The following is a 72,089-nucleotide window of genomic DNA, read 5'->3' as shown; positions in this document are numbered from 1 at the left end:
AGGCCCACGACTGATAAGCTCCACCCCCAGGGTTATCTGGGCTTAGGGCTCATTCATCAGTATAATCACGTGACCCCTAGAGGCAGTAGGAAAAGGCGGACGGGCTCTCATTCGCCCGCCCGCCATCACCCTGCTGTTGCGTCACACCAGCCGCCATGTTTAAAAGGCAGCCGCCAGGAAAGCGTTCATCGCCACCAGCTCACCACTGCTGCCCAGGAGTCATGGCCAGCAAAGGAAAATAGACTGCAGGCCCCCGTTTCAACGACAGGTACCTCAAGTGATTGCTGGATACTGTGGAGGCCCACTGAGATACGCTCTATCCCCGCTCTGGCCGTAGGATGGGCGGCAACATCACCAACCCGGCTTGGGAGGCAATGGCAACTGTGGTCAGCACAAACACCCTGCGGACGAAGACAGCCACCCAGTGCCGCAAATGAATGAATGATCTCCTCCGTTCTGCCAGGGTAAGTCACTCTTTTCATCACTCCCAACTCACACACTCACAAACCTATCACACATCCACAGGGCCCACACTCACTGCCAGTGCAAGGGGCATCACCATTCACCCTTTCACACACACCGTCATTGTCCTCATCCCATCCATGGGACCACTTACCACCCACACAGACCAGGCATACTTATCATCTGGCCTGGCAGAAGTCCTGATATACACTCTCCCCATCTCTATCCATGCAGGACAAACTGGCTCACAACAGGAGGGAAAGGTCGCAGACAGGTGGAATTTAAAAACAGAGCCATCCAGCTGGCCGGTGATGACCGGGACCAGTTCTGTGCTGACGGTGAGGTCGGTGCTCCAAGTGAGGATCCAGCAGTGCAACATCCATCAGACAACCATGCCGTGAGTGATGTGTCCTGTTTCACAGGCCACTGCCATGCACTACTTATCTCCCCTTACTTTTGCAGGCACATCTGCAAAACGGCCGACAGAGTCCATGGCTCAGGACCTCCAATTAAGCCCCAAAGAAACCTCTGAAGAGGAATGTGGAGGCACCTTCCCTGAAGTCCCGTCACAGCGCTCGCCCACACCCTCCACCAGCACAGAGACACAAACCTCGATGGGACCTAGCTTTAGAGTAGCCTCGGGATCATAATCTGGTGAGCACATCGCACTTTCTGATCCACAGCATGCGGAGGTAAGGACTTCCCAGGTCCCCAGCACTTGGAGGATGGCTGGAGGCCAGAACGTTGCTGAGTCCAAGTCAGATGATGAGCCTCTGGACTCGATCATGTCACAGTTGCTGGAGCTGCAAAGACAAGCTCGGGAACATCAGGAAGAGATGGCCACTGCACTCCTCAGATTGCAAGGCACGATAGAGGAGTCCGACTGTCTTCAGGCTGAGGTGATAGGGCCAGCATTGCAACGTACCGAGGTCAATACTGGCAGGATGACGGCTGCCATGGAGACCTTGGTCCAAGATGTCACTCCTGCACTGCTGCGCGGGGTGAATTCCATCGTTAATGCCATATTTGGCCCCCAACAGTGTGTACACAAGAGAGGTGCGGGGCAGCCCGATCTCACTCCAGCTACCTCTTCCGCTCACGGAGTCAGCCAGGGGCCCCTGGGCACCCATAGGGAGGAGAATCAGCCGCTGCACACTCCAGGGTCATCCACCCAGGCGATTCTGGGAGTGACCAGCCCATCTGAATCCCCTCTTCCTGTGGCCTCCGCAGATCCAGCTTCACAGGCCTAGGAGGGTGCCACTACCACACAGCAGGGCCCTGAAAGCAGGTCGGGGCCCTCCACGGGACCCTCCAAGTCTCAGCCCTCCAGAGGACGCCTGCCAAAGTCATCACAGAGAGGGCATCACAGTCAGCAGGCTGCCCCCACCTCTGCTGTGGATATCCAGGGAGCACCAAGACATTGCGGCAAGGTTAGGAAATAGGTGCACAGCCTGGTCACAGGTGTTGATCACTTGTACATACTGTTCATTATTAGTCAATAAACTCCTAAGAATATCTCCCTGCCTGTGGCTTCTTGTTCTGATGAGCAGTGTTCTTGTCACTCAGATGTGAAATCTTCCTGCACAAGATATAAGGCAGGTGTCTCTGTCCAGGGCCTCTTCCCTGTGCTCTGTGCAGCCTTCAGACGAAAGTGATGGTCCAGCCTTACACTCCCTGGAAACGTTACTGATGCCTGCACCTCGGCGGTGCTGGTCATTGCTGCCAGAATGTAGTGGGCAAGTGCCACAGTTTTCTCTCATTCTCTCTGTGTACTCTCAGCACCTTTAAGGTGGGTCTGGCCCCCATCACACCAGCATCTGCAACCAGTGATGCTGTGCACCAGCTTCTGAAAGGCTGAGGTGCTGAAGGCTGACACAGCATTGGATACGTCTAAAGTTTCATGGCTGTGTCTCTGAGATGGCCCTGATCATGGAGCGCAAGCAAGCTGCCCTCGGTCAGATAGGAGTCAGACATTCTCAGAGGCTATGTGAAGATCTAGGGAGTGTCCTCACTGCATGTTGTCATCATCCTCCTGTGATAAAGCGACTATTAGGGCCTCCACTGCATCTCCATGACAGCAGCATTCCCACAGAGGGTATTGGCACTTCCATAAGCCAGACTGGAGTGAAACGTTCACAGATATGATGTGAGGATCTATGGGGACACCTCACTGCATGTCGTCATCATCCTCCACAAATCTGGCAGCTATGAGGGCCTCTCGAGTGCGTCTGCCTCGTCTAGCCAGTGCAAGAGCCTCATTCCCGCCATCGTGACCACCAAGGACCACCTCACCCTCATCCCCGTCGGCATCTTCCTCATCGGAGGAGACCTCCAGCTCCTCCTCAGCCAGCTCCTCTTCCCGTTGCAGCGCCAGTTTGTAAAGGGCGCAGCAAACGATGATGATGCATGACACCCTCTGCGGACTGTATTGCAGGGCTCCACCAGACCGGTCCAAGCACCAGAACTGCATCTTCAGCATCCTGATGGTCTGCTCCACCAAGTTGTGAGCTGCTGCATGAGCCTCATTATAGCGTTGCTCTGCTGCAGTCTGAGGCTGCATGGGTGTCATCAGCCACGGCCTCTGCTGGTAGCCCTTGTCCCCAAGCAGCCAACCCTTCAGCCTCTGTGGACCCTGGAGGACTGCAGGGATCTGCGAACGACTCAGGATGTAGGCATTGTGCACACTCCCTGAAAACCATGCGCATACCTGCAGGATGTGTTTCTTGTGGTGGCATACCAGCTGCATGTTCAGTGTGTGGAAGGCCTTGCAGTCGATGAAGTCCATCGAGTGTAGCGACGGAGGCCTGAGTGCCACATGAATGCTGGGGGTAAGGTATGGAGCACTTGGTGGGCCTTTGGTGCCACGAAGTTGCTTGTATGGGCTAGGAGCCTGACCCCAATCATAACACTATGACTGCACCTGATCTGTCTCAGTTACAGAGGCATGGTCAGTTTATACAGGTGTCCATAATGCGTGGCTACTTCCCTCGCTTACCCTGGCCTCCAACTCAATTGCATGTGCATGGGATGCAGTGCCAGGGCAGCACTTGACACCTCCCCAGAAGTCGACTCCGAGGCTGCCCAGGACTTGCCCCCGGACAGCCCCCACCACCCCTGCAACACACCCCACCAAAAGCCCTTCTAAGGCCGGGATTTTCCAGCCCCATCACGGGTGGGACCCGCTGCGGGTGAGGCGGTGCCTCAGCCAGAAGTCCATTGACTTGCAGCGGGACCAGAAGATCCTGGCGGCGGGCGGGTGCAGAAAATTCCGCCATAAGTTTGGAAACATCAGACTCAACCTAGTACAAAGGGGGCATTCATCAGTAATTCAGGCAGTGTTGAACCCGTAATTGAATGAGGAGTCGTACAATAATTGAGAAGAAAATGTGAAAGTAAAGTTTCTAAAGTGCCTTCAGATAACTTCTTCAATCCTGATTTGAAAGTTTGCACTGCTCTTTCAGCTAACCCATTTGATGAGGGGTGATATGGTGCTGTTTTAATGTGTTTAATTCCATTTCAGCACATGAACCTCTGAAATTCTGTACTAGTGAAGACATGTATACTAAAACATTGGCGCAGCTTTTCGATAGTTGCCCACAATGTCAGTGATCTAACTCCATGCACATCCATCTACTTAGAATGCGCATCGATGATCAATAAAAACATGGCACCTAAAAATGGATCTACATAATGGATATGTAGGAGTGACCAGGCCACTCCCACGGATGCAGTGGAGCTGAAACGGGGAACTTCTGTTGTTGCTGACAATGGAGAAAGTGCTTGACCATGCTTTCAATGTCACTGTCTATGCCTAGCCACCAGATATAGCTTCACGCAAGCATCTTCATCTGCAATATGCCTGGATGTGCACTGTGAAGCTCTGACAAGAGTGGTTCTATTCCTTGTAAAGGGACAACGACTCTTGATTCCAGAACCAAGATTCCATCTTGACAACTTAACTCTGCTTTATGGGCATGGAATCTCTTCAGACACTGGTGAATTCGACCATCCTTGCAATACCAGGTCTTGGACTTTGGACAAAATTTGATCCCTGTTTGTTCAATTCCTTATTTGCTTCGCGCACACAGGTGAAGAGTCCAAAAAATTCAGCACCAACACAACATCTTATGGCACTGGAGCATGTACCATGCTATCTGGTAGTGGAAGATGACTGAGCGCGTCTGCATTTGCCATATGCACGCTAGGATAGTGCACAAAGATGCACTCATACGCCGATAATATTAAAACCCAATGTTGAATTCTTGCTTAGGCTATTAGCAGAATGGCTTTATCCTCACTGAGTAAACCCACTGGTGGTTTATTGTCTGACACTATGGTGAAATGTCGTCCATGCAGATACTGATGCAATTTCATCACTCCAAATATTACTGATAAACCTTCCTTTTCAAGTTGTGAATAACCCTTCTCGGCAGCAGAGAGTGCTCTGGAGACATAGCCTATTGGCCTTTCGGATCCATCTTCCACTCTGTGTGATAACACAGCTCCCACAGCGTAAGGAGATGCGTCACAGGTTAATATTAATTCTTTTAATGGGTCATAATGTACTAGTAGACGTGATGAATGTAATAGCTTCTTGACTTTTATGAAGGCTTCTTCTTGTTGCGCCTACCATGACCATCGTTGGTTCTTTTTCAATAAGAAGTGTAAAGGTATTAACTCTGTTGACAAGTTTGGCAAGAAGCGACAACAATAATTTATCATGCCCAAAAAAGTCTCAAGTTCAGTGACACTGGAAGGAGGGGGTGCCTCTTTGATTGCCCTGATTTTCTCCTCTACTGGATGCAACCCTTGGGCATCCACTCGGTGACCCAAGTAAGTGATTTCTGATGCTTGGAGTGTACATTTCTCTTTCTTCAATTGTACACCAGCTTCAAAAAATCTCCTTAAAACCACTTCTAGGTTGGCCAAATGTTCAGCTTCCATTGGTCCTGTGATCAGGACATCATCCAGGTACACTACTACTGGGGGAAGTCCTTGCAGTAGACTTTCCATGGTCCTTTGGAAGATTGCACATGCAGATGATACACCAAAATGTAGGCGTGTATATTGGTGCAGGCCCTTGTGTATGTTAATGATTACTTACCCGCTAGACGTGATATCCAGCTCTAGCTGTTGATATACGTGGCTCATGTCCAGTTTGATGTAGGGTTTTCCTCCAGCTAGCTTAGCATTCAATCCTTGGGATAGGATTTTATCTAGTTTAGCAGCCTTGTTCACGGTTAATTTGTGGTCTCCGCAAATGCAAACAGCTTGATCTGGTTTAATCACAGGGACTACGGGTGCTGCCCATTCCGTCAACTGGGCTGGCTGGATGATGCCTAACTTCTCTAAGTGGCACAATTCTGCATCCACCTTGTCCTTTAGGGCATAAGGCACAGGTCTGGCCTTAAAGAACTGGGGTGTCACCTCCGAATCTACATATATTTTTGCTTGTAAGCCTTTCATCTTTCCCAATTCATCATGAAATATGTTGTTGTTCTTCCTTAACAGCTCAGGAATTCCTCCTGTTCTCACTTGAAAGATTTCTGGCCAGTTGAGTTTAATTTTTTGTAAACAGTCATGGCCCAGAAGACTAGGTCCTTCACCTGTCACTATGATCACTGGAAGCTGGGCTGTCTGTTGCCTATAGGACACAGGGTACTGTAGCGATGCCCTTTACCTGTATTTACTCTCCAGTGTATGTCTTCAATTGACCCATGGTTTGCACCAGATTCAGTGGCTCAGTACCTTCATTTAGGTATTTAAATGTGTGTTCTCCCACCACTGCGGTCGAGGCTCCCGTGTCTGCCTCCATGGCTAGAGGCTTCCCTTTCACTTGAAGGTGATGCACTTCAATCATCTTGGTCTGCTGTCTGATGGGCTGTCTTGATTTCGCTCTTTTTGTGGCAATAATGGTATTCTGCCTCCTTGAATCTGCAGGTTTCCGGTGCAAGGTTACCCCCACATCTGTAACAGATTAATTTCTGAATCGCTGGTGAGATGCTTCCACTATGCTTTTTCGTTTTTCAAGCAGCAGAGACTGTCTCCCGCTTCACTGCTGTCTCTCTGGTTTCTGCGCCGCGCCCTGCAGTAGGTTCCTGCCCCAAATGAAGAACAGTGCGATGTTGCACACTCTGTAAAGCCTGCCAGTCCCTTTCCGTTGCACTTTCCATTGCTAGCGCTATTTCCATGGCGCACTTCAAAGCGATCTTAACTTCTGCAAGTAAACGGCACTGAATGGCGTCGTCATGAACACCACAATCAACCGGTCCTGCAATATGTCATTGAGTGTATCTCCGAAGTCGCAGCATTCAGTCAACTGTTTCAACTTTGCTATATAAGTTGCAACGGACTCACCTGGAGCCCTTACTCTGAAGTTAAACTCAAATCTCTGCATTATTACTGATGGCATTGGCTGAAAATGCATCTTCATGAGGTCTACCAATTTGTTAAAAGATTTGGAATTGGGCGCATTCGGGGCCGTCAGGTTGCAGATGAGGTTATATGTCTTGCTGCCACAAACATTTAAAAGAATTGCTTTCTGATTCTCCTCTGCTGTTATTTCATTTCCCACGAAATAAAAACCTAGACGCTCTATGTACTGGCTCCACTCTTCCATGGAGGAGTCATATAAGGGTTGATTCTGCTGAAGAGTGGCATGACTGGTGAGTATACTTTTCTTTCTTTCATTAAGAATTAATGTACTCACATTCACAAGGCAAGGTGCAGCGTCGGAGCTATCTTACCTTCGTCACCAAATGTAATGACTTGACGTACCGAACAGGTTTCTTACTTCAAACAGGTAACTTTAATCCAGAGCTCTTTTAGAATCTACATGCTTGAACCCGATCCATGACTAGAAAGCTCCGCCCCCAGGATTAGCCCCACTTAAGGCTCATTTGTGAGAGCAATCACGTGGCCCCTACAGGCAGTAGGAAAGGTCAGACCTTCAATCGCTACAATCTTAAATCAAGAGACAATCTTTTAAAAATCAACAGACTTCAATTAAATATCATGAATTGCTTTTTTTTCAAACATAAACCAAAATAGATTGACAGCTTGGTTTATAAACATCATTAATGGCTTATTTAACTCCACAAGTTAAAAGCTCTTTACGAAGGCTATGGGTAGAATTTAATCAGCCCAATGGGAGTCTCATTGGAGAACCAGCAGGAACCCCCATCTATTCCTTCAGGCACTGAAGTGGCCACTGGTGGGCCTTCCTAGGGATTCAAGACTCAAGTGGTGGAAGACCCATCTGGGCTTCAGATGCCTGGCAGGAGTGGTGGCAGCTGTCAGAAATGCATCTACCAGAGGCCCAGGGCAGAATCTTCTGAGCCTGCTGGCGTTGGGTGTGTTCAGCAGCGTGAGCAGACAAATGGCAAGAAGGCCAAAAATCGGCCAAAAACGTTGTGGAACCAGTTTGCAATCGTCCCATCAATGGCAAGCCATGTTTCCCAACATTGGACATCAGGAACCTCATTGTAATAGATGTGCATATCATGATAAGCCCACCCCGCCGGAATCATCACCCCACGCTGGATCATCCTAGTGCATCGTGTGAGTGCACGCCAACGTGTTTCACAACAGCATATATAAGGTGTGCACTTGGCAGGCTGAACTTTGAGGGGAACTTGGAGCTGAGTGCGCAGTAACATTGCACAGCGCTGGCAAGGGTGGCCTATTGGACTTCAAGGATGAGGCATATTGTGGGGGGCAAGGGCTGCCCTGCGGTTGAGGCAAGTTGGGGGGGCAAGGGCTACACTGCAGTTGATAGTGGTACACAAGCATATGCACGATGGGGGAGAGGGAACTGGCCATGCATTAGAGACACCTTGTATAAAATGACCATTCTCCGCAGCTGAGACAGTTCAGACATAGCTACATTGACATGCTTGGAATTGGGTCTCTAGCTTATCTACCACCAAGCGTTCCTGAGCTTTTCACCCCTCGGGCACAGAGTGCAAACTAAGAGTGTTTTAGTGGACTGTAGAACAGCTGAAAGACTGCGCACGTTGTACAATCTCCTTGCAAAAGCTGGCCATGGAGCAGTCACTGATGGAGATGCTCATAGCCCCTTGCAATGTCATCATTCAGGTTTGAACCAGTCTCCCCCTTGGTTCAAGCTAATAATGCAGCCTTGCAGTACGGGGTAGGAGAACGCCTGCACTTGAGCTGAGAGCACGGCATGCAGTCCAGTAGGCAAAGCTGCCGCCAATTGGTCAGATGGAGTGGGGAGGGGTTGGATGGGGTCTCAGGCAGCAACGCAGTGCACTAAACTCTGGCCATTCAAGTGGTGGCCAGCACTCTCTGGGGTGCATTAAGGAGCCTTCAGACTTAACCAGGAGAGCTTCCTTTAACACCCAAGCTAACCCATGCATCTCTCTCTTTCGTCCCGTAGGAGGAGTACATCAGGATCATGGAGCCTGTTGACCTAGCTGTATGCCTCATGGCGTACAGACAGCAGGGACAATGGAGAAGAGAGCAACAGAGGCACTTGGCTGCGCAGAAGGAGCAGCACCCTCAAGAAGAAAGTGCAGCAGGGGCTCTCGCACACGTCATTGAAGAGCCACAGAGAGCCATCACTGGTCAGCACCTAGCTAGACCCACCTTTCATTCCTGCAGATGACCAAGAACCAGTGTCGCTGAAGACTGCGCATGTCCAAGGAACTGGTTGGTCAGCTTTTTTAAAATTACTCATTCATGGGATGTGAGCATCAACTGACTAGGCCAGCATTTATTGCTCATCCATAATTGCCCTTGTTCAGAGCTAACCACATTGCTGTGGGTCTGGAGTCACATGTAGGCCAGACTAGGTAAGGACGGCAGGTTTCCTTTCCTAAAGGGCATTAGTGAACCAAATGTGTTTTTACAACAATCGGCAATGGTTTCATGGTCATCAGTAGACTTTCAGTTCCAGATTTTTATTGAATTCAAACTTCGCCATCTGCTGTGAACAGGATTCGAACCCGGGTCCCCGGAGCTTTACCCTGGGTCTCTGGAATACCAGTCCAGTGACAACACAATTACACTACCGCCTCCCAGGATTTGGCACCACAGGGACATGGAGTGCATCCACTTGCCCATGACTGTGAAAGAGATCGGAGCCAGTGGCTCCTTTCAGGGTTCCACAGGTGATCTCTGTGGGATATCACAAGGCTCCACCCACAAATGCATCCACAAGATCACTGATGCCACCTTTGCAAGGGCATATCACTTTGTGCATTTCACTCGGGACCAGAACACCCAGGATGCAAGAGCGATTGGATTTGCCCAGATCTCAAGTTTCCCACAGTGCAGGGTGCGATCAACTGCACTCATGTGGCATTCAGATCTCTGTCGCAACACACAGTGGACTGCATCAACCACAAGGGGTTTCATTCGCTGAATGTGCAGCTGGTGAGCGACCACCACAAATGCATTCTGCAGATCTAAACACTTTTCCTAGGCAGTGTGCACGGCTCCTACATTCTCAGTTGGTCACAGATCCCTGGAGTCTTCCAGGGTCCACAGAAGCTGTAGCATTGGCTCCTCGGGGACAAGGGCTATGCGCAGAAGGCGCGGCTGATGACACCCGTGCAGCAGCATCAGACTGCAGCAGAGTGAAGGTACAAGGCTCATGCTGCAACTCGCAACTTGGTGGACAGACCATCAGGATGCTTAAAATTAGGGTCTGGTGCCTCGACCAGTCTGGTGGAGCCCTACAATACAGTCCGCAGAGGGTGTCAGGCTTCATCGTCGCCTGCTGCACCTTTTACAACCTGGCACTGCAACAGGGAGAGGAGCTGGCTGAGGAGGAGATGGAGGAGCTGGAGGTCTTCTCGGATGAGGAGGACATTGATGGGGATGAGGATCAGGAGGTCCTTGAAGGCGACGGTGACGACGATGAGACCATCACACCGGCCAGACAAGGCAGGCATGCTCGGGAGGCCCTCTTAGCTGCTAGATTTGTGAAGGATGATGATGAGGACACTCCATAGATCTTCACATAGCCTCTGTGAATGTCTGACTCCTGTCTGGCCGAGGGCAGATCGCTTGCGCTCTGTCATTAGGGTCATATAGAGACGCAGACATGAAAATTTAAATGCACCTGATCCTTTGTCAGCCTTCAGCACCTGACCCCTTTAGGAGCACAGCGTCACTGGTCACAGATGCTGATGAGATGGGGGCCAGCTCCACCTTAAAGGTGCTGAGAGCACACAGAGAGAATGACGGAACTCTGTGACGCCTGCCTGCATTCTGGCAGCAATGACCAGCACCATCGAGGTGTAGGCATCACTAATGTGTCCAGGGAGTATGAGGCCGGACCAGCACTTTGGTCTAAGGGCTGCACAAAGAACAGGGAAGAGGCCCTGGACTGAGACCCTTGCCTTTATCTTGTGCAGGAACCAAGGTGACATGAACACTGCTCATCAGCACAAGGAGCCATAGGCAAGGAGACCTTCATAGGAGTTGATTTAAAATAGTGAACATTATGTGATTAACACCTGTGCTCAGGCCGTGCAACTACATCTCCTTAACCTTCCTAACCCTGCCGCTACGCCTTGGTGCTCCCCTGACATCCACAGTGGAGATGGAAGAAGCCTGCTGACTCATACGCCCTGTCTGTGATGACCTTGGTGGCATCATCTGGATGGCTGAGACCTGGAGGGCCCCAGCCTGCATTCGGGATCCTGCTGTGTGGCAGTGGCACCTTCCTCAGCCTGTGGAGCTGGAGCTGCTGGGGTCACTTGCAGAGGGGATTCATTTGGGCCAGACACTCCTGGAGTCACCTGCGTGGATGGCCCCGGGGTGTACACCTGCTGATCCTCCTCCCTATGGGCGCCCAAGGGCCCCTGGCTGACTCGTTGAGGAGAAGCTGGATTGAGATCGAGCTGTCCAGCACCCCTCTCGCGTACACACTGTTGGAGGCCAACTGTAGGGTCAGCAATGGAGTTCAGCCCGCACCACAGTACAGGACTGATGTTCTGGACCAAGGTATCCATAGTGGCCACCATCCTACCAGTGTTGACCTCATTGCACTGACATGCCTATGCTATCACCTCAGCCTGAAGGCGGATGGACTCCTCCATCGTGCCTTGCAATGAGGAGTGCAGCAGACAGAACTTCCTGATGTTCCCGACCTTGCATTTGCAGCTCCAACAGTTGAGGTATGATCGAGTCCAGAGTCTCCTCACCTGACTTGGACTCAGCAGATTTCTGGTCCCCAGCTGTCCTCCGAGTACCAGAAACCTGGGAAGTCCCTTCTGCCGCCTGCTGTGGATCAGATAGTGTGATGGGCTCACCAGATTGTGCTCCCGAGGCTACTCTAAAGCTAGTTCCCACCGAGGTGTGTATCCTCGTGTTGGTGGAGGGTGTAACTCTTTTGGGTCACAAAAAATAAACTAAATTAACAAATCAGGGACAAAGTAAAAGGCAGCCCCTTAAAGGGAAACTGCAAAAGACAAAATTTAAAGGAAACATATAAACATTAATTCAATGGTGGAGGGTGTAGGTGAGCGTTGTGACGGGTCTCCATTGCAGGTATCTTCAGATTCCTCTTCAGAGGTTTCTTCAGCCTTGATTGGAGGCCCTGGGTAGTGGACTCCGTTGGCTGTTTCCCAGATGTGTCTGCAAAAGCAAGGAGTGATAATTAGTACATGGCAGGAGATTGCAGAACAGGACAGATCACTCACAGCATGGTTGTCTGATGGATGTTGCAATGCTGGGTCCTCACTTGGTTGAGCATCACCGACCTTAAGGTCAGCACAGGACCGGTCCCGGTCCTCACCGGCCAGCTGGATGTCTCTATTTTCAAAGTCTGTGAGCACCTTGATTTCAGGCATTCCTCCACAGTCTGCGACTGTTGTGTGCCAGCTGGTACTGCATGAATAGAGCTGGAGAGACTGTAAGCAGGATGCCTGACAGTCCAGATGATAAGTATGTTTGGCATGTGTGGGTGTTGAGTGGTCGCACAGTCAGGATGAGCACAATGAAGGTGTATATGAGAGGATAAATGGTGATGTTCCTTGAACTGACAGAGAGTGAGGGCCCTTTGATGGGTTGGTGAGTGTATGAGTTGACAATGATGAGGAGAGTGACTTACCCTGGCAGAATGAAGGAGATCATTCATCGTTTTTCTGCACTGGGTGGCTGTCCTCTTTTGTACGGCAATGGCGCTGGCCACCGCCTCCCTTGCTAGATTAGTGAAGCTGCTGCCTGTCCTGCAGCCAGAGTGGGGGTAGAGGACATCACAGCGGGCCTCCACTGCGTTCAAAAGTCACTCAAGGGACGCATCATTAAATTGGAGGGGTGGTGGCTGCAGTCTTCTTGCCTTTCGGAGCCATGCCTTCTGTGCAGCAGTCTGGGCTGGAAGCACTGAGAGGTGCGCTCGCGGCTCCACTTTAAACATGGCGCCCGACTTGATGAATTGGCAAGGTGACGGCGTGGCGGATGAATGAGAGCCCGCCCGCTACTGAACCGGCGTGTTTCCCAGGAATGCATAATTAATGATGCGGGATTGAGACGATGCGGCCGGCAGGTAAAACATCCTTTTTCCCACCGGCCACCACACTCAGTGCAAATCTGGGAAGATTCTGCCCCCCAGTATCGCCGAGGGAACCCAGGCCAAAGGTGAGTGGGGGCGAGATGGGGATCACAGGAAATTGGGGACGGGGGACTCAGAGGCAAAGGCCGGGAGATGGCTTTCAGCAGCACTCCCCTCCCCATGCCCGGTCCAAATCGATCGGGCACAAAGTGCCTGATAACGGGAGACTCCCTGCAGGAGGTGGCTGGCAAACCCGACATGGTTTGTTGGGAGATCCTCAGAAGGTGCAGGAAATCCTTCCGCTTCCAATTTAATCCCTAAGCCACCAGTGAATTGCTGTAGGCTTGGGGATAATGGAAGGTGGGGCGATTTATTGGAGCCCACAAGGGCGAGAAATCTGGCGTGTGGGGTAATTTAGGTGGGATGTGAAATTTTGATTTTCCACGACGTGTTGAGACCCAGAGATAAAGTCAGCAGTGTGTTTGAATCGTGTTGAGCATTACACTGGCCTGTGACGGGTTCGTACTAGTGATACACTTGCATGCCATGAACAGTCATTAGCGTGAAACAGCTTTTAAGAAAGTCCTACCCTCAGGATAAAGTCAGCGGCACAGGCAAATTTCACAGCACCCGGTTCACAATTGTTTAAAGATGGTGTTCACCAGTCAGCTTTGTGCAGTTGTGCGTAAGATCAGCAGTTTTCCTTGTTTAACTCAATGGCACCAAGGGAGGGACGACCAAACATAGATTGGGTGACCATTTTGCAGAACATTTCCACTCAGCCCACAAGTATGACCCAAGCTTTGCTTGCCTTTTAATTCAGCACCTTGTACTCACACTCACATTTCTGTCCTTGCCTGCTGCTGAGTGAAGCTCAACGTGAGCTCAAGGAACAACACAACATCTTCAGATTAGGCACTTTACAGCCTTCTGGACTCGACATTGAGTTCAACAATTTCAGACCATGACCTCCGTCCCCCATTTTGACTTTTTTTTGTCATGTGCTGGTCTGAATTTTGTTCTTCATATTTTTGCTTTCGCAAAAAGCTGTTCATTATTCTGCCATTCACACGCACTCTAGACTAATGCTTTGTTTCTTTACTACAACCATTATGACTCCCTTTGTCTTTTGCTCCATGACATCTTTTTCATTTAATCTCTCCCACCCTATCCCAAATATTCCCTTTATATCTTCCTCCATCTCCCTCACTTTTAACGGCATAAAATCCATTTCATTTCTGCCTTCCTTCAGTATGCGACTCAAAACTCCGTTTCTCACTCCACAGGTGCTGCCAGACCTGCTGAGTATTTTCAGGACTTTCTGTTTTTATTAATGGAATACTAGCCTTTATATCCAGAAGATATATATTATGCTTCAGCCAAACAAAGCCCTGGTTAGACTACATCTGGAGTACTGCAAGCAATTCTGGGCATATATTGGCCTATGGGATTAGTTTACCAGAATGATACTTGGATTCCAAAGGTTACTTTACACAAACTAGGCCTGGAACTTAGAAGGTTAAAGAATGATTTGATCTAAGTTTTCAAGATATTAAAAGGAACAGATAGGGTAGATTGGGAGAAACTATTTCCACTAGTTGGGGAGTCTAGGACTTGGGGCTTAGTCTAAAAATTGGAACCATACCTTTCTGGAGTGAAATTAGGGAACATTCTTTCACACGAATGGCAGGTAGACGTTTGGAGCTTTCTTCCCCAAACAACTACTGATGCTAGAACAATTGTTACTTGTAAAACTGAGACTGATAGATTTTTGTTAATCTAAGTGATTTGGTGCAAAGGTACGTATACAGAATCATGTTGCAGATCAGCCATGATTTCACTGAAAAGAACAGGCTTGTGGGGCTAACTTGCCTAATCCTGTTCTTATGCTCCTACGAGTAGCAGACACTGATTCTGGGACCCCATTTCAATAATTGGGCTGAGGAGCCTGTGATGGTCATGCCTTAACATATGGGCAAGTTCTAGTGGCTGTTAATGTGGTGGGTGGGGTGGGGGGGTGTTGCGGGTGGTGGGGAAGGGTCACCAAGGGGTGACCACCAAATCTTTGCAATCAATGGAGCACTCATGCTCCTCTTGGCTCCACTTAAAACTTACTTCAAATTTTTTTAAATCTTTGGTTGTCGGCTGCGGGAGCCACTTTAGAATACTGAGCAAGGCAGAACCAACTTCCTACTCCATTTATTGGGAACAAATATAAAACAGGGGTTCTTCAACAGGAATTCCATAAGTTTAGCAGTAGGAGCAACAAATGTGCGGACTGGATACAGGCCACACAACTTTTAAACTGGTAAAATCAGGCACAATGCCGACCAATATCAACCTAATTGGTTTCTAATTTTTAGACATAAGCAGCACCATTGCAGATCAGCTATATTATGTATTCCATCATATTGGGCCATAACTTCCTCAGAGCGGCAATCAGGGTCGGATTGCTACCCCGTGCCCCCTTACTTACACGAAATTTCTTCCGTGTCTGTCTCGCCTGACCTTCCAACTCAGACCGAGTGAGATCCAGGTATCACAGCTGTCTCCAAAAGCCCGGCGTCACAGTTCAGCACCATTGAATTGAAGGAGGATACGTCCGCTTTTTTACAGCACTGGCTGCCGTAAAGCAGGTAAGTTTAAAGGTCTGATTGAAATTGACAGGTCAGAGGGAAGGTAAGTGGGTAGGATTTGGATGGGTGGGGGTGTTCAGAGACCAGGTGGGGATGGGGGGAGGGTTTTGGACACCGGGAGAGGGTTGGGGGCTCAGACATTTGGGGTGGTGGTGGGGGGGGTTTGGAATTCTGGGCTGGTGGGGCAAGGTCAGACATTTGGGGTGGTGGGGGTTGGAATTACATATTGGTGGAGGGGGTCAGATATTTGGGGTGGTGGGGGGATTGGAATTTCAAGGGAGTGGGTGGGGGTGTTGAACATGTGGGGGGATGGGGGTCGGACATTGGGAGGGGTGGGGGATTGGAATTTTGGGGGGCTAGGGGACATCAGACATCAGGGGGCGGGGCGAGGGTCTGGTTGGACCTCGGGGGTGGGGGGTCCAGTCAGGTCGGGGGGTGAGGGTTGGGTCCGAGGTTTGTTGGGGGAGGGTGGGGGGAATCCCATGGGGGGGCTGGGGGTGGGGAATACTATGGTTTGTCAGGGGTGGGGGAGTCCCCTGAGGCCTCAGAGCCGTTGGCGGAGTCCCATGGTGGAGGTGGGGAGGAGGGGTCGTTCTGGGTCCTTACAATTGTTACCCAGAAGTTAGAAGTGGTTTTAATTCTTTTAGCTCTTTCTGGGTAACTATTGGTGTAACCCTGTCGGAACCATCTGAAGTTTGAGCTTTAAATTGCATTTTCGGTTGGTTGCTAACGCAGTGTAATTGCCCAGAGGAAGTTTGCACTTCTGGGCAATTGCTGTGCAAATGCTTACCAGTAAAGTTCCAAGAGGAAGACCCCAGCACATCTTTGGGGTACCCTCCCAATCTGACGCCGGGGAGCTCAGAAGTTACAGCCCATTGTATTTTCTAATTTAAAAGGTTATATGACAAACTGTTAACAATGTAATAAAAGCTATTAATTAATATTAAAAATAAACCATTTAAAACTTACATTCTTACATTACTACATTACCTCATACATCACTGTATCTGCTGGATGAAGCACAAAGTAAACGATGGTAAATCTAAAGTTTTCATTGCATTCAACATAATTGATCAATTCTTCAACAAATAGCCTTGCTATCTTCTTCGGGCTGAGTACTTTTGCTGATTCACTGGTTACAGGAATAGCAATTGAACAAATGCCATCTTCTTCCGCAAGCTCAAAACATTTGACAGCAATCTTCTTTATAAGCTTTTAGAGAAAATAAAGGACAGTATCTCAATCAGGATATACTAAATAACTTCATAGATTTATGCTGTTTAAAATATATATAATGTACTTAAAATGGTGTTTACCTCTTCTCTATCAAAGGGTGTACCAGGGTAACATGCTATGTGATACACATATTCACAGTTCAGCTGAAATCCAGATGTTTTTAACACTTCTCCATAATCTAGTAGCTCTGTCTTTTTAATTCTATACAGCTCCTTTTGAAGTTCTGGACCAGCCACTTTTGCAATTGCTGTAGAAACTCTGTTCAAATTCAAATTTAGATCCCTAGATATTGTATTCACAATCACATCAGTCTGTTTTAAGACAAAAAAGGTCCAAATAGTAACCTCTATCAACTTTTTATGTCATTCATTTAAGTAAGATTAAATTTTAAGAGGCATTCATGAATATTAACATTTTACCAATAGTACCTGACTTAACAAAAGTCAAAATCCAACTGTATTTAAAAACACAGGGGGCATAGATTTAAGGTAAGGGGCAGGAGGTTTAGAGGGGATGTGAGGAAGAATTTTTTCACCCAGAGGTGAAATCTGAAACTCACTGCCTGAAAGGGTGGTAGAGGCAGAAACCCTCACAACATTTAAGAAGTATTTGGATGTGCACTTGCGATGCCATGGCATACAAGGCTTTGGGCCTAGTGCTGAAAAATGAGATTAGAATAGTTAGGTACTCACTTGACCAGCGCAGACTCGATGGGCCGAAGGGCCTTTATCTATGCTGTAGACCTCTATGAGTCTATGATGGGCTAGAAATGCAATTGCACCTTGATTCGGCTGCACAGTGTTTGTGGGCACTGAGCCTGCCAACTGTAATTAACTTAAGTGGCATATGAATTGACGTGCACCCAGCGCTGCCCATGCTACTCATTGGTGCACACCTGTAGGGTATCACATCTAACTCAAGGCACCCAGAACCTCTTAAAGTGGAGGTGCAATCTGGCATCAGAAAAACACATTTGGAAGGAGAGATATAGCTGAAGCGAGTGCTGGAAGAGCACTAAACTTCACAAAAACTACCTTGGAGGCTATGGCACAGGCTGCAGATGGCAGAGAGGACAAATTCTTCCCTCCAGGGCATTAAGTACCCCAGGCATCAACTCTATCACCAGTGGGAAAGATTGCAGAGTATATGAATGCCAGGAGCCTAGCACCCAAGATGGCCACAATATTGGAATAAATTCAATGATTTCACGAGAGTTGTTAAGCTAAGAATACTCTCTTACTCTGCTCATGGTAGCATCACTACTTGACTAATCACAAGATTTCCCCCACCCTGCTTAATATCACTTTCCAACTATCACTGTACCACACACACCTCCTTCTCATACTCACACTTATGCATTATTACAACCCTCACTTCCCACAACTCACATTTTATACACTGCCTGTTGGTTATTCTACCATGCCAACTACTTTCTCCAAACATTTCACAAGACTCTCATCAGCCTACTCCCTTCATTGTTGCAGGAAAAGACCACATACAATCCAAAACAGCAAACTGACACTTCAGGAAGAAGAGCCAGCTTGCGCACCCATTCAAAAAAATCCAGTCCTATGGAAGGGCAGAGTCGAAGGTGCGCAACTGAGAATATTGGAGGAGGTGTTGCCTAGGGATTCTTGATACCTAATTTTCTTTGTCTCTTCTGAATTTTATCTTATCCCACAGATTCTGCACTATTTACACACCACCAGCTAACTCTTGGGCAGAACCGTCCCAGCTTTGCATTAAGTGCAGTAGCCGGCAGGAAAAAGAATGTTTTTCCCACCATCCGCAATGGCAGGTTTTCACGCTGTATCTTCCCAATTCCGCCTCATTAATCACGCATCCCCAAGAAACATGCCTTTTCGATGGCAGGCAGGGTCTCATTCGCCTGTCATGCCGTCGCCTCGCCATTTCATCACTCCAGGTGCCATATTTAAAGCACAGTCGTATGCACACCTCTCAGTGCTTCCAGCCCATGCCTGCTGCACAGAAGGCATAGCCCTGATAGGCAAGAAGATTGCAGCCCCGCGATTCAGTGACGTGACCCTCGAGCGCGTTTTGGATGGCGCGGTGGTCTGCCGTGATGTCCTCTACCCTCACTCTGGCCACAGGAGGGCCAGCAACATCACCAACCTGGCTTGGCAGGTGGTGGCAGCAGTGGTCAGCACCAACGCCCTACAAAAGAGGACAGCCATCCAATGCCGCAAGAGGATGAATGATCTCCTCCATTCTGCCTGGGTAAGTCACTCTTCTCATCACTTCCTACTCACACAATCACAAACCCATCACACATCACAGGGATCTCACTCACTGCCAGTTCAAGGGACATCACCATTCACTCCATCACACACACCGTTATTGTCCTCATCCTGTCCATGGGACCACCCACCACTTACACATGCCAGGCACACTTATCATCTGACCTGGCAGGCAAACTGCTTACACTCTCCCCATCCGTATTCATTCAGGACAAGCTGGCACACAAGAGGGAGAGGTTGCAGACTGGTCAAGGAATGCCTAAAATCCAGACCCTCACAGACTTTGAAAATAGAACCATCTAGCTGGTCAGCGAGGATCTGGACCAATCTTGTGCTGACGGCGAGATCAACGGTGCTGTACCAGGTAAGGAGCCAGCAATGTAATATCCATCAGACAACCATGCTGTGACGATGTGTCCTTTTTCACAGGCCACTGCCATGCACTAATTATAGCTCCTTGCTTTCGCAGGCACATTTAGGAAACACCGAAGGAGTCCATGATTCAGGGCCTCCAATCAAGGCCCGAAGAAACCTTTGAAAAGGAATCTAAGGCCCATCACATTGTTCACCTACGCCCTCCACCGGCGCAGAGACACACACCTCAGTGGGACCTAGCTTTAGAGGAGCCTTGGGATCACAATCTGATGAGCATATTGCACTGTCTGATCCACAGCAGGGACTTCCCTGGTTTCCGGCACTCAGAGAACGGCTGGAGACCAGAAATCTGCTGAGTCTGGGTCAGATGGCAAGTCTCTGGATTCGGTCATACCTCAGTTGCTGGAGCTACAAAGGCAAGCTCGAAAATATCAGGAGGTTCTGTCTGCTGCACTCCTCAGATTGCAAGGCACGGTGGAGGAGTCCATCTGCCTTCAGTCTGAAGTGATAGCACCAGCATGCCAGTGCACCGTGATCAACACTGGTAGGGTGGTGGCCACTATGGAGACCTTGGTCCAGGACATCGGTCCTGCACTGCTGCGTGGGCTGAACTCCATCGCTAACGCCATAGAAGGCCTCCAACAGTGTATACACGAGAGGGGTGCGGGAGAGCTCGATCTCACTCCAGCTACCTCTTCTTCTCAAGGAGTCAGCCAAAGGCCATTAGGCACCCATAGGGAGAAGGACCAGGAGCTCGACATCCACCCAGGTGACTCCAGAAGCGTCTGGCCCATCTGAATCCCCTCTTCCTGTGACCTCAGCAGCTCCAGTTCCACAGGCCGAGAAGGGCGCCACTGCCACACAGCAGGATCCCAAAAGCAGGCTGGGGCCCTCCAGATCTCAGCCATCCAGACGATGCCTGCCAAGGCCATCACAGACATGGCGTACCAGTCAACAGGCTGCCTCCACCTCCGCTGTGGATGTCCGGGGTGCACCAAGACATAGCGGCAGAGTTGGGAAGGTTAAGGAGATGTAATTCTTTTGGGTCACAAACAAATAAACTAAATTAACAAAATCAGGGACAAAGTAAAAGCAGCCGCTTAAAGGGAAACTGCAAAAACAAAAGACGAGATTTAAAGGAAACTTACAAACATTAAATCAAAATGTGATCAAAAGGGCCTATAAAGTACCCCAGTCCCCGCAGCACCCACCGAGCATGGAAGGCCTCAATGGTGCCGGCGGACACCGCGTGCTCCCTCTCCAGGAACACCTGGAGCCGAACATAGCCGCAGAAGAAGGGCAGGCAGTCATTTGTGGTGGGCGCACGCCAGCTGAACATTCAGCAAGTGGAAGCCTTGTGGTTGACATAGTTAACCGCTTGTTGCTACGGAGACCTGAGCTCCACGTGAGTACAATCGATGGCACCCAGCACCTGTGGGAAACCTGAGATCTGGCCAATCCCAGCACTCTTGCTTCCTGGCTTTCCTGGTCCCGGGTGAAACGCACAAAGTTGTGTGCCCTCGCAAAATGGCATCCGTAACCTCATGGATGCATTTGTGGGTGGCGGCTTGTGATATCCCACAGAGGTCACCTGTGGAGCCCTGAAAGGAGCCACTGGCGTAAAAATTGAGTGTCACTGTCACTTTCACAGCCACTGGCAGTGGATGCCCCCCGTGTCCCTGTGGCGCCAAATCTTGCAGCAGGTGACAGATGTGACTGACCAGTTCCCTAGACATGCGCAGTCTTCGGCTTCACTGGTTCTCGGTCATCTGCAGGAATGAAAGGTAACCCTGGGCCTAGCTAGATGACAACCAACGACAGCTCGCTGTGGCTCTTCAGTGGCATGTGCAGGAACCCCAGCCGCCCTTTCTCCCTGAGTATGCTGCTCTTCCCTCTGCCCAGCCAGGTGCCTCCATCGCTCTCTTCTCCTTCGTCTCCACTCTCTGTACATCACAAAGCAAACAGCTCCATGTTTCTGGTGTTCTCCTCCTGCAGGATGAAAGAGAGAGACACGTGGGTTAGCTCCGGCGTTCTAAGAATCTCTCTTGTTTAAGTCTGAGAGCCCCTTAATGCATCACAGAGAGTGCTGGCCACCATGTGGATGGCCAGAGATTAGAGCAATGCATGACTGCCCGAAACCTCACCCACCTCCACCCCACTCCACCTGACGGATTGGAGGCAGCTTCGCCCACTGGACTGCATGCTGTGCTCTCAGCTCAGGTGCAGGCATTCTCCTAAACCACACTGTGAGGCTGCACTGTTAGCTTGAACCATGGGGGAGGCTGGTCCAAACTGGGAAGATGATATTACAAGGGGCTGTGAGCACCTCCACCAGTGACTGCTCCATGGCCAGCTTTGGCAAGGAGCTTGTACAACGTGCCCAGTCATCCAACTGTTCTGCAGTCAACTAAAATGCTCATTAGTTTGCAGTCTGTGCCCAAGGGGTGAAAAGTTCAGCATCATTTGGTAGCACTTTGGTGTCTCTGCGTTGCTTGAGTGGGGTAGATAAGCTAAAGGCCCGAATCCAATCATATCAATGTGGCTGCAGCTTAACGGTCTCAGCTGCAGAGGAACAGTCACTTTATACAAGGTTTTCCTCATACGTAGCTGCTTCCCTCCCCCAGCACCCCACCCCGGCATGTGCTTGTGCAGTACAATTAACAGCAGTGCATCACTGGCCCCCCACAACTCGCCTCAACCACAAAGCAGCCCTTGCCCCCCATCAAACTCACCCTGACCGCAGTTAGCCCTTGCGCCCCCAACTCACCTCAACCGCAGTGCTGCCCTTACCCCTCCCAAACCCACCCTGACCACAGTGCAACTGTTGCCCCCTCCACCAAGTCACCTCAACCTTGAAGCCCAATAGGCGACCCTGATGAGCGCTGCACAACCTCACTGTGCAATCACCTCTGAGTTCCCCTCAAAGTGCAGCCCAGCAAGTGCATGTCTTATATGTGCTGTTGTGAAACACGTCAGCGTGCAATCACGCCGATGTGCTCAGATGATACAGCGTGGGGGATGATTCCGGCAGGCTGGGTTTATAATGATATGCTGATGTATTACAATGAGATACCCGACGTCCGACAGTGGGAAATGTGGCCCGCCATTGAGGGGCAGAGCAGATGATTGCAAACTGGCTTCACTACATCATGAAACCGATTTCTGGCCATCTCGCCGTGTTGTCCGCTCAAGCTGCCGCACACGCCCGGTGCCAGCAGGCACGGAAAATTGTGCCCCTTATCTCTCTTTTGCATTGCAGTTGCTGGAAATGTGGAAGCAAGTGTGCCAGTGCAGGAAGAGGAATTGGGCTTTCAAGAAGATGCACCATCATTCAGTCTGACCCTCACAAACACCAGCTCAGCTACAGGCCATGTGGACTTTAGAAGCCTAAAAATGAGGAGTTAACCTGGTGAAGCTTTAACACAGGACAGCTTTCGTGCCAAAAAGCACGAGCAGCAAGTGATAGACAGAGCTAAGCAATCCCATAACCAATGAATCAGACCTAAGCTCTGCAGTCCTGCCACATCCAGTCATGGACAGTTAAACAACTCACTGGAGGAGGAGGCTCCACAAATATCTCCACCCTCAATGATGGGAGAGCCCAGCACATCAGTGCAAAAGATAAGGCTCGAGCATTTGCTACAATCTTCAGCCAGAAGTGCCGAGTGGATGATCCATCACAGATGACAGCATCACAGATGCCAGTCTTCAACCAATTCGATTCAGTCCACATGATATCAAGAAATGGCTGAAGGCACTGGATAGCGCAAAGCCTATGGGCCCTGACAATATTCCGGCAATAGTACTGAAGACTTGTGCTCCAGAACTTGCCACACCCCGAGCCAAGCTGTTCCAGTACAGCTACAACATTGGCATCTACCTGGCTATGTGGAAAATTGCCCAGGTATGTACTGTGCACAAAAAGCATGACAAATCCAATTTGGCCAATTACCACTCCATCAGTCTACTCTCGATCATCAGTAAATAATGGAAAGGGTCATCAACAGTGTTATCAAGTGGCACTTGCTTAGCAATAACTTGCTCACAGATGCCCCGTTTGGGTTCCGCCAGGGTAACTCGTCTCCTGACCTCATTACAGCCTTGGTTCAAACATGGACAAAAGAGCTGAACTCCCGAGGTGAGGTGAGAGTGACTGCCCTTGACATCAAGGCAGTATTTGTCCGAGTGTGCCATGAGGAGCCCTAGCAAAACTGGAGTCAATGGGAATCAGGGTGGAAACTCTCTACTGGTTGGAGTCCTACCTAGCACAAAGATAGTTGTGATTGTTGGAGGTCAGTCATCTCAGCTACAGGACATCGCTACAGGAGTTCCTCAGGGTAGTGTCCTCGGCCCAATCATTTTTATCATCAATGACCTTCCTTCCATCATAATGTCAGAAATGGGGATCTTCGCTGATGGTTGCACAATGTTCAGCACCATTCACAACTCCTCAGATACTGAAGCAGTCCACATCCAAATGCAGCAAGACCTGGACAATATCCAGGATTGGGCTGACAAGTGACAAGTAACATTCGCACCACACAAGTGCCAGGCAATGATCATCTCCAACAAGACAGAATCTAACCATTGCCCCTTGACATTCAATGGCAATACCATTACTGAATCCCCCACTATCAACATCCTGGGAGTTACCACTGACCAGAAACTGAACCGGACTAGCCGTATAAATACTGTGGCTACAAGAGCAGGTCAGAGGTTAGGAATCCTGCAGCAAGTAACTCACCTCCTGACTCCTCAAAGCCAGTCCACTATCTACAAGGCATAAGTCTGGAGCGTGATGGAATACTCCCCACTTGCCTGGATGAGTGCAGCTCCCACAACACTCAAGAAGCTTGACACCGTCCAGGACAAAGCAGCCCACTTGATTGGCAGCACATCCACAAACATTCACTCCCTGTACCACCGACGCACAGTAGCAGCAGTGTGTACTATCTACAAGATGCACTGCAGGAATTCACCAAGTCTCTTTAGACAATACCTTCCAAACACACGACCACTACCATCCAGAGGACAAGGGCAGCAGACAGATGGGAACAGCACCACCTGGAATATCCCCTCCAAGTCACGCACCATCCTGACTTGGAAATATATCGCTGTTCCTTCACTGTCGCTGGGTCAAAATCCTGGAACTTCCTTCCTAACATCACTTTGGGTGTATCTACACCACATGGACTGCAGTAATTCAAGAAGGCAGCTCACCACCACCTTCTCAAGGGCATCTAGTGTTGGGCAATAAATGCTGGCCCAGCCAGCGAAGCCCACATCCCGTGAATGAATAAAAAAATGTTAGAGCAAGTCTGCATGGAGTGACTGTACAAGTGCACAGGAGCCAAGACAGAGAGATAAGATGCAACAGATGCCAGATTGTTGATGGCCACAATTACATACTAATTTTGCTGCACTGGACTCAGATGCAGACATCAAGTGCTCAATCTACTGAAGATAATTAACAGGCATATACTGAGATGTGCAGGACATCAATATAAATAAAATCATCTTCACTTCACATTACTACATTACAACTGCAATCACACTTCACGACGTGATGAATTGACTTTTTTTTATTTATTCTTTCATGGGTGTCGCTAGGCCATCATTTATTGCCCATCCCTAATTGTCCTTGCAATTAGGTGGTGGTGCACCGTCTTCTTGAACCACTGCAGGCCATGTGGCATAGGTACACCCATAGTGCTGTTAGGAAGGGAGTTCCAGGATTTTGGCCCTGCAACATAGTTCCAAATCTGTAATGGGCTTTGAGGCATCCCAAAGTCATGAAAGGCGCTATATGAATGCAAGGGCAGAATTTAACGAACCTGTAGCGGCAGGGGTGGGGCCGTAAAATGTGGTGAGCTGCTCAAAGCTCCATTGGCCAAGATTTTCCAGCCCCATCATAGGGAGACCTGCCGTGGGAGATTTGGCAGCCCAGCCAAAAGTCCATTGATTTTTGATGGACCGGACAATTCTGACGGCGGGCAAGGTTGGAAAATCACACCCATTGACTTCCGTGTGACCGAGAATCTCACCGGCATAAAATTCTGCATAGTCTTTCTTTCTTTAAAAAATCTTATTATTTGTTCCTAATGCTGGTGTATCCACTTCATTGAATATTACAGACTGTATAATTCTGTATAGAAATGCACGTGTGGTTCCTGTCCTGCATATTGGGGCCTTAGTAGGTCAGTTCACACTTGAAAAATGGGTGTCATGTGGCTAAATTCCTAGATCATCACATTACTATCATAGATAAAGCTATCCTAGAATTTTAACTCTAATATCAACAGTGCTGATAAGGGCATTTATTATTTATATTATAAATAATGAGAAAAGCATAAACAAATAGAAAAGGGCACCAGTATCATCAAAGCCAACAGTTCCCCAAATATGAGGGCCTCTGCCCAATGAGTATGGGTGATAATGACCCAAAAGTCATGACAAGAACTTACCATTCCTATTCCATCCACTGCCATTTTCTTGAAGACCTTCACCAAGCCAAACTGGGTATTTGTTTGCTTCATATTGGGACTAGTTGTAGGACAAGATTTATTTTAAGGTACCAGTGGGTGGAGCGTGCACTGTACATCCTTCTCCCATGGGTACTAGGTAGTTAAAGAGACCACTGCCAGCGGTCCAGAAGATGGGTATGTAAACTTTCTTAGAAATCTCCTCCAGACTCCACTAAAATCAAAAGCCCCCTTGCCAGTGACAAAACAGTAAATTTAAACCTATTTCATAACGTTCCTTGTAATTTATAATGTGGGGGGAGGGTGGTGCTGGTGAGATGGCTAGTCACCTAGTTTGGGATTCAATCCCTCCTCCGACTGAGGCCCACCTCCTCCCCTGTCCCATGGTAAAATCACAGCATAAGCCATGGGTCAAATCGAGATGCTACCTGGAGAAGATGAAGAATATAGAGCATAAAGCGTACTAAGTGTTGCTTCTAATGAGCTAAAATTACTTTACTGACTAGCAAATCCCAGCAATTACAGCACTAATCTTTGGAAGAAAATGCTCTCCTACTGTATCTATCACTCCAGATTTCCTGGAAGCCTATATCACTGATATCTGACACCTGGACATCCCTGCTACCCAGCTCTTCATGTCCAGAGACTGGTTAGCTGAACTGCCAATCATATGGGCTATAGGTGTGGGTTTTCCTGGCTGCTAGCCTCCATATGAAAAACGAATGAAACCATTCCAACATTTCAACTATGCATTTGGCTGAAATGACTGAACCACCCCCATTATCTCAAGCTGACATGATGTGCAAGAGTCACTATTTCTCCAGCTGCATCTAGCATCAGGATATTTTGTATGGATTTAAACCCTTGTGAGCTAAATTATTTTCCCGTTGGCGTGCGGGAGCGGACCCGACGTCACCGCGCACCATTGCGATATTTCGGTGGGCGGGCACGCGATATTCTCGGATCCGCGCCCGCTATTAATTAACGTGCCACTTGAGGCACCAATTGACAGTGATTTTTCGGGGCCCATGTGATCTTCAGGTCGTTGCATGGGCGCAACAGGCAGGCGGGTATAAACCTCAACCACGGGCGGGATAAGAGGGGTCAGTAGGGTCGCAAATGTGCTCAGTAGGTTATTTAAGTTAATGATACTTGCCTGTGTGAGCAGAAATACTTCAAAACTCATACCAGTTGTTTGGTCTGGACTTTCAACCATCAGGTCAGCACTCTGCAGTGAAGATCCTTTTTGGGGCCTGCAAATTTCAGGAAGCCTTCACTTAGCCTGGGAATGGAGGTTGTGCTCTCCACTGGAGGCACCTCCTCTGAGGAGGAAGGGACGGCCAGAAGGGGGAGAAGGCCAGGAGTGCACATTCAGCCTCCAGGGGAGTCACCTTTGGGAGGACAGGCGTAGGCACAAGGGGCACAGGGCCAACAGGAAGTCCAAGGCGGAAGGGGCCGCAGAAGACACCACTATTCTGCTGCCAGGGTATACAGGTGGCGAAGCAGCTACCTCAATATGTCTGAGGTGCAGTGCCAAAGGAGGCTCCGTCTCTCAAGGGAGACAGTCAGCTCTAACTGTCAGATGATAGGCCCTGAGATCTCTGCTGTGTGGATGGGCACCCCATGCCAGTGACTCTAAAGATCACAGCTGCCCTCGACTTCTATGCCTCTGGCTCTTTCCAGGGCTCGGTGGGTGATCTTTGCGGCATGTCCCAATCAGCTGTCTACACTTGTGTCAAGCAGGTTACAGACGCTCTGTTCGGACGTGCATTGACCTTCATCTACTACCGCTGGGACCAGGCCAACCAGATGGAGAGAGCCAGAGGCTTTGCAGTGATTGCTGGCTTCCCCCGTGTCCAGGGTGCAATAGACTGCACACATGTGGCCATCAAGGCGCCAGCAGGTGAGCCCGGTGCCTTCATCAACAGGAAGGGCTTCCCCTCCATGAACGTGCAGATAGTGTGTGTTAGGGGGAAGAAAGGAAGTAAAAATTTATGGTAAGGGAGAATTTATTGAAAAGGAATGAATTACTTAAAATCTCCAGGCAATCAGGGCTACCAAGCACATTGGCAGTTAAAAGTTACCAGATGAACCTTGCACAGCCTTAGGACCTGCAAACAACAGAAAGGCCTTGGGAGCCGGACTGCAGTCAGAGCATTGGCAATAACAACTAAGATTAAGTGTGCTCTTCAACAGATAGGGGAAGAACAGATGGTCCTAGTTTAGGTAGGAGGGAAGGTCTCTACCTGGGTGAGAAACAAATAGAGACATACGGTGCATGTACTTGTCTGTTTAATGTAAACCTATATGTTGACAAGATCGAAATCTGGAAACTGTTCTTGTACGTGGCCAATAATGTATAAATATGATGAACACGTAGTTTAGCAGAGTGCTATCTCAAGCTGTATTGAGATGGTGTTCTCCTTGCAATTGCTTGAATAAACGATCGTGCCCTGTACCTGAGACTCCTGTGGTCCGTTTGTCAAAGTGACCATAACAGTGTGTGATCACAGGATGTGGATTCTGCAAGTCTGTGCAAGGTACCCAGGCAGCTCCCACGACACCTACATCTTCAGACATTCCCAGGTGCTGGGGCTCTTCAGTGCTCCAGCGAGGCTGGATGGATGGCTGCTGGTGACAAAGGCTATCTCCTCAGAAGGTGGCTCATGTCGCCTCTCCGCCATCCAAGAACAGAAGCTGAGCAGCGGTACAATAGGAGCCACGGTCACTTCGGATTTCCTTGCTCACTGTAGATAGATGGGCACCAAGCTGCGAAACTTGGTCCCCAGATCATCTCCCACACTGGCACTGACCAGCTGAGGTCAATACCGATGTGAGGGCTTGCTGGTCCGCGCGTATCCCCAGGAAGCCCTGATTGGTCTCCTGGAAGAGCCTCTCCACGAGAATCGCCACTCTCTCCATGGAGGAAGCATGGCGCTCAGCCATGAGGCTCATTGCATTGGCGAGGGTCCGCGTGGACTCCACCACGGAGGTCAAGCCAAGCATAGCCTCACGTATCTCCGCCAGATCTTCCCGCACACCCTGCTGGACTTGCTGCCTCATGGACAATTCCAGAGGCACATCATCAGCCACCGACTAAGCATGTGCCCAGTCCCCTGCTGTTCTCCAACTGCTGGTGCCATGGGCACTTTCTGTCTCCGCCAGCTCCTCCAGCAACTTGGAAGTGCCCTCACACTAACCGATGATCTAATTCCCACTGAGGTGCCAGTATCTGCGCTGGTGCCTGCCTGGCAGAGATGGTGTGATGCTGGTGGGTCAGAGACTTCTGGGCCCTCAGATATGAGAGGGGGCCCCTATGCCTCCTCCTTCCGGCCCTGCTCCGCTGATGCTGAAAGGAAGAACAAGAACATTGGATCAGTTAACATGGAGACAATGTCAATGTGCATCCCTGTCCCCTTGATCATTATGCGCTCACCCTTCCATAAGCAATGGTCAAGCCATGTTGCAAACTTCAATCACTGAACATTCAGCACTGCCATGGCTGCTGGGACACTAATGGTGACCTCAGTGCTGGGCAAACATACCTGCCCATGGCACGCCAGCCTCACCGACATTGGTGGACCTGGGCGCATGGCGCCTCTCCAAATCCAGGGCCTCCTGCTCGAAACTGGAAATGATGGCCAGCTGGGCCAGCCCTCCGCCAGTCCTCAACCGCTCGGCAGCATTATGAGTATTCTTCTCTTGAAAAGGAGAAAAGGGTATTGATTAGTACAACTGGTACCTGGAATCTCTTTGCTGCTGTCCCACCCCAACCAGAGTGGAACATTGCAGGGCTCCAGTGCCTCCTCACCCCGCAGCTGCCGCACACTCACACAAAGATGCCAGGCCTATCCGCCCGGCCAAATGCAGCCTACATCACATTTGGCACCACACGGTCCAACCTTGCAGAGCAAGGAGGTGCAAGCACGTGGAAAGCAAAGGGAAGCAGATGGATCGGTGCCCCACCACCTGGAAGCTCCCCTCCCAACATGTCAGCAGCCTGACTTTGACATGTTTCGCAGTTCCAGAACTGTGCCTAGGTGCAGATCCTCCAGGTTGACTGCAAAACAGTAACATGGGTGTCACTGTACCACATGCTGCGGATGCAGAACCCATCTCATCACCACCCTCTCAGGGTGACCTTGGCATGGCCAATATCTGCTGGCCCACACAGTGAAGGACACATGCTGTTACTTATTCAATGTAGTAACTGCACTCAGAGCTGGTGGTGGGAGGGGGCGGGGGGGCTGCCCAGGAGGGAAAGCCTACCTGCTGGGTTCACTGACCAATGGCAACATAGTACTCACCCTTCCAGAGCACAAAAGGTCGTTGAAGCGCTTGCAGCACCGCACCACGTCGCAGGAGCTCACCAACTCCACCACCTCCTCCCAGGCACGTTTGGCCATGTGGAGGGGCCTTCTCCTCTCATCCCTCAGAACAAGGACCAACCTCCCGCTGTGCTGCCACCTCCTCGAGGAGGGCAGCAAGGCAATCGTCTGAGAAATGAGGGGCACAGTGGACCCCTGCCCTACCCTCCTGCCTGGCCTGCTCACCAGCAGCACTCTGGGGAGCCCTTCTGCTGGCCATGTTTAACAGCCTTTGCAAGGCTGCAGGAGGACTTTTAAACAGGCCGCCGGGTCGCCATTGGACCCGGTGGTCATAGCAGTCCCGCCCGCCCACTCCTGCTCTCCTTGGGAGCTGCATTTCATGCTGGGCAGACCTTAATTGGTTCGCCCGCATAAAATGGCAGAGCAGACCCGATCGCGGGCGGTGATCGGGTCCGCGCCCGCTCCTGCACGGCGCACCCAACAGGCAGAAAATTCTGCTCCTGATCACCTTAACATTTTCTGAAATCCCTCTTAGCCCAAATAGTCAAGAGTCCAGAAACACGATAATAAACATTCTAAAATTAATTTAATAAAAACAGAATTCAATTTATTCTGTCAAAATAAACCAATGGCCCTCTATATGAAATTAAAATGGAGAAAAGGCCTACTTTTTAAATAAAGGAAATTAAGCTGTACGTACATTCTGTTCTTCAATATTTTCTCTCTTGATTTCTATATGAAGATTCTGAAACCTATATATATCGCGTATCTGATTTGGTACGAAATCCACACTTAGCAAACGTTTATGGTCTGTTTCGCCAAGGATATTCTTACACGCATTTTCTATTGCTGCAGTTGTCGGCTCACTGAAATTTACTAAACGGATCTCTTTCAGAGGATTTTCAGGCATCCATATCCCATGAAAAGTTTTCACTGTATTTACTATCAATTCTGCACACCTTCGCAATGGGAAACCATTTCCCAAACCTACAGCAGGTATGGCAATTGAGGTCAATTGTAATTCATCTGCTAGCACAAGGCTATTTCTGATGGCGTAAGAAAGTAAGCGATTGTTTTCTGAACTTGTATTTAGAATCCAAGTAGGTCCTACTGCATGTATGACCTTTTTACATGGGAGCTTTCCTGCCCCAGTGACGACTGCAGAACCAACTGGAACTGCCCCATGTTGTTGTACAATATTGTCACTTTCAGCTGTGAATTCTTGCCCAGCTGTTCGTGCCAAAGCATGAGCAATTCCACGGTCATGTTTTAAATATTCATTGGCAGAGTTCACAACAACATCGACCTCATGTTTTGTCAGATCATCTAAGCATGCAAAAATACGAAGCCCTCCTGATAGGACCTTCAGGTATCTTACTCCAGTAGGAAAATTGATTATTAGAGGGAATGTTTCTTCAGTAGTAGCTAAAACCTTAGCAGAAGCTTCTGCCGTCGAAGCTGGTTGTTTATTTCCATTCGTACAGAGTGTAGCAGTACAGTTAAACTTCCCAGAAATGATGTTAAGCAGCCACCTCTTCTTATCCTGAAGAAACTGACCAACATCATTTTCGACAGGAATCTCAATACATATATCCTCCTGGCTCAAGTCTGCATATTCAGCTTTCATCTGCTTTCCACCTACTTGGAACAGAACAATTAAAAACAATCTTTGAGGAATCACATGATTTTAGAAGTGTGCAGCTACGACACCAACCACTTATTGCTCCCACATGACCATTTTGCAACATGGAATTGAATTTTTCGTTCCCATTAATTTTAATCAATTGCATCCACCATTACTAGGAAGTGCCAAAAGGCAACCCACCTTGTCTCAATTATTTTAAAACTTTCAAACTCCAAGGCAGGCATCAAATATTAAAGTGGTCTGCCTTAAAATTAAGCTAAAAGGAAGACAGAAATGTATAATTTTATCAGCCATTCTTACACAACCATATCAAATTGTATACAATCAGGCACGATTTACTTAATTCAAGAGAAAGGCTCTTTTGCTTAGATTCCTAGAACTGTCTTTCTTTTCTTATCACAAGATGCTTAATTATCTTTTTATTAAGCCATCAAAACCAACATACCCTTAATAAAACAGAACTAGTAAGATACACTTTTTCAACTTCTTGTTCTTATACTGATTTCAAACGGTGTGGATCAGTATGCAAAGTTTGCACTTCACATACAGAAGTATGTAAACAGCTCTACATACTTCCTTGTGTCACACATGAACATAGAAAATGTCGGACAAGATAATATTAGCTGGTTCATTTATCCTGGCCTACATAAATATGATGCCTTATGCATCAGATGAGAAGATCCCCTACTCCTTGGATGCCATGTAGGAAAATGTAAAAATAAAGAAGCTCAAAACCCAAGGCCAAGACAATAAATCTGGAAAGTGTGATCCAAACTTGTCCAGAGGTCGACGTTCACAATGATTTATATTCATTTGTTCTTATCTCTTGTATAATTCAGTTTCCACCTCAGCCGAGCACTAGTTCAGTTCTCTCTTGAAGGTGAAAAGTGAATCAGTATCCACCACACAAGCTTGCAGCCTGTTCGACACATCTATTAATGGCTGGGCAAGGAATGACCATTTCCCATTTATTCTATTTCTTCCCTTGTGTAAATTGTGCACATAAACCTGGTCGCTGCCGACATATTAATTAAAACTAATTTGCTGGTATGCACCTAATTTAGCAACTTCATAGTTTTATGGAACTCAATCAAATCGCCTCCATACTCTACAGTTCTCAAAAATATATCGGCTCAGCTCCTTAAGCCTATCTCGGTAGCTAAATTCCTTTAAACTGGGAATCACTCGTGTGGCCCTCCTCTGAATATTTTCCAAAGGTTTTATATAACTTAGCATGTGAGGAGACCAGAGCTGGACCCAGTATTATAAATGAGCCCCAAACAGGTCCCGTTCTTGGACAAAATGGAATGTTTACTTTATAATGCATAATCCTGTGAATGCAGCACAATATTCCATTTGCTTTAGCCGTAGCTTTAATACCTGGATCTCTTTCATTCACCACAAGCTTCAGTTCTATTCTGTGTAAAGAGTGAGCATGCTAGGCATTGGTCCTGTCCACATGCATAATGTTGCATTTACCTAAGTGAAATACTTTGAAAATGCAGACCTGTTCTCCCAACACATTGAGACCTGTTTACAGTGGTTCAGTCTCTACCACAATCCTAACACTTCCACAAATCTTTATATCATCCTCCATTCCACCAATACCTTAACCAGTTCTTTGAAGGAGTCACATGTGCTGTGAATAAAGGGGAACCAGTGGATGTACTGTACTTAGGTTTCCAGAAGGCATTTGATAAAGTCCCACATCAAAGGTTTTTGTGGAAAATAAATGCTCATGGTGTAGGGGATAATAGTTTGGCATGGATAGAAGATTGGCTGACTAACAGTGAGCAGAGAGTAGGCATAAATGGGTCTCTTTCAGGTTGGCAAGATGGAACAAGTGGTGTGCCACAGGGATCAGTGTTGGGACCTCAACTGTTTACAACAGGCATGGATAGAAGATTGGCTAGCTAACAGGAAGCAGAGAGTTGACATAAATGGGTCATTTTCTGGTTGCCAGGATATAACAAGTAGCGTGCCACAGGGATCAGTGCCGGGGCCTCAACTTTATACAATTTATATAAATGACTTTGATCAAGGGACCGAAGGTATGGTTACTAAATTTGCTGATGACGCAAGATAGATAGAGAAGTAAATTGTGAAGAGGACAAAGTGGCTACGAAGGGACATAGATAGGTTAAGTGAGTAGGCAAATGGAGTATAATGTGGGCAAATGTGGAATTGTTCATTTTGGCAGGGAGAATAAAAAAGCTTATTATCTAAATAGTGAGAGATTGCAGAGCTCTGAGATTCAGAGGGATCTGGGTGTCCTAGTGCATGAATCACAAAAGGCTAGCATGCAGGTACAGCAAGTATTTAAGGAAGTTAATAGAATGTTATCATTTATTGTTAGGGGAATTGATTACAAAAGTAGGTAGGTTATGCTCCAGTTTTATAAGACACTGGTCAGACCACATCTGGAGTACTGTGTACAGTACTGTGCTGTCTCCTTATTTAAGGAAAGATGTAAATATGTTAGAAGCAGCTCAGAGACTAATACCAGGAATGGGCGGGTTGTCTTATGAGGTAAGGTTGGGCAGGTTAGGCTTGTATCCGCTGACGTTTAGAAGAGTAAGAGGTGACTTGATCGAAACCTTTAACGTCCTGAGAGATCTTGACAGGGTGGATATGGAGAAGATGTTTCCTCTCATGGGAGAATCTAAAAATAGGGGTCACTCATTTAAGACAGAGGGTCGTGAATCTTTGGAACTCTCTTCCTCAAAAGGCAGTGGAAGGAGAGTCTTTGAATATTTTTTAAGGCAGAGCTAGATACATTCTTGATTAATAAGGGGTTAAAAGGCTATCGGGGGTAGGCAGAAGTGTGGGTTTGAGGTTACCATTAGATCAACCATGACAGGTTGTTAGAATCATAGAATCATCAAAATTTACAGCCATTTGGCCCACTGTGTCCATGTCAGCCAAAGAAGGGCTACTGAGCCTAATCCCACTTTTCAACTCTTGGACCATAGTTTTGTGGGTTATGGCATTCAGAACCTATCCAAGTGCTTTTTAAATACGATGAAGGTTTCTGCATCTACCTTTTCCCTTTCAGGCACTGAGTTCCAAACCCCCACAACAGCCAGGCTGAAGAAATTTCTCCTCAATTCCTCTCTAATCCTTCTACTTTAAATGTATGCCCCCTAGTTATTGGCCTTACTGCTAAGAGAAATATGTTCTTCCTTTCCACTCTGTCTATGCTCCTCATAATTTTATACATCTCAGTTAAATCTCTGCTCAGCCTCCTTTGTTCCAAATAACCCCAACCTATCAACAGAGGGCGCTGGTGAGAAGTGACTGAAGCATTCTGGGAGAAGTCACCGCAGCCACTGCGACTCAGGAGGTAATCGAGGAGAAAGACTCTTGCATTCAACAGGAGGAAGAGCATCCAACAGAGGGCGCTGGTGAGAAGTGACTGAAGCATTCTGGGAGAAGTCACGGCAGCCACTGCGACTCAGGAGGTAATCGAGGAGAAAGACTCTTGCACTCAACAGGAGGAAGAGCACCCAACAGAGGGCGCTGGTGAGAAGTGACTGAAGCATTCTGGGAGAAGTCACGGCTACAAAAAAAAAAAAAAAAAAAAAATTCTGGGAGAAGTCACGGCAGCCACTGCGACTCAGGAGGGAATTGAGGAGGACCCACTGTCAAAAAACGGAATTCCTGTAGGGAGGATGAGCCAGCTGACCACGGCACCGTGACACAGGAGGCCATTCAAGAGGGGGGAGCAAAAAGACAAGTGGTAGTTGTAGGGGATTCTATAATTAGGGGAATTGATAGCATCCTTTGTAAGCAGGATCGAGAGTCCCGCATGGTATGTTGCCTGCCCGATGTCAGGGTGAGGGACATCTCTGACTGGCTTGAAAGGATATTGGAGAGGGAGGGGGAGGATCCAGCTGTTGTGGTCCACATCAGGACAAATAACATAGGTAAGACTAGGAAAGAGGACTTGTTTGGGGATTATCAGGAACTAGGAACTAAATTAAAGAACAGGTCCTCAAACGTTATAATCTCCGGATTACTACCCGAGCCACGTGCAAATTGGCATAGGGACGCGAGAATAAGGGAAGTAAACAAGTGGCTAAAGGAGTGGTGTGGGAAAGAGGGGTTCCATTTCGTGGGGCACTGGCATCAGTATTGGAACAGGAGGGATCTGTACAGTTGGGATGGTCTCCACCTGAACCGATCTGGGACCAATGTTCTAGCGAAAAGGGTAAATAGAGTGGTCAACAGGACTTTAAACTAGAAAGTTGGGGTGGGGGGGAGGGAAGGGTAAAACTCCAAGAAGTATGACTAATGGGAAACAAAGCAGCAGGTTAGCTTGTTGGGGGGGGAGCGGGGTGGATTCAACTTCATGGAAAATTATGAAAAAACTGAAAAGGAGAGCCCAGGAGAGGCTATTAAAGTCCCCAGAACACAAAATAGGACAGAGTGTTTGGAAAGGGCTAGGAATCTAACTTCAAGCACATCAGATAAAGGGACGACAATGAGAAAGGGGATGGAAAATACAGGACTGAAGGTGTTGTATCTGAATGCACGCAGTATACGAAATAAGGTAAATGAGCTTGTGGCGCAGATTGAAATTGGCAGGTATGATGTGGTGGGCATCACGGAGACATGGCTGCAAGGGGATCAGGACTGGGAGCTAAATATTCAAGGATATACATCCTATCGAAAAGATAGGCAGGTTGGCAGAGGGGGTGGGGTTGCTTTTTTAGTAAGAAATGAAATTAAATCGATAGCCAGAAATGACGTAGGGTCAGATGATGTAGAATCTGTGTGGGTAGAGTTGAGGAACCGCAAAGGTAAAAAAACCACAATGGGAGTTATGCACAGGCCTCCGAACAGTAGTGAGGATGTGGGGCACAAGATACACCAGGAGATAGAAAAGATGTGTAAGAAAGGCAAGGTTACAGTGATCATGGGGGATTTCAATATGCAGGTAGACTGGGAAAATCAGGTTGGTAGTGGATCCCAAGAAAAGGAATTTATAGAATGTCTATGAGATGGCTTTTTGGAGCAGCTTGTGGTGGAGCCCACTAGGGAACAGGCAATTCTAGATTTAGTGATGTGTAATGAGGCAAATTTGATAAGGGAGCTTAAAGTGAAGGAACCCTTAGGAGGAAGTGACCATAATATGATAGAATTTACTGTGCAATTTGAGAGGAAAAAGCTGGAATCAGATGTAACGGTATTACAGTTGAATAAAAGCAACTACAGAGGCATGAGGGAGGAGTTGGCCAGAATTGACTGGGAGATGAGCCTAGCAGGAAAGACAGTGGAACAGCAATGGCAGGAGTTTCTGGGAGTAATTTGGGAGACACAGCAAAAATTCATCCCTAGGAAGAAGAAGCATGCTAAAGGGAGGACGAGGCAACCATGGCTGACAAGGGAAGTCAGGGACATCATAAAAGCTAAAGAGAAAGCATACAATGCGGCAAAGAGCAGTGGGAAACCAGGGGATTGGGAAGCCTACAAAGACCAACAGAGGACAACTAAAAAAGAAATAAGGAGGGAGAAGATTAAATATGAGGGTAAACCAGCCAGAAATATAAAAGAAGATTGCAAGAGATTTTTTAGATATATAAAGGGTAAGAGAGAGGCAAAAGTGGACATTGGACCCCTGGAAAATGACGCTGAAGAAGTAGTACTGGGGAACAAAGAAATGGCGGAGGAACTGAATAGGTACTTTGCATCAGTCTTCACGGTGGAAGACACGAGTAACATCCTCAAAGTTCAAGAGAGTCGGGGGGCAGAGGTGAGTATGGTGACCATTACCAAGGAGAAGGTGCTAGGAAAACTGAAAGGTCTGAAGGTGGATAAATCACCTGGGCCAGATGGATTACACCCCAGAATTCTGAAGGAGATAGCTGAAGAGATAGTGGAGGCATTAGTGGTGATCTTTCAGGAATCACTGGAATCAGGGAGCGTCCCAGAGGACTGGAAAATCGCTAATATAACCCCCCTGTTTAAGAAGGGAGTAAGGCAAAAGACGGGAAATTACAGGCCGATTAGCCTGACCTCGGTCGTTGGTAAGATTTTAGAGTCCATTATTAAGGATGAGATTTCAGAATACTTGGAAGTGCATGATAAAAAGTCAGCATGGTTTCATCAAGGGGAGGTCATGCCTGACAAATCTGTTAGAATTCTTTGAGGAGGTAACGTGTAGGTCAGACAAAGGAGAGCCAATGGATGTTATCTACTTGGACTTCCAGAAGGCCTTTGACAAGGTGCCGCACAGGAGGCTGCTCAGTAAGATAAGAGCCCATGGTGTCAGAGGCAAGGTACTAGCATGGATAGAAGATTGGCTGTCTGGCAGAAGGCAGAGAGTGGGGATAAGGGGGTCCTTCTCAGGATGGCGGCCAGTGACTAGTGGAGTTCCGCAGGTGTCAGTGTTGGGACCACAACTTGTCACTTTATACATTAATGATCTAGATGAAGGAACTGAGGGCATCCTGGCTAAGTTTGCAGATGACACAAAGATAGGTGGAGGGACAGGTAGTATTGTGGAGGCGGGGAGACTGCAGAAGAATTTGGACAGGTTAGGAGAATGGGCAAAGAAGTGGCAGATGGAATACAACATGGGGAAGTGTGAGGTCATGCACTTTGGTAGGAAGAATAGAGGCATAGACTATTTTCTAAATGGGGAGAGAATTCAGAAATCTGGAGTGCAAAAGGACTTGGGATTCCTAGTCCAGGATTCTCTTAAGGTTAACTTGCAGGTTGAGTCGGTAGTTAGGAAGGCAAATGCAATGCTGGCATTTATTTTGAGAGGACTAGAATATAAAAGCAGGGATGTGATGCTGAGGCTTATTAAGGCTCTGGTCAGACCATATTTAGAATATTGTGAGCAATTTTGGGCCCCGTATCTCAGGAAGGATGTGCTGGCCCTGGAGAGGGTCCAGAGGAGGTTCACGAGAATGATCCCAGGAATGAAAGGCTTAACATATGAGGAACGTTTGAGGACTCTGGGACTATACTCGATGGAGTTTAGAAGGATGAGGGGGGATCTGATTGAAACTTACAGAATACTGAAAGGCTTGGATAGAGTGGACATGGGGAAGATGTTTCCATTAGTAGGAGAGACTAGGACCCGAGGGCACAGCCTCAGAGTAAAGGGAAGACTTTTTATAACAGAGATGAGGAGAAACTTCTTTAGCCAGAGAGTGGTGAATCTATGGAATTCATTGCCACAGAAGGCTGTGGAGACCAGGTCATTGAGTGTATTTAAGACCGAAATAGATAGGTTCTTGATTGGTAAGGGAATCAAAGGTTACGGGGAGAAGGCGGGAGAATGGGGTTGAGAAACTTATCAGCCATGATTGAATGGCAGAGCAGACTCAATGGGCCGAATGGCCTAATTTCTGCTCCTATGTCTTATGGTCTTATGGTCTATCCAATTTTTCCTCATGCATAAAATATTTTAGCCTTGGCAGTATCTGTGTAAATCTCGTCTGTACCTTCCTGAGTATGATCACATCCTTCCTGCAATGTAGTAACCAGGCTGTATAAAATTCAGAGGTCTAATTAGTGTTTTATGCAGTTCCTGCATTTTTTTCGCTCTTTTATTTGATGCCATGATTAACAAAGGAAAGTATTGTGAGAATGGATGTTATTTTTAAAAATCTTTTTTCTGGAATACTGTGTTATTCTGAAAAGAAGGCTGGGTGTCTGTGTGTGTGTCATTTGATTAAGCTGGTAAGAGATTGATTGGAGTCAGATTATCTGGAGGGTTTAAAACATGAAAAGGATAGAGGTGTTAAGTTTGAGGTACAAATAAAGAGGTTAGATCTAACATTTGCATTTTTAGATAAGTTGAGAGTTTGCTTCAATATCAAAGGCGAGTCAGAGGTACCAAGAAATATGTTTGTACCTTGTAGGAGTTCCATAGGTAAATAGTAGTGGGGATATTATATCTTATTGACCTGAAAGCAAAGACAAGATAGGGACATAAAAGATTTTATACTTGGAAGGATTTGAGTTTCAAAGAGGTGTGTGAACAATGGAACTGGAGATGAAAGGGGAAATAGGTATTTTAGATTTACTGTGGAGAGATTAGATAGAGGTAGCTGGAACTGAGCTGAAGTTATGGAGATAGCTGGAGCTGTTTGAGCTGTTGAGCTATAGCTGGAGCTCTGGGCTGGGAGAGGATGCTATTTGAATCAGCCATCCAGTCAAGCCAAAAAAGTTTTGGGCTGCACCAAGAAGTTTTATTCTGAAGTGAATTCCACCACAGAGTGGAAGGGGGTAGGGGGTCATGTGGTATATCTTTATTGAAGCTACAGGAGTTTGTCTTGTGTAATATTACTGGGTTTTTTATAGTTAACATTTATAAGGGAGTGTTGCTTGGAGGCATTTACTTATGAGATTGAACAAGTAGAGAGTCTTTTTGGGGAATGTTTTGTAAGACGAACCTTAATTGTGTAACTGTAAACTTGTGTACGTAAGTTTTCTTTTATCCTTGTTAATAAAACTTTTACTTCTAATTTTTAAAATCCTGAAAGTGTTACTGGATCACTTACTGCTGAGATCTGTATGTCTTCTTCTCGTTTTCTGGATACAAAAAAAAGGGTATGGCCCATAAGCCAAGTTTCCCTCTGGGATTTGTTTTGCGCAGCAATTTACCACAGCTGTGGTCATGATAGTATCCCATATGCCTTCTTAACCACCTTTTCTATCTGTCCTGCTACCCTCAGGGATCTGTGGACATACACTCCAAGGTCTCTCTATCCTCTACGCTTTTCAGAATCCTACTGTTCATTGTACATTCCCTTGCCTTGTTTGTCTTCCCCAAATACATTACCTCACACTTCTCTGGATTGAATTCCATTTGCCACTTCTCTGCCCACCTGACCAGTCCACTGATGATACCTTCCTGCAGTCTACAGCTTTCTTCCTCACTATCAGACAGCCAATTTTTGTAACATCTGCAAACTTTTAAATTATGCCCTCAACATTTCATTCTACATCACTGATACATACCATGAAAAGCAAGGAATCTGCTATTGAATCCTGGGAAACCCCAGTGGAAACATACTTCCAATCACAAAATCACTCTTGCCCGTCAGTGACATTATCCAAAAATGAGTGTTAGTTTTTACAAATATGCTGACAACACCTAGTTCTAGCCCACCACCACCTCTCTTGACTCCTCTGTTGTTGCTAAATTATCCAACTGCTTTTCCAGTAACCAGTATTGAATGAGTAGAGGCTTCCTCAAATGAAATATTGGGGAGGTTGTCTTCTGTCTCTGTTCCCCGGCTACTGACACCATCCCTCTCCCTGGCAACTGTCTGAAGCTGAACCAGGCTGTTCACAATCTTGGGCCCAGATTTTCACAGGGTCATGGCGACTCCGTGCCTCAACCAAAAAGATGACAGGACATCAGATTGGGAATAGCTGCCCCATTTCCAACAAAACCAATTTTCATTGGCAGGGTAAAGGGGCAGGATGTGAATTGCAGTGCTGAGTTCAAACTGACCCCATTTTCACTAGAGCGAGGTCTGTTTCCTGCAATGTATGACTTATGATTTTTAAGAGTAAATATGAATGCTCATGAAAGACGGATAAGGTCTGTGGAACTATCAAGCTGACAAGTTATTTAAATGCCCTGCACTTTAAATTTTGAAAGAAAGAAACAAGCTCACCGTGTCCCTGAGCTGAAAAAAATTGCTGCTTGCAGTTTCAATAGATATTTATTGCCATAACCTCATTACAGTGAAAGGGTGGGGAGGAGGTGGTTTAAGTTCAGAGTTTGATTGACAGCTTTAAGAGGTTATTAAGGGATTAGCTGTCTTTAGCTATGAATATAAATGTTTATTTTTATAGGAGATTAAGTACGTGAGACGATTTAAATGCATTTAATGGGCTTTTGTCAATGAGAGTGTTTTTTTTATATTGTGATGTCTGTAATAGATACTTAGAATTTTATTTTACTTCATCTGTTTTACTTCATCCCAGCATGGTCCCTGTGGTCTGCCCATGGTGGATACTGGGTGAATTGACATGGAAGGTGTAAGGACAAAGGATGCTGGGTGGGGGACATGCATTGGCACGAGTAGGCACAAAGTTGGCAAAGGAGCAATAAGGGGCCGTGGAAATTACTGGGGAGAGGCATCAGGTGTTGGGATGAGTTGGCACTAAGTTGGTACAGGGGCCATAAGGGGCCGTCGGATGAGGGAGTAATTTGTTGGCATGAGATGGCTTGGGGTTAAAGAGTTAATGGAGATGAATGGGGGTCATGAGTTGGCATGAGTTAGTGCTGTTGGCATTGGTGATATAAGGGGCCATGAGTTGGCACTAAGATGATTTATGGGCTATAAGGTTCATAAGGATGAATGGGTAGTCACGTTTTGGCAAGAGTTGGCACAGGGACTATAAGGGGCCATGGGTATGAGTATGGGCATCTGTTGGCATGGAGGCAATGAGGGGCCATGGGGTGGGTGGTGGCACAGAGTGGCATGAGTTGGCATGGGGATTGGGTAAGGGGGTATGAGGGCTGAGGGCTAGAAGGCCTTTTATTCAACTACACAACTGGGACGAAGTCCCTGAGCACAAAGGCAGGTTTTTTAGCCTAATCAGCCTGCCTCAGCATTTGGCAGGCCTTGTGCCACCTCAGACCTCAGAACTATCTCTGGGGACAGCATGTGGGACTCCAGCATGCACCCCCCTCCTCCCCCCCATTGCCCACTGCCCCCACCCATCAGAACAAAGATCTCGTTACTTGGGGCACTTTTTCCCAAGGCAGGCATGGCGAGCCGGGAAATTTCCCTGCCTCTGGAGCAAAAAGCAGGGCCTTGCTGATAAATCCATGCCATCGCTAAGGCTGCCTATTTTAATCTGCGTAACATCATCTAACCCTGCCCTTGTCTCAGCTCATCTACAACTGAAACTCTCACCCATGTCTATGTCACATCTAGGCTTGGCTATTTCAATACACTCCTGGCTAACCTCCCACAGTCTACCCTTCAAAAACTTGATATTATCCTAAGCTGCCTGTGTCCTTCCGTTAACTCCTGTTCATCTATCGTCCCTGTGCTCATTAACCTACATTGATTCCTTCTAATTAAAGTCCACATCCTAATTTTCAAATCCTTACTGGACAGTTCTCTCTTAGCTAACTTGCTCTGAAAATGAGCAAAGAGAGATTGTGATGGTCACATTGATTCAAATGCAGTTCAGCAACTGAGGACCAAAAACTTGCATTGATGTAGTTCTTCTAATGCTGAAAAACATCCCAAGTCACTTTACAGAATGCAAAGTAACACAAAAGATATGGATATTGAGCCTTTTTTGGGAAAAAAAGAAAGTTGATTGATTGAAGAGATGAGTTTCAGGGTGCTTTTCTCCAGGCATTAAAGACGCAGAGAGGTTTAGGACAACTGCTCTAGAGATAAGGGCAACTGAAGGCTCAGTTGTTAACTGTGACAAAGAGCAAGGTGGATGAATAGAAGGGCAAAGTCAGAGAAGGAGATATAATTCTGAAGGAGCTTGGAAATATATGGTTAATTTGAAATCATATAGGGGTATGAAGGGGATAATAAACATATAAAATTCAATGCATTTGGGGAAAGGAAGTCAATGCGGATTGTTGGAATCATATTTCCCAAGACTGAATTTTTCTTTTACAAAATGGAAGGACGTGTCATTATCTGTACATTTGGATGCTAACCTGGGATTTTTCTTTAAAAAGGTCATAAGTTCACCTTGGAACTGTCAATAAGTAGGCCTCTTCCAAGAAATCACCTGACCTTTATGGTACTTGAGGAAGATCTAGTTGTTTGTTTTGAACAGCAATCACTTTAATTGATGGGGAAAAAAACGAAAAAGGCAAAGGTTAGAAACTTGCTGGGAATCACATGGGAGAAAGAAAAAAACTTAAGTTGTGAACATGCTGGTTTTGAAGGCGGTCTTGTTGGGGAACAAGCTGTGGAAGGGAGGCTACCTTAACTGACTCTCTCTCTCTACCTTGCCTGCAATTGTGTGTGACTTCCACCTGTAGACAGGGAACCCTCATCTGACTGTAGCATTTGCATCTCATCTGCATTCGGACCTGCAAAGCTGAGACTAGTTGGTGAGAACTTCCAGGCTTCCACTGGGACCAGCAGCCCATCTTCACATGAGGAAACTCCAGGTCTACAGCGTTTGAGACCCTGCGAACTTTAGCTTTTATTCTTTAACGCCCATCCTTTAAAGCCCATCTCTGCAGAGAGACTCTATCCATTTGTCCTTTATTTGTCTGTGTACGCTGAGGAAATTCTTTAAGAAGAGTTAGGTAGTTATACTTTCCGATTATAATTGTGTATTAACCAGTACTTGCAGCTTGTTAAAAAGAAGTTTCATTTTATAATAAACAATTGTTATGAGTTTATTGGAAGAAGCCTGGGCTGAAGACTCTTTTATTTTGGGCACCAGTAGGGGAAATAGACGATTGGCTATTTTGGTGAGAAATTTAAACTTTTAAATTAATGGTACGGCTTGCAGAGCAGTGGGGCTAGATCATACGCACACTCCTCCCATCCCAGTCGTAACAAGATCAATGCAAGCAAGTGTATGGGGCCTAGTGTAGGATGCAGGTAGATGAGTTTTGAATGAGTTTGAGTTTATTAATAGGAAGGATAGGAAGATATTAAAGAGGATATTAACAGTAGACGATGCAAGAATTAAAAAGAGTTTTCCAAAGTGGGAGTGAAATGGGAACAAATGCAGATTATGTTGCAAAGGTGGAAGTGAGCAGTCTTACTCATGGATAGGATTTGTTATAGTCAAATGCTAATTCAAGATTTTAAACAGTCTGATTCTGATTAAGTGGGAGGGGTATGGAATTAGTGGTGAGACTTTATGGACTCAAAAACAGAGGCTTTGGAACTTCCCTATACGTGTTCAGTTGAAAGAAATTTTGATTCATCCACAACTTAGGCCTGAATTTTCGCAAAGCCGGAAGGATTCCGTACCTTAGCCAAGATGGGGCCAGAACCCCGATTCCAGAAGTCCAAAACACAACTCGTGGGCTTCAGAGATTTGAGGAAAAAGTCTAAAGCTGCCAGAATTATTTGGAGAAGTAAGGAACCCCTTTGGGTGAGGTAGGGTACCCCTTTGAAAGAGGTAAGGTGCACTTGTGATTGTTAAGAGTAAATATCAATGTGCATAAAAAGTGGATTAGCTCAGTGGAACTGTCAAGCCATTTAAGTCCCTAAGCCCTTTAAATGTTTGAAAAAAAACAGTCTGCCGTGACTCTGCTTGCAATTTCACTAGCTGTCTGTTGACATGACCTGAGGACTATCATTATAGGATTAGTGCTGATTGACTGATTCCACAATCTATCATTATCACAGTAGGAGGCCTGTAAGTTCACAGGTTGATTGAAGGCTCCAAGTGCTTATTTAAAAAATTAGCTGTCTTTGATGCAGGGCAATGAATAAAAATGTTTGTTTTCATAAATTATTAAGTACTTGAAAGAAAAGGTTTTTTTTGTAAGGGATTAAGTGCTTGAAGGAATTTAAGAACATAAGATTAGGAGCAGGAGTAGGCTATTCAGCCCTGCTAGCCTGCCCCGCCATTCAATAAGATCATGGCTGATCTGCCCCAAGCCTCAACTCTTCTTTCATGCCAGCTCCTCTTAGCCCTCAAGCCCTCGATATTTCAAAAATCTATCTACCTCCTCTTTAAATACTTTCAGTGATCTAGCCTCCACAACTCTCTGGGGTAGAGAATTCCAGACATTCACTACCCTCTGAGAGAAGAAATTCCTTCACATCTCAGTTTTAAATGCATGTCCCCTTATTCTGTAACTATGTCCCCTAGTTCGAGATTCCCCCACTAGTGGGAACATCTTCTCAACATCTACCCTGTCAAGCCCCCTCAGAATCTTGAATGTTTCAATAAGATCATCCTTCATTCTTTTAAACTCTAATGAATAAAGGCCTAATCTGTTCAGCCGTTCTTGATAGTCAACCCTTTCATCCCAGGAATCAGCCTAGTGAATCTCTTTTGAACTGCCTTCAATGCCAGTATATCCTTTCTTAAATACGGGGACCAAAACTGTACACAGTTCTCCAGCTGCAGCCTCACCAACACCCTGTACAGTTGTAACAAGACTTCCTTAATTTTAAACTCCAACCCCCTAGCAATACAGGCCAAAATTCCATTTGCCTTCTTAATTACTTGCTGCACCTGCATGCTAACTTTTTGTGTTTCATGCACAAGAACACCCAGGTCCCTCTGTGCTGCACTTTTTTGAAGTCTCTCTCCATTTAACTAGTAGTCTGCCTTTTGATTATTCTTACCAAAGTGCATGACCTCACACTTTCCTACATTAAACTCCATCTCCAAAGTTTTTGCCCACTCACTCAACCTATCTAAATCCCCATGCAGATTCCTTATGTCCTCATCACAACATGCCCGCCCACCTATTTTTGTATTGTCAGCAAATTTGGATACATTACACTCTGCCCCCTCCTCCAAGTCATTAATATAGATAGTAAATAATTGAGGCCCTAGGACTGATCATTGTGGCACTCCACTAGTTACATCTTTCCAACCTGAAAAAGACCCATTAATCCCGATTCTTTATGAATGAGAGTGTTTTATAACAATAGTGAAGTCTGCAATATATACATAGAACTTTATTTTATTTCATCTCGCCATGGCTCCTCAGGTTTGCCCTGGTGGATACTGGAGAAGCAGGCATGGAGGGTTTAAGGTCAAATGGTGGTGGATGGGGGCATAGGTTGACATGATTTGGCAGTAAGTTGGCATAGAGGCTATAAAGGGCCATGAGGATGAGTGGGAGAGTAATGGGTTGGCATGAACTGGCACTAAATTGGCATCGGGCTACAAAGGGCCAGGGGGGGGTTAGTGTGGGCATGAGGTGGCATGGAGGGTATGAGGGCCATGGGGGTGGGTAGAGGGGCATATGTTGGCATAGAGAGTATGAGAAGCCATGAGGCACGAGTGGGGGGTATGAGGTGGCATGAGTTGGCATGGGTGGGACATGGAAAGTGTGTGGGGTGGTTGAGGGAGTATGAGGAATGAGGGCCTGAGGGCTGTTTTTGGTTTTATTGCTTGTTTTACAACTGAGACAAAGTCCCAGAGCACCAAGGTGGGCCTTTTAACCAACCCGCTTGGCACTTAGCAGTCTCTGTGGTTGCCTACTAACTCATTCGGGGGTGATAGGCCCGACTCCAGCAATTATCTCCCCCCCTGAATGAAAATCAGACTATTCAAAGCACTTTTTCCTGAGTCAGGTTTGCTCTGCATTCCGACTCAGGAGCAAAAATTGAGCTCAGAATATCAGACAAACAGACTGAGAAAGCACAGACGTCATTTCAAAGGAAATTCATAGAGTTGGATTTCAGATGGCAGCTGAACTTTAGATCATGTTACCAAAGAACACAATGAAGATGTGGACGAGCCGGAACACAAGGTTAGATCCTGAAGAACTCTGGAGGTGATGATGCTGGGACAACAGAAGGCATTGTTGCAGATCCACCAGCTGTGCTGGGAGATGTAGGAATGGATTTATCCAAAGGGTGTCACACAGGGTTGGACAACAGGGATGTTGATGGTAGAGGATGGTTAATCATGTCAAAGGCTACAGAGGACAAGCAGGGTTAGTAACAATGGTCGCAGTCTCAGTGGAGGTTTTTCCAGGACAGGACAAGGGCAGTCTTGATGCGTAAACTAAGCAGAGCACTGCAAATACAACTGAAAGGATTTAAAGAAGGAGCTTTGAGAAAAATAGACACAATGCCTTGAGGTGAAAATACATTCAAGAACCTTATAGCGCAAAAAGAGGTTTGAGATGAGTAGTAGTTGGAAATGATGCAGGGATTGAGGGTGAGGTTTTGAGGACTAGATTGATGACAGCAGTTTTGAAAGGAAAAGAGATGGTACTTGAACAAAAGGAGGCAATGACAATATTTGTTTGGGGCCAACAAAGAATTTGGTTGGGAAGGGATTGCAGAAATAGAAATTGAGTCTCATGGAAAAGATGAGCTTAGGAACCATTGAGTGAGATGGAAGAGAAACTAGAGGGTGTTAGGGGACCAGCCTAGGGTGAATGAGGTGGGGTTGGACGGGTCACTGGAGTGAGGTTACAGGAGGGAAAACAATATATAACATATAACAGTTTACTGTAAAACAGAAAAATGATTTGTTTCTCAAGGAAAAGCACTCTCCTATCAATGTGGTCAGACAATACTGTTTCTTTGTATTCTGATGATAGGTCATTGACCTAGAATGCTAGCTCTACCTTTCTCTTTCTGCTCAAACTGCTGAGTTTCTATTTCAATCGTTTTGTCTTCCTGTAAAATCCCTTTGTCTTGCTCAGATGTCTCTCCTTTTCAGTCATATCAGATAAAGGCATGTAGAAAGACACAGCAGAAATAATAGGATTTAATAGATATCAAACACTGCAAAATTAATAGCAAAAAACACAACAAATAGAAAACTTAATAGTACTAATATTGATATGTAGAGCAATCCAGAAAAATCCAGCAACTGGTTTACAATTAGTTTCTAAAGAGACTGAAGAGTTTGCCAATAATAATATCTAACAAATACACAAGGGGAGTTTCCCTTGTTATACATAATTTTGTCATATGTTTCTTAATCCTCTGCCTGAAATAGCTTTATTCTACACAAGACCACGACAAATGATTTCTATTGCAAGCTGGCCTAGATTTTAGATTTTATTTTAGTAAGATTTAGCTTACCTGCTTAACCTGACAATTTTTAAAGGCTTTTACAACACATGTATTTTGCTATCAGCTAACAAGGTCAAATCGCCATTTCATACTGCTACATTATCTAAAAAGAAGCCATTTTGTGATTTGAACATCTGCTGCCAAACTATGCAACATTTTCATACACTACTGTTAGGATTGTAAAGTAGCAATGACCAGCAACAGATGATTATTATAAGTACCACCCCAATTACTCTGTAATTGATAGAATAAGTAATTAGTCAGGCATTTAAAAGAGTTAGGTTCTATTTATTTCTGTTGTTCTACTAACATCCTATCTGTATTTTAAACGTGGTGTGAGAATGTCAGTGGGAAGCAACTGCATTATTCCGCCAAGGCCCCTATCAAAACAAACTGTCCTTGATTAGTCTAGTGCTGGACCTAATGAATAATTAGTCTGTCCAGTTTGAGATCAGGGATACATCTTGAAATAAACCATTGCCTTATGCCTACGGCAATGTGCACAAATGGCTAGAACCAATGAAAACAAACCTTACAGCATTGTTGACCAATTAGCTATTAACAACAACTGTGGGCTAAAGTGGGGAAATCCCAGAATTAGGTATAAAATGGAATTTCAGGATCCATCTTGCTTTGTGTACACCAAGTAAAGGGACCCTGTATTGCCTTTTCTCGGAAGCAGAGGTAGAATTCTTGTCGGCACGAGAACAGGTAGTGTAGTACAGGGGCTAGGAACAGAAGCAGAATTCCTGTTAGTGTGGACCCTGGATAGGGCAGTTTCGTTCTGAGACAGAAGCAGAATTCCTGTCGGTGAGAAGGGTTGAGGCTGTTTTCCATTTCTTCTGGGTTGGCCATCCATTTGAAGTTGTGAAGTCTGTAGTGTATTATTGATAAGCATATATTTTTGTTCTTTTGCCCCTTTAGTTAATTGATAAGTGTATTGTTGTTTTATTTCATTCTTTATTCAATAAACTTTGGCATTATTTGCTATTTCAATGTCTGAGCCTTTGCCTTACAGTTATATATCTCTGCTAAACTAAAACAGTTTGAAGGGTTAATTTGGGATCCAGTAATTAGGCTCCATGCAACTAAATTAAATCCAGTCTAAATTTATCAAAAAAAACCCTTTTTTAAATGTACACCATTAATGTCAACAGAATAATGAAATCTCAGCGGTAAGAAGTATCTTTAATTCATAGCACTGACCAATACAGTTCTCTTCTTGAACCTTTTAAATATTTCCAATTCTGAAATCAAGCATTTTGTTCTATATGCTGTGCACAAATCTGCTCAATTTTGCCAGAATGTTTTTCAATTGCAAGAACTGCTTTCAGAGCTATAGAGAAATTTGTTAAATTCCATCTCTTGAAACTGGGAAACACTTACCAATTTCATGCCTGTCGTCACTCTCAAAAGCCTATTAATGAAAATAAGAATGAGAACAATTTTAAATAATAACCCCACTTTTAAAGTAAAATAATTGCAAAAAAAAACTTGCAATAGGCAACAACATTATATATTCCACAAGTTCAGGTCTTGAGAAAGAAGGAGTTACCACAAGAGAAATTGAGGCAGTTCTCCCCTTCATGGTAGAACTCTGGAGGACAGGACTTCTACTCACCCCATCTCAATCCACTTTCCAGAGATGGGGATCATTATGTATACATGCTGCATTCACAATAGGGTTCCTGTTGTCAAGAGGGAGCCCACCAGTGTGAAGGCAGTGCTACAATGAGGATGTTGATACACCAGAAGAGCAAGGACAGCCATTAATAATCCAGCAAGATATCCCACTGAAGGGCTGAAAATAGGGCCATCAGCAGGTATGTGCTGCGGGAAGAAAATAAAGACACTAGATCATTACAAGGCCCTCTCCATGGGGCACCTCAGAGTAATTACTGCCATTTCCATGGGCCTACCACTACCTTTCCCCATGGTGTCCTCATGAGTGCTGGTACAAAAAGTGAATGGGGCAGGGGGGGGAGGAGGGGGGGGGGAACCCAGTCTCCGCCCTGTCCCCACAGCCATATATGTGCTGCAAATCGAGAAGCAGCAGTTATGGCAGGGTGAGATGATGACTGGCCTAATTCCCACATCTTCTGCCCAATTTTGGTGGAAGAGAATTCCCTCGAATTTGTCTTGGTTTCATTATGTAGGAGGATTTTTGCAGCTCTGGAGGAACAAGGGAATATCAGACAATTAACAATCATTGGCCTTAATAATGTAGCCAACCTTCCCCTCCCCCCACTATATATAATGCACACCAGGCTGTGAGGTATTTGTTGTACGTACATGTTTGGTCAGTGTTGGGTGGACATTTAATAGTACTACTCTTCACTTTATCAAAAACATTTTTCTACAAAATTTGCATTGTTCATATTGTTGGATAAAGCTGTATGAAGTCAGTATCATGACAGATAGAGGGTGCTTCTAACTATATAATCACAGTGTAACTAAACATTTCCTCCTTCATTCATTGTCTGTACAATGGGGAACTGAAATATGGAGTCTATTTCAAGATATACTACAAAATAGTTTCAGAAAGATAATTTTTAAATACTCAGACTTCAAGATGTTTTAATTTTGAAATACCTACTTTCATAAGAACGGTGGTTCTGGTGACTGATTACTCTTTCCTCATTTGTTTCCATAGCTCCTCGATGATGTGGTGGGACTGTCTGTAGTCCCAGCAGTGACCACTGCACCCACCTGGTGCTGCTGGGGCTACAGAGCTACTCGCTACCCAGTTGGGTAGCAGCTCTCTAAAACTGGACTTCCTTCCGAGAAAGGGATGGAAGTGTCGTCTTGAAGCAATTAACACTACTCCCAGCATTAACTTGTTGTGGGGCAGCCGTTGGGATAGTGGATGGGCTCCGCCTTGACCTTTTAGCTGGAGGGGTGGGTGGGGTGGTGGTGAGGGGGGAGGGAGGAGCAGGGACTGTGGTGTCCCATAAAACCCAACCCATTGTCCGTCATAATAGATCTGAGCGTTCTGCCTACAACTGATGTTAGGTTCACGAGCTGACAGTTCCCCTTTTCTCTCTTCCTCCTATCTTAAATAGTGGGGTTATGTTTTGCCATTCTCAATCCTTAGAAACTGGTCTAGGGTCTGAGGAGTTCTGGAACATCAAAACAAATGCATCCACTATCTCTGCAACTACCCTTTTTTTAAACCCCTATGATGAAGTATGTCAGATCCAGAGGATTTGTCGCCACATAGCCCCATTCATTTCTCCACAACCATTTCTTCACTTATACTGATTCCTTTCAGTTCCTTTTAGTTTCATAGGGCAGAATTTTGCCCTTGATGGGCCGGCGGGCCTCACCGCCATTTTGAGTGGACAGGCCAGTTAAGGCCCGCCCATCGGGCCACCCGACAGGAAGTGCTATGCGCTTCCTGTGCGAGGTGGGGGAGGGATTCCCTAACTGTCAAAGTGCGCTCTTTCACGGGCATAGTGCTGTCTCAGGGAGAGCGCTGAAAGTTTTATAAACTTAAAATATAGAAAAATTTTAAAATTATTAACATGTCCCCCTCATGTGACAATGTCACACGAGATGGGACATGTTAATAAATATCACATAAAGTTTATTGAAGTTTTTTTAAAACAGACATGAAACCTCATCCCGCCAGCGGATGAGGTTTCATGCTTTTTCAGAAGCCCGCTGGGGCTCCTGGCCTGCCCGCCAGCCTTAAGTTTGGATGGGCAGGGCCTTTAATTGGCTTAATTATCCTGACATTGGCCTCAATTGGTCATTGACAGGTCGGCGGGTGGACAGCTGATTTCGCTGTTCCCCCCGCCTTCCTGAATATTTAAATGGGGAGGATGACATCGGGGGTTCCCGCCGACGTCATCCCGCGTCATTTTCACGTCGGCAAGCGGGTCCCGTCCCCAACTCGCCAACGGAAAAATTCTGGCCTTAGAAGTAGCTTTGGGAGTGGAGGAGATGTGGGTGTTCCATTTGAAATCAGAGGAGATGGTATAACTAAGATTGTCAATAAGTGGGAAAGAACTGTGTGGGATTACTGAAAAGTTTTCTGAGCAAAAGTTTCAAAATTAAAACAAAAGTTGACTCTACAATAAACATTACCTCCATTGTTTCTTCAGCTAAATTTGTTGGATGCACAGTAAAAAAATCGTCAACTGGGATTTTAATGTCAAGTTTAATTTCTTCATCTTTATATGCGACAGTTGCGTTTTCAGCAATACTGCTTAACACTAGCCAGAAGAGAAAAACTCTCATTATTGTACTGTTATTAATATTATTTAGAAAACAGCAATCAATGAGTCACTGTTTTACAATAAGTCAACACAATAAATGTTAACCAGAAAAATAGATTATCTTGCCCCTCTAGAGTTATGGCTTGTCTGAATACAATAGCTAAGTAAATTCCAAAGAATGTCGAAAGTTCTCTTTCAAGAAATAGATTAAATTAATAAATAAGCTGTTTCTATTAATTCATGGCACCTGACTTTCCACTAGACTTTAGGGGGAGGTGATGGTGTAGTGGTATTGTTACTAGACTAGTTAATCCAGAGACCCTCAGGTAATACTCTGGGAACCTGGGTTCAAATCCTTCCATGACAGATGGTGGAATTTGAATTCAATAAAAATCTGGAATCAAAAATCTAATAATGACCATGAAACAAGTGTTGTAGAAACCCATTTGGTTCAGGGAAGGAAATCTGCTGCCCTGGTTCTGTTTGACTCTTAAATGCCCTCTGAACACTGATTGCCACTCCATGGAAGTTCAGGCCCTTTGTCACAGGACTTATATGTGACTCCGGACCCACAAAAATTGTGGTTGACTCCCTTAACTGCCCTCTAAAGCAAGCTACTCAGTTCAAGGGATGGACAATAAATCCTGTGGCCTTGACAGTGGCTCGTCTGAATCCCATGAAAGAATATTTTAAAAACCATCTTGATCTTGCAAAGATTAACGTTCACCTTCTTTCGTTATTCTCGTCAGGGTAACCAGAACTTCCTGGGAGTCGAGTTTCTGCACCACACAGTCGGCTTGAAACCTGTGCGCCAGATCCTTGAAGTGAACGCAAAGGATCCTCTGCAGCTCTTCGACCGGGACTTTTTCCTTCCAGCTCACTAATAGAATCGATCTACCATCTGGAAATGCAACTGCCATTTTGTCTGAACTCTGCAAAGCAGATTTCCTTAATAGCGCTGTGTCTTTCTGAAAAGGAAAACTCGAAATTGTGATAACTACCTGGTGCGGAGGAAAAGGTATACCATTCAACTGCCCACCACATCGTTAGCTAGAGAGGCAAAGATCCACCTTCTCATTCCAGGGACACAGGTTAACATTTCGGATAGAAAATCTCGAGACAAGTTTGCTCACTTACTGGAGTGTTGGGGCTGGACTTGGCTTCACCGAGGTGGCGACCTGGGAGCCGGCTGCACGGTTGGGTTTACCTCATTTTTCCCAATCCCACCTTTTACTGACTCCAAAGTGAAAATAACTGAACCCAAAACGGCCAGCGCGATACAAAAGGCGGAAACTTGACTTTAACACATAACATTCAACCGGTGTAATTGTAATTAATTAATTTTACCCAATATATATATAAAAAGAAATATGCTGGAAATCTGGTAGAAAAGTACATTGAATATCATTGATCAATTGGGACACAGTTTAACATGTCTGTGTCCCACTCATTTCTTTGCATTCTATGTGTTTTAGCCACAGTTATGGTGCTCACCTCTGTTCCCTTTGGTAGCACGATGGGTGCTGAACCTGTCAATAGTCGGTTCTTTATTAATATTATACGTCACCGGAATACAATTATTGCGTTGGGGAGAGGGGGTGAACAAGGTGTCAGATGTGGCATTGGGTAAAGACTGGCACCCAGCCAGGGAACTCTTTCAGGTTGCAGCAGGTTTACTGGAGGGACGCGGCTTTGTTTGAGGATGGGAAAGTGATAGTTGATTTTGCTAGGGTGGTTTAATTTCAGATAGAGCGCTCTGGAAATTATCCCAAATGACCAGCAGCACATAATTGTCCGCTCCCAGGTCTTTCTCTAGGTTTCCAAAACAAAAACTGAAATAAAATCAACCTAAACAGTATCTTTAGTTTGTTTATTTTTCTCGGGCTCAAGCAGCCCAGATAAGGGGAACTAATATTCCCTGCTCTGAACCATTTACAGTGTATTAACAGTGAGCCTATGTAAAGTTTTAATTTTAATCAATTCCCTACTTTATTGCCAAGGGCAAAATTATGTCGGTATTGATGGTAGCGTTCACAAAACAGAATAGCTATGCATAATAAAAACAGAAAATGCTGGAAAAACTCAGCAGGTCTGACAGCAACTGTGGAGAGAAAAACAGAGTTAACGTTTCCAGTCCGTTAATGATTTCTTCAGACCTAACCGCACTGAGAGTTTCGCTCTCCACGGATGCTGTCAGACCTGCTGAGTTTTTCCAGCATTTCTGTTTTTATTTCAAATTTCCAGCAACTGCAGTATTTTGCTTTTATATTAGAATAACTATATTAAGGCACAAGTTTAAGGGTGGCAGATTGCAGTGTTCTTTCACTTTCATAAACAGACTCTTACAGATCAAAATCATAATTATAAAGCTAGGTATAGTCAAATATTGGATTAACTTCAAGGAATTAGTCCTGTGGCTAAATTGGAATGTTAACTGTCTCCTGGTGAGAAATAGTTCTGGAGACAGCCAATAGTTCTGGAGACTTCTTTAGCTCTTTATGTAGATGAACCTGTTTAAACAAAACCAAGCCAACAATTGCTTTGTCACACCATGCAGTGTCCAAAGTAAAAAAAAAGTGCTTAAATCTATGGAAGATTGAGTTTCTGAGAATGTCTAAATTTAAGCCACCAGAAAGTTTTAGTGTTAACCCGCTGTCCTCCCATCCAGCATGGAAAGAAAGATTTTTGTAGTTCAAGAGGACAACATAACTTCACAAAGAGATTGGTAATATACAACAACAACTTATATTTATATCGCACTTTTCACCTAAGGAAATGTCTCAAGGCGTTTCACAGGAATATAAGAGAAAGTATGACACCAAGTCACATAAGCAAATATTAGATCAGATGACCAAAAGCTCAAAGAGGGAGGTTTTAAGAAGTGTCTTAAAGGAAGAAAGCGATGTAGAGAGACGGAGAAGTGTAGGGAGTGAATTCCAAAGCATGAGGGATAGGCAACTAAAGAGACAGTCACCATTGGCAGAGCAGCTTCTTTCCCCATGTTATAAACAGTATAATTGAGTCTGTAATAAGTTCCATTCCCCTATCATCCTTGTGCTCACTGACGCACATTGACTCCTGGTCAAGCAACATCTTGATTTTAAAATTCTCATCCTTATTTTTAAATCCCTTCATGGTCTCCCTCCTCCATACCTCTGTCATCCTCTCCAACCCCACAACTGTCCAAGATATCTGAACTCCGTCTAAGCACACAAAGGAGAAGGATAAAATCATTTCTTATGCAATTGTTATATAGATAGATTTATCTACCAGTTGGTTAGAACTCCAAAAAGAACAAACAACTATCTTTTATCATTTCAGTTTATACCAGCCACAAAACAGTCTTAAAGTTCTGAGCTGATTTTATCTACGCAGCAAATATTTTAGCAGTTTTTAGCGGAAACTGACTATCAACTGTAAAATGGAGTCCCCAATACAAGATAGAACCTGAAGACAATCTCAGGTAACATAGCTGCTTTATAAAGAAAGACATACATGTATATAGCGTTGTTCACAATCTCAGGACATCTCTTTCGTACTTTACAACCAATTAAGTACTTTTGAAGTGTAGCCACTATTGTAATGTAGGAAAATGCAGCAGCCAACTTGCACACATCATGAAGCTATTAATGTATATAATATTATTGGAAAATATTTTTCTTTTAAAATAGAAGTTTAGTCTGTTGGTGTGTCTTAGTTGGATTAAAGCCAGCTAGTCTGGGTGCTTTGATGTGTACTAGTTTTGAGATGTAAGAGAGGTAGGGCGCATTTGCATTTTTTGAATAGACCATTCAAGAAGGCAAGTGAAATTTGGCACCTAGCTACCAGAGACCAAGCAATTTGTTTATATTACTAATAAAATTGGTACTATGAAAGGAGTTTTATTGTTAGAAGAGGCTAGTGATACAATGAACGTTTACAGTCAATGAGTTGTGCTAAGTATAACTTCAGCAGTTTTGTGTATGCAGGGCAGGGGCAATGTAAGATCAAAGCAGCTGTAAGCCTCCAACTGTCTCCACAGGAACCAAAGTGAAAGGAACCTCATTTTGAATTTGTAAGGTGAAAATGCTTTGCCTAGCATTTGGTTAAGTCTATGGGTTGCTGTTGCCTTAATGGAGATTAGTTTGGGAATCTGTAATAAGTTATGATAATAGTAATTTGTAGCCATGTGTATATATTTAACTTCACAGAATCACACAGTGCAGAAGAGGCCTTTCAGCCCATCAAGTCTGCACCGACACATGAGAAACACCTGACCTACCTACCTAATCCCATTTACCAGCACTTGGCCCATAGCCTTGAATGTTATGACGTGCCAAGTGCTCATCCAGGTACTTTTTAAAGGATGTGAGGCAACCCATCTCCACCACCCTCCCAGGCAGCACATTCCAGACTGTCATCACCCTCTAGGTAAAAAGATTTTTCCTCACATCCCCCCTAAACCTCCTGCCCCTCACCTTGAACTTATGTCCCCTCGAGACTGACTCTTCAACTAAGGGGAACAGCTGCTCCCAATCCACCCTGTGCATGCCCCTCATAATCTTGTGCAGCTCGATCAAGTCGCCCCTCAGTCTTCACTGCTCCAATGAAAACGACCCAAGTCTATCCAACCTCTCTTCATAACTTAAATGTTTCATCCCAGGCAACATCCTGGTGGATCTCCTCTGTACCCCCTTCAGTGCAATCACATCCTTCCTAAAATGTGGCAACCAGAACTGCACACAGTACTCCAGCTATGGCCTCACCAAGGTCCTATACAACTCCAACATGACCTCCCTACTTTTTGTGTAGATTAATAATATGTTTCATTTAGTTTAATATAAAACCTCTCGAGAGCTGGTGGTCTGATTCCCAAATTTAGAGTTGCATCTTAAACATACCACTTACAAATATAGGGTATGGCAGTTGTTTAAAATTTCCCTCTGGGATTTTTAAATAACTCAGCTTTACCAAACTGCTGTCTCATAACACACAGCAAGCTTCCACAAACAGAAATGTGATAATAACCAGACAATTGTTCTTTTATGAAGTTGATTCAGAGATAGTGTCCTGTGTTTTTTTTTTAGTCAGTTGACAATGGTTTTATGGTCATCATTGGACTTCTAATTCCAGATTTTTATTGAATTCAAATTCCACCATCTGCCATGGTGGGATTCGAACCCAGGTCCCCAGAGCATTACCCTGGGTCTCTGGATTACTAGTCCAGCAACAATACCATCGCCTCCCAGGATTTGGTGCCATGGGGACATGAAGGGCATCCATTTTCCCATGGCTGTGAAAGCGACCGCAGCCATTCCTGAGGAACTTGTTACCAATAATGAAACACAGTTTATGTTTACAAAGCTTCAGACATTCAGAACTCAAATTGACTTTTTGCACGTTATTGTCAGCCTTTATTATTTTTCTGCAAGCTAACAGGGTGATTGTTGGGCTGGAAAACTGCAAAATAACTCTCAAACAAGAGCAATCTTTCTTGTGTCACTAATTTACAGATCAATACCATTGTGGCTATAGACATTAGACTTGCACTGCTAATAATAGAAAGGCAGATTCGAAAACTTCAGTTCCTGCAATGGAAACCATTCTAAGGCCCCAGTTGAAAAAAATATAGAAAACAACATCAACACTTTTAAACATGTGATACCCAGTTAGAATATTTGGAGAACTAGGACCTAATAATTAAGTAAAGACCAAAGCTGAAGGGAGAAATCAAGTTTAGGAATTTAGGATCATCTATCTCATGGCAGTTATTTGCACAAAGTTCAAAATTCAAATAAATCAGATCTTTTTTTTTTAATTCTTTCATGGGATGTAAGCATTGTTGGCAAGGCCAGCATTTGTTGCTCATCCCTAATTGCCCTTGAGAAAGTGGTGGTGAGTTGTCTTCTGTATTATAAGGGTCTGGCACATATAGGGTTAATGGGGGACTGACTGAGTACAGTACTGCCCATACAGTGATGTAAGAGAGCACATGACCCGCACCCACAGTCAGTGTGGTTTTGGACGGAGCCATGTGAAGACCTAAGCATGGAGACCAGGGTCCAGCTTGTACCCTTTACTGTATATTTGTAAATAGTTCTAGTAGTTAATAAAGACTTACAGTTAACGTGCAAAAACTACAAAGACTTCATCAAACCTACCGAGATGCAACCACATCATGGTGGCAGCAGGGGGATTAAAAAACCCAGAACCTCGCTGAAACACAGAGATGAACTGAAATGCTGGAAGACTGAGTAACATTAAACAAAGTATTCTGATCTGAAAAGAAGCTCCTGAAGTAGAGACACAAAAAAAATAACCAGAAAAAAGATCCAAAGAAAGGCTTGGAAGCTGAAGGCAAAGATCTAAAATTCCTTACTGTAGCAGAAGAGAAGACTCCATGAACCTCCTTTGGAAGTCCAACATCAGAGAGTAGAGTCAGCAGAACTTGCAAAGGTCAGCTACATCTTTTAAAATTCAAGGCTGTGGCAATGCCTGAGAAATCTTTAAACTAATTCAGTCAGAAGTGCTGTTTGAGGGAAACCCATTGCTAAAGCCCAATCCCAGAGTCAAAGGAAAAACACGTGGTGTCTGAGCTGGTCAGAAATGAAAAAAAGAGCTAATTAAGTATTTGGGAACATCACAACTGTTCAACTCAGTAAAAGGGAATGAATGCATTGTAAGATCTACCAGAAGTGTGAAAAGCCTCTAGTAGTTGTGCATTAAGCTGCTGTCTACAGAAACAGAAGGTGGGAAAAGTAATTTTGAATTCTATTTTCCAGGGTATTCTGTTAACTGGCTGAAATCTATTTAAAATCTTTTTTTTTGTTTACTGTTGCTTTAGCGGGGATGTAACTGGAAGCCAGATTAATTCGGAGTTTTAGGCGTTATTATAGTAGTAATTTGTAGATCTATGTCTGTGCTTGAAATCTTTTCATTTGTTAATAAATGTTTAGTTTTCTAAAAATCTCTAGAGTCATGGTAGATTTATTACTACTGAATTCAGGGCACGCATCTTGAAATAAAATACAAATTGCAAAATAGTTGTGACCGCATGATCAAGTTTCCTTCGTGGATTTGATCCACCTGGCACACATCAACTGCCGCCTCAAAACAGCAGGGCAAAAACTCTGAAAAGCACAGAAGGCCCAAACATTAAGACATGAGGTCGAGACTGCAAGCATGGAAGGCACACAGTCATGCTTCATGGATGTGGTCAAAGAACTTGATTTCTCATTTTGGAATGCGGACATTTCCATTAATGGCCATTTAACAAATTTTAAATTAGATACAGGAGCCAGCATAACAATCCTGTCAGACAAAGAACAATGGCTGGTGGCTCAGTAGCTGATGCTACCCACGACACACCTATACAGAGCAGAAGGCTTAAAGCACCCAGTGAAAGGCACCCTGCAGATGACACTGAGATACAAGAATAAAGCAATCCATGAGACCCTCTTTGTGATCCACAGCAAGGACTGTTCATTACTAAGTCACAAAGCCTGTGTTGAACTTAACTGTTACAGAAGATTGACAAGGTCAGCCAGCCAGGGCCTGGCTCCAAGTACAAAAGTGAGTTCCTGAAACTCTTCACAGGACTGGGGTGACTGAAAAACACATACAGGATCACACTGAGATGGGATGCTAAACTCATGTGCCTAAACACACTACGTAAGATCCCCCACCCACTCATGAAGCAGGTGCAGCAGCAGCTAGACAAGATGACAAACATGGGAGTCATCTCCCCAGTCACACAACCGAGTGTCTGGTGTTCCGGGATGCTCCCAGTCCCAAAACCGAATGGGTCCATCCGTATTTGCATCGATCTGACACAGCTCAATAAAGCCGTAGGCCAGAGAAATACATCCCAAGTCCTCAGTGGACAAAAGCCTGATTAAACTCTCAAAGAAGATGGTATTTTCAAAACTGGATGCAAACAGTGGCTTTTGGAAACTCCCTCTTGGCGAAGAGTCCATGCTGCTGGCAACATTTATTACCCACTTCAGCAGATTCTGCTTTAACCACCTGCTGTTTGAAATCATGTTAGCATCAGAAATATTCCAACGTATGATGTTAACCATTTTCTAGGGCCTTCAGGGGTCATTTGCCATATGGACGATATATTGGTTCATTGGTGCAACAGTGGATGAACATGACAAGAGACTCACAGCAGTCTTAGAGTGTCTGCAGGAAGCAGGACTGACACTGAATGACAAATGTGAGTTTTCAAAAACATCAATTCGGTTGCTGGGCCAATTCATCAGCAATAAAGGCATAGCAGCAGATGAATTGCCAACCCCATCCTCAATTCTAGACCTCCAGCGATTCTTGGGGATTATGAATCAGCTGGCAAAAGTTTTACTAAATTTGGCACTGATCACAGAACTCTTAAGGCATCTACTTAAGACCAAGCATGGTGCTGGGACCCACATCAAGAGCAAGCTTTCACTCGCACCAAAGTGATGCTGCTCTCCACAGATATTCTGGCCCACCACGATCCAACGCTGCCCACCACCATAGCAGCGATGCTTCATCCATAGGCCTGGGTGCAGTCCTGTTTGAGGAACAACTGGATGCAAGTTGCTGACCTGTGCACTACACACCACCCGTGTCCAGAGAGCTGTTGGACACAGAGACGAGGTTGCCCTGATAGAAAAGGAAGCCCTCGTAGTCACATGGGCATGCATGAAGCTTTCTGACTATATCATCGGTCTCAAGGTTACAATTAAAACGGATCAAAAGTCACTAGTTTCCGTATTGGACAAGAAGGAGCTCACAAAGATGCCTCCCAGGATCCAGAGGTTTCTCCTGCGCTTCATGAGGCTTGCCTATGAGACGGTATACATCCAACTTAAAAATCAGACAACAGCCACAGTGGGCCTCCCAACAAAACAGCATGTCAATCTTATCAAACAACTGGAAATGTACTCCCAATTGACAAGGACACACCTGCCAGCGACCATAAGTAAACTCCAACAGATCTGTCAGGAACAAATGTGCAATGAGGAGTGTGCCCACATCCACAGATACTGTCAACAAGGATGGCCTCACGAGAGATCAAACAGAGAGACCATGAAAACCTGGTTATACCTGGAAAAATGATTATAGATGACCTCCTGGTCTACGATGAGTGCTGGTCATCCCAGTTTTCCTACAGCCAGAGATCCTTCAAGAAGTACACCAGGGCCACCTGGGCATCGCCAAGTACAGAGCATGGGCCCAATCCACTGTTTGATGGCCAGGCATTTCCAATGCAATGACAGAGACCTTTGCAAAGTGCCAGGTGTGTGTGTTGCACCGGCAAGACAAAAGAGAGCCCCTCATCACTACACAATTCCCAACCAGGCCATGGGATAGGCTGGGTATCTACCTGTTCAACTTCAATAGCAAACCGTTCCTTATGGTGGTGTACTACTTCTCCAGATGGGTTGAGGTGAAGCAACTATATACAACTACAACAGAAGCAATAATTAAGGCGCTAAAAGAGATGTTCGCCAGATACGGCATTCTGGACGAGATCGTGTCCGATAGCCACCCACAATTTTCAAACAAGTACTTTGCACACTTCACCACCACATCCGGCTTCCACCACTGCACCAGCTCCCCGAGATACCCACAGTCAAGTGGGGAGTCTGAAAGAGGGGTCTGTACAGTAAAGGCCCGCATAAAAAGAATGTTCCCATAGCACTGCTAACCTACAGGTCCAGCCCATTACAATGTGGCCTGTCCCCATCCAAACTCTTGATGGGCAGGAAACTCCACACAAAACTTCCAATCCTCCCAAGAATACCAGGATTGGTGACCAAGGATTATCAGAACCCCTTATAATCTTTTTTGATTCTACCTATTCCTACTGTAAAAACATTAGAAACACTGGGTGTCTCACAAGTTTCACTTCCTGGTGCAACATTTCTCTGTGGAGGTTTCTATCACTTGCACCAATGCCACTGTTTTAACATCCATTTCCTTTTCTGCTACAGCCTTTTCCAAAGACTTCTTTAGTGTTTTTATTACTGCCACTGGTTTACCTACTGTTCAGCTTCCAACAGTGGGCTTTGAGATGCCCAGTCTTATGGCAATAAAAGCATACTGGTTCCTTTACATCACTTTTACCTTCTACACTATCAATTTTCTTGGGTGGAACATCGTCTGCCTCCTCCATAAAGCTAGACTCTTTTCTGTTCCCCCAGCTTCCCTGTGAGTTACAGATGGGAATATACAGCCCCCAGCTGCCTATATGATCTATCATACCCATCTGCCAGAACTACTGCTTCCAGTACCTCAGAAACCTTACGGTCTTTCCAGCTGTGGCCTAATAGATATTGGGATGCTATTTTGAAATTCTTCCATTGTCATTAGCTCCCACACATTCTCAAAATTTTGTTCTAACTTCAGTGATCAAAACCACAGGGTCCCACAGCATTAATTTTTCCCCAGCAAATTCGACAAACGTTTCATTCGGTCTTTTCTTTAAAGTCCAAAATTGCAACTGGCACATGCGCGGGAGACCCAAAGTTAATGGGAACTCCAGTTCCTGACCTCCAAACCTCAATTTAAGGTACATTTAGGTTTCACCACACAAGGTTGATGAGGGGAAGTTGGTGGTTGACAGGGGGAGGGCAGAAGATGGTGGACTGATTTTGAAAGATGATGCGCACCATTTTTCAAATTTGACCTTGAGAACACAGTTGGTGAGTAAGTGCAAACCATTGAAGTGGGAGGAGGGTCTTTTTGGGTGGGTGGAGTTAATGGTCAGCAGAAATGGCCCACTAAAGGGAACTAGCTGCACATGCGCAGTTCGGTTATTTTTTGTTCTTCAGTGGAAACCCTTGTGAGAAAGACAAAGTTTCAGTGACATTGATTGGCTCACAATGTAGCAAACGTCTGGGTGGGTTTGGTCGCATCTGTCATTTATTGTGAAGTGTGATGTGTTCGACTACACTTTGCCTGTTTCTTCTGGCTGAACGTTCCCCTGTTCGGACGGAATTCCACATTGGCCCCAAGCCCCGAACCCTCCCTCGGGTGCCGGTGCCCCGCAATAATATGAGCCGCCTTGGGGACATGCCCTCCGTGCCATTTGGCACGGTGCGGAGGGGTTTTCTGTACGGACTGCTGCTGCACACCTTCCATTTTCTCGCCCTCGTCCGCCGCTCGGACACGCCCTGGCGTGCCTTGTTGCCGTCCGGTGGCGGAGGCCCCCGATGGGAGGCCCTCTACGGAGGTGTCCTCCCTCTTTCTATCGGGGACCTGGGTTGGAGGGTGTTGCATGCAGCAGTCCCCTACAATCGCAGAATGTGTAGGTTCACGGACTCCCAAGACACCTGCCTTTTTTGCGGTCTTGTGGAATCCATGGATCACGTTTACATAGGGTGTTGTAGGCTGCACTCCCTTTTTAGTTATTTAAAAAACCTTTTATTGCTGTTTTTTTTGCACTTCAGCCCAACGCTCCTGATCTACGGACACCCGGTGCGGAAGGGGATCGGGAAGGAGGAGGACCTCCTCGTGAACCTGCTCCTGGGCCTGGCCAAGTTGGCCATTAACAGGTCCAGGCAGCGGGCGATCGAGGGGGGAGTCCCGCCCGATTGTTTGTCCCTCTTCCGCGGCTACGTTCGCGGCCAAGTGTCCCTGGAGAGGGAGCACACGGTGTCTGCCGGCACCATCGAGGCCTTCCGTGCCCGGTGGGCTCCGCGGGGACTGGGGTGTTTTGTTGACCCCTTTAATCACATTTTGGTCCACAGCTTCCAATTTGATAGTCGCCCAACCTCGGACGGCCCGCTTCTACCTCCTACCCAAAATCCACAAACAGAACTGTCCTGGCAGACCGATCGTGTCAGCCTGTTCCTGCTCCACGGAACTCATTTCTCGTTATCTTGACTCCCTTCTCTCTCCCCTTGTCCAGTCCCTTCCCACCTACATCCGTGATTCCTCTGACACCTTATGTCACATCAACAATTTCCAGTTCCCTGGCCCCAACCGCTTACTCTTCACCATGGATGTCCAATCCCTCTACACCTCCATCCCCCACCAGGATGGTCTGAGGGCCCTTAGCTTCTTCCTCGAACAGAGGCCCCAACAATCCCCATCCACCACTACTCTCCTCCGTCTAGCTGAACTTGTTCTCACACTGAACAATTTCTTCTTTAACTCCTCTCACTTCCTCCAAATAAAAGGTGTGGCTATGGGTACCCGCATGGGCCCCAGCTATGCCTGTCTCTTTATGGGGTATGTGGAACATTCCTTGTTCCAGTCCTACTCCGGCCCCCTCCCACAACTCTTTCTCCGGTACATCGATGATTACTTCGGTGCTGCTTCATGCTCTCGTCGGGACCTGGAAAAATTTATTAATTTTGCTTCCAATCTCCACCCCTCCATCATTTTCACATGGTCCATCTCTGACACTTCTCTTCCCTTCCTTGACCTCTCTGTCTCAATTTCTGATGATAGACTGTCCACCAATATCCATTACAAGCCTACCGACTCCCACAGCTACCTCGACTACAGCTCCTCACACCCCGCTTCCTGTAAGGACTCCATCCCATTCTCTCAGTTCCTTCGCCTCCGTCGCATCTGTTCTGATGACGCTACCTTCAAAAACAGCTCCTCTGACATGTCCTCCTTCTTCCTTAACCGAGGTTTTCCACCCACGGTCGTTGACAGGGCCCTCAACCGTGTCCAGCCCATATCCCGCGCATCCTCCCTCACGCCTTCTCCTCCTTCCCAGAAACATGATAGGGTCCCCCTTGTCCTCACTTATCACCCCACCAGCCTCCGCATTCAAAGGATCATCCTCCGCCATTTCCGCCAACTCCAGCATGATGCCACCACCAAACACATCTTCCCTTCACCCCCCCTGGTAGCATTCCGTAGGGATCGTTCCCTCCGGGACACCCTGGTCCACTCCTCCATCACCCCCTATTCCTCAACCCCCACCTATGGCACCTCCCCATGCCCACGCAGAAGATGCAACACCTGCCCCTTCACTTCCTCTCTCCTCACTGTCCAAGGGCCCAAACACTCCTTTCAAGTGAAGCAGCATTTCACTTGCATTTCCCCTAACTTAGTCTACTGCATTCGTTGCTCCCAATGCGGTCTCCTCTACATTGGAGAGACCAAACGCAAACTGGGCGACCGCTTTGCAGAACACCTGCGGTCTGTCCGCAAGAAAGACCCAAACCTCCCTGTTGCTTGCCCTTTTAACACTCCACCCTGTTCTCTTGCCCACATGTCTGTCCTTGGCTTGCTGCGTTGTTCCAATGAAGCCCAACGCAAACTGGAGGAACAGCACCTCATCTTCCGACTAGGCACTTTGCAGCCTTCCGGGCTGAATATTGAATTCAACAACTTTAGATCTTAAACTCCCCCTCCCCCCATCCCCACCCCGTTTCTCCCCCCTCCCCCTTTTTTTTCAATAATTTATATAGATTCTTCTTTTCCCACCTATTTCCATTATTTTTAAATCTAAAACTATAACTTTGTTAGTCTTCCCACCCCACCCCCACTAGAGCTGTATCTTGAGTATCCTGCCTTCCATTCTTAATTAGCACTTTTCTTAGATAATATCACCACCTTCAACACCTCTTTGGTCCTTTTGTCTGTGACATCTTTTGATTATCTGTTCCTATCACTGCTTGCTTATCCCCACAATCACCCCACCCTCAACTTCTCTCTCCCCCCGCCCCCCCACCTTAGACCAGCTTATATTTCACCTCTCTCCTAACTATACTCAGTTCTGCCGAAGGGTCGTGAGGACTCGAAATGTTAACTGATTTCTTCTCCACCGATGCTGCCAGACCTGCTGAGTTTTTCCAGGTAATTCTGTTTTTGTTTTGGTTTAATGTTTGTAAGTTTCCTTTAAACTTTGTCCTTGGTTTTACAGCTGACCTGACTTAGGGGCTGTGCCTGATTTATCCCTTGTTTTTGTTAATTTAGTTAATTGTTTTAACTCGAAAAGAGTTACACTTTGCCTGTTGATTCACATGTACCTCATACTTACCCTGTATGTTAGAGTGTAAGATAGATATTGTAAATTGTTTTATCTTTCTGAACTTGTATACTAAAGTTTATACCCTAATAATCATGAGGAAACCGGATGTCAACCATGCTCAATTGTGTTCTCCTCTCTAAGGTGAAGCACACACGGCTGCAGGTGGTACTGACTCATGGGTCAAACATCAAGATCCTAGCAAGCTGTGGAATTGCCATTCATTCTGTGCCATTTCCATCTGCTGCAGTCAGAGGCAGGGATGAAGGGGGGTGGATGCCTCCAAGGAGCCCAGCAGCCAACTCTTGATTCCAAACCTCCATCCTCCTGGGTGAATGTTTATGGTGCAGATTTTTGCACACCTTAAGCTGTTCTGCTCCTGAGTGGGAATCACTCCCACTTCCATGCTTACCACTGAACGTAGAGTGCAGAACAGAACATTCCACCCTACGCCTACAGCAATATAGGTGTACCTATATTAGATAGATTGCAGTGGTTAACAAAGGTGTTGTGGGGTTTGGGTTACATCTTGATAGGTTTGATGAAGTCTTTGCAGTCTTTAACAGGTAAACTGTAAGTTTTTATTAACAAGAATGATTTACAAATATACAGTAAAAGGCACACGCTAGGAGCTGTCTCCATGTTTAGGTCTGCACACAGCTCTGTCCAACACCACACTGACCCTGGGTGTGGGTCATGTGCTCTCTTACATCCCTGTGTGGGTGGTACTGTACTCAATTGCACATTAACTCTATATGTACCAGACCCTTTTTCTACACCTCCCCCCTAAATCTTTATCCAATGTATTTTAAGTGATTATAGTTTTACCTTGTCTGACATTGTTATTACTATATTATCACTACCCCATCTACCCCCTTCATTTCCTTGAATTCATAGGTTCAAGTGTTCTGGAGGCCTTTTAACCCTTCCATATCTCATTCGCACTACTGTTGGAGGAATGGTAGGCTCCATCACTGCTGATTCTTCCTGTAGGTTTGGAGGTTGTTCTGGCATCTAGGTATGTTCCTTGATATCTCTCCATTGTACAGTGGGGATGGGCTGTCTAGGGATGAGGTGGAGATTCCTCCCTGCTTCTCCTGACTGTGCTCTCTGCTATGCCAACCATGGAGTTAGATATAGCTCTTGGGGCGAAAGGGATCATAGGATAAGTGGAGAAAGTGGGAGCAGGCTATTGAGTTGGATGATCAGCCATGATCATAATGAATGGCGAAGCAGACTCAAAGGGCTGAATGGCCTATTCCTGCTCCTATTTTCTATGTTTCTATGTATCCAGGTAGGAGTGAGGTTGGTCTTCATTCTTTCTACTGATGGTATCTTTTCTCTCGAGGTCTTTAATCCAGATCTTGTCACCTTTCTGTAATTGTGGCAAGTGTCTGGTGTGGCACCTTCTGTTGTAGGCAGAAGCTTGCTTCTGCCTGTAAGACTGCTTTCTTGCCTGGATGTCCTGATAATCCTTGGTCACCAACCCTTGGTTATAAGGGGAAGTCACTCCACCTCTGTCCAAGAAAGAGCCCAGAAAAATTGTTTTCCTGAGAGATACTGTTTCAGCTCAGAGCTTATTGTTAGCAAAGTATTTGGACCTTTCTTCAGAAAGTTCACTGAATCGGAATTGGGAAGTGTATGTCTTACACATTGCATAGAGCAAAGTTAAGTTGTCCTCTGATGAAGGGGCCTTGTATGGTTGGAGTTATTCCAAAATTAGTCTATTACAAATGTAGACTTTATATTGGGCAATGATATAGCGGCCAGTACAGTTTTTCCACAACCTGGGATGGAGTGTCACAGTTCCGAAGTTGTTCCTGTGAATAAAAATTCTTTGCCCAATTGTGACCCCATTGGGTAAAGAACCGATCCAAGTAATAATACTGATGTATCAGCCTCAGTAACGGATAGTACAGAAGCAACCGTAGTGCCTGCAGAATTGAAAACTAAGAATTGTCAAATGAAAGGACTGAAACCGCAAAATTGTCTAGAAGGGTCAATGACCATGGACACTGAATTACCAGTGCTTACCAGTGTTGAGACACAGGGTTCAGCAGCAGGAATCCAGAGAAGTGGACAGTTTGCAAAATACCATTTCAAACCTGCAGAGGAGTGGAATGATATGGTTTGTGAATAGTGTGAACGAATAGAAATATTGAAACAAACAATAAAGATCCAGAGTGTGGAAGTGGTTGATGTTGCTCGAAGAGAATTAAATAAGACCTGTATGGAATGGGATCAGGAGAAACTACAAGATTTTAACATGTTCAAAGTTCAAACCAAGCAGGAGTATGAAAACCTTTTGTGTGAGCATAAAAAGCATCACAATAACATCCTTGAAACAGTTAAAAAAGATTTTGATCAGGGGAAAAAGGAATTGATAACACACAAAGATGCCATCTAGACCTAATTGTCTCGAAATAAGAATTTACCACATTTGAGTTCAGTAAATGAGCTTGAAAAGGGAATTACACTTACAGCTAATAAGATGATGACAATTGGGCTGTGGACTTAAGCAAAACATTCTTAAAGACTGGGAATAAAAGGAAAAAGAAATACCAGCGTTGAGTTGTGATAATTTTATGATGTATAAATTCTGCTAATCCTACTTATTACAGGTATTGGCTTTTGTTTTGGTTAAACCTCTGTAATTGTACAATGTGACATGTGTAGCTGTGAAACAAAATGGGAAGTTAATCTGTATGGTATGTAATAAGCTATTTGTTCGAAGTTTATTATGTTAAATTCTTATAAAGAAGGTGTAAAGCCATTGTAAATAAACCTTCATGTTAGTGAAGCTTGCTTTCTTACACGTGATAAGGTGTGATGAAACCTAAACTTACCTTAATCCGAAGTTCAGAGTCTGGGAACTCCAGAACCTGACGAACCTCGGGTCTCCGGCACATGTGCTGGTTGGAAACTGGCTGCATATGTGCAGCTCAGTTATTTTTCGTTCTTCAGGCCGAGGACTTGCCCTGCATGCCTGCGCAGAGAAAAGAAAAAGAATGACACGAAAACCAGGCCAAATGACCTGAAAAGGAGCTGGTAGGTGTCCCAGGGAGCAGAAGACAGTGGGAGGGGGGCGGGGGAGGGGTGGGAGAGGTCAGGGGAGGTGGGGGGGTGCGGGGGACAGGAAGAGGTCCCAAAACAGGTAGGGCACAGGGAAAGTTCCTAAAAAGAAGTCCCAGGTAAGGGAACAAGATCGAGGACAGAAATAGGTCCTGTTAAGTTAAAAGAAAGGAGCAGAGTAATAGGCTCTGAATCCAAGAACGAGCTGCAGGGAGCAGACTTTAAATGAGGCGGGCACAAGAGAAACCCTGAAGACCCAAGAAGGCAGCTCAAGGTTTGTGACTCTATGCTGTGGACTGGTGGGGCAGACCCTTGGCCCAGTCGAAGATCTGAAATTGTGCTTGGAAGGTGAAGCTGGAGTATACTCGAAGATGCAGGGAAAAGAACCTCGGATGGCGAGATTGAAATCCTGCGATGTGAGTCATTGCTGAAAACATCTGAGTGGGAGTGGCTTTTGGAGAGAATTCCAAGGCAAGATCTTCAAATCTGTAGATTGGAAATTCTCATGAGAAAGTTGAAGTTTCAGTGAGATTGGTTAGCTCACAATGTGGCTTGTTGAGAAATCCGTGGAATCGGGTTTACTCGCATCTGTCACTTATTATGTGGCGTGTTCAATCCACTCTTTGCCTCTTAATTCACATATACATCATGCTTACCCTGAACGTTAGAGTATAAGATAGATATTGTAAATTGTTTTATCTGTCTGAACTTGTGCAGTAAAGTTTATTTTTGTTTGTTCCAAAGCCATGGAATCTTGTGGCTTAAATCACCTAGTAAGTATCTTGAATCTCAAACCTTATCCACTTTAAACAAAACGTTATTGGTCCCTAACTTGGACCTCCCCCCACGAACCCAGGTCTGGTCAAGGATCATAACACTTGACCCACCCAATTTCACCATTTCTCTCCCTTCTGTCACCCTTAAATCTCCCTCATTTCCCTAGACCCTATTACCATCAAACTCAACACGCCTTCCCTCCCGCTCAGTGCCAACACCCACTACCGTCCCTATGCCCTCCCTGACCCCCCGTTTTGCAAGGCACTTGTGTAGTCTGCCTCCATGAGCACCCCCATGAAACCTTCATCTACCAAACTATCCTCCTGGGCCTGCCACCCTACCTCATCCCATTGGCCCCACCGCCCCAGCCGCCCACTCCCCCCGATTGTTCCCTCCACTGACCATCCTAAGTTCAATCCGCAGGACACCACTATCGATAGAACCAGCCCCAACCTCTAGGACAATATCTCTCCCCTCCAACCAACTTCCCTGGACACTCGCCCCCACTTTCCTCAGACAGTCTGTCACCCGTCCTTCCCTGGACAATGTCTGCCCCCATCCCAACTTCCTCAGAGAGTCTCTGCAGCCTCGATCCCTGGCAGTCTCAGGCCTGCTTACAGTCTTCACCTGCCTCCCGTCCACCATTCCCCAGCTTAACCTGCCTCCCCTGTCCAGACTCCACTCCACCCTGCCATCCTTAGCCTGCCTCCCGTTTCCAGCCTTGGAGTAGCTTTTGCTACTGGTACGAGTGAAGTTTTTTTATTCTTTCATGGGATGTGTGCATCACTGGCTAGGCCAGCATTTATTGCCCATCCCTAATTGCCCTTGAGAAGATGGTGGTGAGCTGTCTCCTTGAACTGCTGCAGTCCATGTGGTGTAGATACACCCACAATGCTGTTAGGGAGGGAGTTCAAAAATTTTGACCCAGTGACAGTGAAGGAACAGCAATATATTTCCAAGTCAGGATGGTGAGTGGCTTGGAGAGGAACATCCAGGTGGTGGTGTTCCCATCTATCTGCTGCCCTTGTCCTTCTAGATGGCAGAGGTCGTGGGTTTGGAAGGTGCTGTCTAAGGAGCTTGGTGAATTCCTGCAGTGCATCTTGTAGATGGTAAACACTGCTGCTACTGCGCATCGGTGGTGGAGGGAGTGAATGTTTATGGATGGGGTGTCAATCAATCCTTGATGGTGTCAAGCTTCTTGCATGTTGTAGGAGCTGCACTCATCCAGGCAATTGGAGAGTATTCCATCACATTCCTGACTTGTGCCTTGGAGATGGTGGACTGACTTTTGGGAGTCAGGAGGTGATTTATCCACTGCAGGATTCCTAACCACCTGCTCTTGTAGCCACAGTATTTATATGGCTGGTCCAGTTCAGTTTCTGGTCAATGGTAACCCCAGGATGTTGATA

At 45.9% G+C, this 72,089-nt stretch overlaps 2 protein-coding genes across 3 annotated transcripts; both read right to left on the bottom strand.

Annotated features, from left to right (window-relative positions):
- Positions 1-30,921: 30,921 nt before the first annotated feature.
- LOC144686298 (macro domain-containing protein LMOf2365_2748-like) lies at positions 30,922-50,115 on the bottom strand. 2 transcript variants are annotated; one of them, XM_078551380.1, is made up of 3 exons: positions 50,038-50,115; positions 48,198-48,284; positions 30,922-31,944 (listed from the first exon to the last, which is right to left on the bottom strand). In XM_078551380.1, exon 3 carries the CDS (start codon positions 31,928-31,930, stop codon positions 30,989-30,991), a length of 942 nt encoding a protein of 313 aa, XP_078407506.1. In that variant the 5' UTR covers positions 31,931-31,944; positions 48,198-48,284; positions 50,038-50,115; the 3' UTR covers positions 30,922-30,988. The 2 variants fall into 2 exon arrangements, with proteins under 2 accessions (XP_078407506.1, XP_078407505.1); XM_078551379.1 differs by having other exon boundaries at positions 30,922-31,941; positions 50,038-50,114.
- LOC144686212 (uncharacterized) lies at positions 48,341-69,811 on the bottom strand. The gene is made up of 5 exons (XM_078551305.1): positions 69,678-69,811; positions 53,599-53,839; positions 52,741-52,868; positions 50,038-50,068; positions 48,341-48,357 (listed from the first exon to the last, which is right to left on the bottom strand). The coding sequence occupies exons 1-5, from the start codon at positions 69,762-69,764 to the stop codon at positions 48,341-48,343; spliced, it is 504 nt and encodes a 167-aa protein (XP_078407431.1). The 5' UTR covers positions 69,765-69,811.
- Positions 69,812-72,089: the final 2,278 nt, after the last annotated feature.

This window comes from Cetorhinus maximus, chromosome 11 (genome assembly GCF_964194155.1).
Source record: "Cetorhinus maximus chromosome 11, sCetMax3.hap1.1, whole genome shotgun sequence".
NCBI lineage: Eukaryota > Metazoa > Chordata > Chondrichthyes > Lamniformes > Cetorhinidae > Cetorhinus > Cetorhinus maximus.
Note: the sequence above shows the minus strand (reverse complement) of the source record. Positions and strands in the feature narration are given on the sequence as shown.

Excerpts from the sequence above, each read along its gene's own strand:
- LOC144686212 (XM_078551305.1), bottom strand. The coding sequence starts at position 69,764 with ATGCAGCCAGTTTCCAACCAGCACATGTGCCGGAGACCCGAGGTTCGT. Across the intron at positions 52,869-53,598 it reads GACGAGAATAACGAAAGAAG|TGTTAAGCAGTATTGCTGAA; the intron begins GTGAACGTTAAT and ends TCTTCTGGCTAG. Across the intron at positions 50,069-52,740 it reads TAGCTGAAGAAACAATGGAG|GCTTTTGAGAGTGACGACAG; the intron begins GTAATGTTTATT and ends TTTCATTAATAG.
- LOC144686298 (XM_078551380.1), bottom strand. The coding sequence starts at position 31,930 with ATGAAAGCTGAATATGCAGACTTGAGCCAGGAGGATATATGTATTGAG.